Raw genomic sequence first — 72,089 nt, forward strand, 5'->3', positions numbered from 1 at the left:
TCGACTCTAAGTACAGATTTGAGCCAAAAATCCATAGAAAGTGTTTTTACTCTCTTAGGCCATACCAATTTCTAATATAGTTCGTCGGATTCACCGCTTCTATTTATTACAAATGCAAATTATGATATTAAAAAAAAAATGTCCGCGCGCGCTTCCAAGAAAAGCCGACTACAATTTTTTTTTGCACCAAACACACAAGAACTTTGAAACTTGTATGACAGATGCGCGGGATTCATAGTGAGATTGAAGCAGTTTGTGAAGTTTTGCACCATGTCTGTTCATATGTACCAGGGGTGTGCAACTAGCAACCCCTGACGCCCAGGGCTAACATTTTTGGGGGTCGGGATAGTGGTTTTCTAAAAGGAGGTAGCCCGTCGGGCTAGTAAAAAATATAACTACACACGCAATACATGAAAAGCACAACCGGTATTTTAACTCGTTTTTGGCTATAAAATTCCCAACCAGTTTACATTTTCCAGACAACAATAATCCTACTGTCAATAAATCTCCATAATCTTATCCGTTTTGCAGAACTACCTGACTTATTTACTTCCAAAAACGATCGTTTTTTCCTAATCCGAAATTCCTCCGTTTATGGTAAATACATGCAGCTACATGTATATCTTTAAATTATTTACGATCACTCAATCAACTGAAAGATAAGTGTTTTGTGACTCACATAAAATACATTTCTTTTGTTTTGAATGATTTAAGATGAAAACAAAATGAATTTAATTTCATTCTAAATGAGCTAGTGCAATGATCAGAGAAAGGGAAGATAATTTATTGAAGTTCATTTTAACTTTATTTCATAATATTTAAACATGACTGAATTTGATTTTGAGAATTAAAACTTTGACTTTAAAAAGAATGACCTCAGTACCCTGACTTTTATCAGCAATTAATTTCTTTTGCAACATTATTTTATAGTTCAATTATTTTAATTTTTGCCCCTGTATTTGGGCTAGTAACTTTGCATTTGCCACTAGCCTGTGGGCTAGTACTTAATATTTTTAATTGCACAACACTGTGTACTATAGTTAAAAACAATGGGTACAAAGTTGTTTCATACACAGCAAAAGAATTGGAAGCAGAGGAGATGTTTGAAAACATTACATTTATGAAAGTAAAGTCTTTGAAATTTGACACATTTTTGCAAATCCCCAAAAAGTTAAGAATGATAAGTTCATGTGGTATGCAAATTATATCTATCTTTATTTTTTTAGGTTCACGCATTTTGAAATAACACTTTATTAAAAAAAATATATATATATATGTATAATTTATATTCGCTCGCCTCATAATTATGAAACCCAAAATAAAAAATAATATTAATAAAAAAATTTCGCTCGCTCGCCTCACTTTTTATTTTTGAAAATCCGAAGAACTATTTTACAAATTGGTATGGCCTTACTAAACGGTCAAAACTTTTTGTTTTTGTATCATTTTGTATCTCTATATGACTGCTTTACCATATGTTAAAATAAGAAAAAGTTAAATATAGGGCGCATATGAAAATAACTTAAATATCCTAAAAAAATTCAGAAAAACAGAGAAAATTCGGATTAGCCAAAATCCATTTTTGTTAAACTGTTTGTGTCAATTTGGTAATATCATCTTATAGACCCTATATGGTAATATCTTTTTATGCAAAAAGAAAAACGTTTATTCTTTTGAAATAGAAGACCCTATATCATGATTGGATGCTTTTATTTTTATTCTTAATGACAAGGGAAAAGGTTATGACCTTGACCTGACCTTGACTCTAATATAAAACGGTCAAAACTAATCTAACTAATACCATCACTTAGAAATATTGTCTTCTTTGTTCTGTGAAAATTTCATTAATTTTTAAATACAAGAAATACAGTTTTGTGTGAGAAGAATCCTACCTTAAGTCCATAAAACAGTACAAAAAAGGAGCAGAGCAAACATTGACCTCCAAGACATCAAAGGTGGGAACTAATATAATGATAAAATTATCAAATACTAGGTAATAGCTTTAAGGACAACTTTAAGGTATAACAGTGGGACGGACAACTTTGGAATGGACATTTTTCCGAACTTGCGCACCCTTTTCCTTTAAAGCTAGCCTCTTGGAATTTTTTTTAAATGGTGGGGTTTTTCTACCTAAATGAATTTCTGAAATAAAAAAAGCAACATTTTCTGCTAGTTTTTGAGATATTTAGTGTCAAAAGTAAAAATCCCATGGGGAAACATGTACTTAAAATTACCCCATGAAAAACCCCACAAAAACCCCATGGGGTTCAAAATTTCCCCCATGGGGAAAATAAACCCATAGAACTTTTTGTTGGGTTTTTAACCCCATATATGACTAAAAATAATATGTGGAGTTTTTTTCCCCACATTTTTTCTACATGGGGTAAAAAATCCCATAGAATGTTCTTTATTTATCTTTATTTTTATGAAATCTGGATAATGGATGCATTATATTATTGTCAATTGCCTTTTTTTTCAAAGTTACTGATCGAGACAAGTCTGTTTTATTGTTAAAAAAATTCTGTGTTTTTTCCCCACACCCTAGCACTTGTATAATTCCCAAAAGTACTTATATAAAATATACATAATATAATTAACATGTTTAATGTTACAATATATATCTTTAACTTCTCTGAATGATTATTATTATAATGGCAGCTACTAAAATAATTAATTAATTAATCCAAGATATTAACTTCATAATTCTGACAGTGTTTTAACATGTCTTTCAATTAAAGTTGTATCAAAGTCACATTTATAAGATTTGTACTTCTGTTATTGTGTTTGATACAGTAATATTTCATTATTTGTTTACATGTAACATAGCATGGCATGCTTTAAAGCCTTCCTAACACTTGTTTCTGCACAGCACACGATGATACTAAGAATAAAATGTATTTCTTTTTATTTACACCTGTAAGGTGTCTGTTGCAAGGTGAATTTACCCAAGGCTCATACAGCTATACATGCACTAGCTGTACCTGTTGATATAGGCTTAACTTTGACCATTTACTCACTTGCTAGTTGCTTCACTTTGTGTTGAGATGATAATGGACTAATTCAAGCATGTTAAACCAATATCTCAATGAAATGAATATAAATGAGACTAAATTGATTTAAATGTACGTGAATTAATCCTTAAAGTTTAGTCTTTAGATCAATATTATTGACTCAAATCTGATCAAATCACCAAATTCTTCTGTTGAGTTCTTGCATCTCTGTTGCGACAATGCATCAAAGAATGTATTATTTTACTACGATTACAAAGCGCAGTTGAGATCTCGAGGATTTACAGTCAACTCGTACATAAACCAAGTCGTAATTAAAGTATAGTTTTCTTCACTGTAAAAAAATTGAGGAGTCAACTCCTACACAAAGGTTTTTCTTTATGCCTCTGATTTTTCCTATACTATTATGCGCAGATTGTTTTTGTTTTTCCCGGTGTAGTTAAATCTGAGGCATCAACTCCTACATATTTTAATATTGTAAAGTAAATATATTTTATATTTTAGACAACTATAAATTTGATTTCTAATTGTTAAACATCACTGCAACAAGATATGTTTGTAAATTTTACATTTTAACATTAGTCTTCTTTTCGTAAATTAATGCAAGTAATATATGTGGATATAAATGTAACTTAATTGATATAATGCAGATAAGAAAGTTATCTTATAAAATATTTCAACAAAAAAAAATATTCAAAATTGGCTAAATATCATTGAAAAAAAAAGAAGAAAAAGAAATGGACATTTAAAGGCAGAGAAATTTTACCTGGTGGTATTTTTATTCCAGGTGAGGTAGGGGCTAATTTTGTACAGGTGTGATTGCCTTGGTGCTAGCAGTCTACCTATAAATGGATGTACACAGTGAAATACCCTAGGTGTCAAACTTTATACCTGTGATAGGGATTTTGAGACAACTTTGAATAATTAGTAGAAAGATTTCTCAAGTATTAAAATGTTGAATTATTTTTTAATGTTTAAAAACACTCCTATCCATTAAAAAAAGTTATATATCATAATATAAACTGCCTTTATGAGAACACACCAGTATGACTGTTTGAGCATGACCTGATGATGGATTCTCCCTATGAAAATTTCAGTCCTTTAATATTTACAAATTATAATTTCAGATTTAGAAAGATGATGCTTTTAAAAGAAAAAAAAATTCATATTTGCCAAATTTCATTGAAAAATGACCATTTAAGAGAACTGCATGAATACATCGGTACGATCGACTGACTGAATATAGCCTGGTGATGGATTCTCCCTATGTAAATTTCAGTTCTGTTACAATTTATCATGTAAGATTTACAAAGTTTATGCCATTGCAAGAAAAATAAAACCAAACCTGCCAAATTTCATTGAAAGAGAAAAAAGTTATGACCATTTAAAGGCAGAGATTTTTTACCGGGTGGTAAATTCCAGGTGAGGGAGGGGCTTATTTTGTACAGGTGTGAATGCTTTGGGGGCTAGCAGTCTACCTGTGGCCATCTGTCCCTATACACAGGAAGTGATTTAATACACAGTGAAATACCCAGATGTCAAACTTTACCTGTGTTGGGGATTTTGAGACAATTTAAAATTAGTAGTAAAAAGTTGTTTTCAATTATATATTGATTTATTTTTTACGGTACTGTTTGAAACACCCGAACTCATTAAAAAAAATTATTATTTTATCATATTATAAATTCAAATATTAAAACAAAGATTGTTTTAGATGTTTTAATGTATGTGTTAATTGAAAAAAAAAACGACTCCTGTAACAACCAAATTAGACTTATTAATAATTCATTCAACCCCAGGAATACATTCTTACACTCGATCTTAGTTTAATCTGCTGAAGAATGATCCGTTAAAGAGATGGAAACTCATCAACTTTAGATCTGATTCATAAGATTACAATGCATATGTTACGTGGAGGAAAATGACATGCAGTGATTTTTTGTAAATTGAATTGCATTACATACCTTTTGAAAAAGCATTGATCTAAAATCATGTCACAAAAGGGTAATTTGCAAACTTTACACTAGGGTATATATGGGGGTATATATGTTAAGTTAAAGCGAAAAAAGACCCCATAATTTATTTATATAGGTAAAAAAAAATTGATGATTCACACAAACACATTCATAGATACATAGATGCAAAATCGGGAACAACATAAAGATTGAATTCTTAATTTTTGAATGACACCAATCCTATAACAGAATCTGGCCGTGTCGACAAATTGATAACAGTGCAATAGTTTTTATAGTTAATTAATTTTCCTATAAAGATGTGATCAGAAGGCTAATAGGAGAAATCGTTCACTGTCGACCCGTCACACCCTCCGTGAGCCCTATGTTTTGATCAGTTGTTTGTGCTACATGTATTTACAATAATTATTTTATCTTCTACAACGCTTTTGGTTTGGGGGGGGGGGGGGGGGGGGAGGTAATTAAGAGAATTTGAATTTTCAAATGTATTGCAACATAAATGCAAAACTACCCTTTCTGTTAAAAAAAAACATTTAGATATTTTGTACTTACAATTGAACCTTGGACTTAAATCTAAAAACTGTAAAATGTTATTACTATATGTAAAGGAATCGTGGAATTTATATAGCGTCCTTGCCCATTATCATAGATCATTAGAAAGTCTCTTGAAAATTCAATAAGCGTGAAATAAATAAACATACATGTAACACATCAAGCAAAGAAGATTTATTAACCTGAAAAATGCATACCATGTTCTTTCTGGACGAACATTTGTGTGGAAGGTAAACTCAGATTATTTTCTTAAAACGCAGATGAAGAAAATTATTTTGAAAACATTTAAAGTTAACTATTATAAAAGACTGTCAAAATGTGAACTAATTAATCACAAAATGGAATTAACTGTGTTGATCTTATCTGGATATTTTTTCTATGAGTGTGGAGGACTACAAAGTAAGTGATTATCAAAGTATAATATCATGTGTTGCTTGGTTCCCTAGCCTATCCATAATGAGTCGGTCGCCTAAGTGGCGATGTTGTACATGTAAGAACGTCTGCTCTAGAGTCATGGGTTAAAAATTGATTCGTATGACAGATTCGAATCCCTTTAAATCCCTTTAAGTGACCAGACCAGGTCTTTATACGCAGCCCTCCCCGGTAAGTTGTGTGTTTCAAATTCTAAGATTGACTTTTGACGAACAAAAATGTGCCGAGACTGCATCGCCCCGGATCCATTATAGTCCATCAGGTCCTAGTGCCATTAAGTGTACTTTAATCTGTATACTAGCTTGGGTCTGCTTTTTTATGTTTTGAAAATAAATTTTCGTCTAGGAATTTTATGATTTTTAAAGAGGTCGGAAATACGGATAAAATGCACTCTCTTGTAGGAGAACGTGTTGCAGATACTCTGCAGAAAAATAGAAGACGTAAATTCTGTGGAAGACATTTAACTTTTTTAAATGATTCTTTAATGCATTGATTCTCCATAAAGTTTTTATCAGTGCATTAAATTGAATGATAAAGCAAGAGAATGATTTAGCGCTATGGTAATTACATGCTAATTTTCGAACCTTGAACTTGCTCTTCTATGTTCAACAGGACCCGTAAACATTTTTAAACGATGCGGAAAAACACTGAGTTTAACAAACTTAATACAATTTGTGAGAGTGACCCTATATCATCACGTTTTTAGCAAAGGCAGTCTAGATTTCTGCAAATTTTCAGTCTTTGAAAAAGATAAAATTATTCTTGAATGAAATGTTTTCAGCATTAAATTATTACTTAAATGTAATGATATTATGGCTCATTAGTTTAACTTGATTTTAAATAATTATGATCGAACCTATTCAATATGTGATTTCAATTCATGGCTCATCTTTTACAAGTCAAAATCTTCATTCTAGCTCACATTAGTCATAGAATGAAATTTCACATTTGACAGTTGTCGACTCATTTTCTATAAAATGTAAGAAAATGAAGACGTACTGAGTATAGTGCATTTAAGAGGAAAGTTAAGATTCGATATCTTTCATGACAAGTATTGTGGCGAGATGCTTTAACCTCCTTCAAAGTTTAAATTGTTTTCGATAAATTTACAAAAAAAAAAAAAAAAAAAAAAATTATACACTTTTTACCATTTTTTTCAGTTTCTCTTTCAAATCAGTATTATGGAAACGTAAAAATAGACGGAAGTTTTGTTTGTGGTGGAGAGAATGTTTTCTCATACAAAGAGGCCACCATGCTATGTCGCCATCTTGGATTTTCTGGAGGCGTACCATTGCCGAGTGGCAAGATGGAGGTATCGTTTCCAATCGGAATAAAGTGTTCTGGCAACGAATCTTCCATAACTCAGTGCAATACCTCGAGTTTACTTTGTCCGTCCGCCAGTGCGTGGGAAGAAGAAAAGACTGGAGTAGCACGAATTTTGTGCTATGAAAATGGCGGGGAAAGTGGTATATAACCATGATGATATGCATGTTTATCTAGATAAACATTTTGGAGGGAGGGGGTCAAATTTATTTTTATATACATCCAATTTATGTACGTGTATATTACTTTTACAGAAGGAAAAGTGAATCTTAAATCAGGTTTTGGTCGGGTGACAGTTAGTCAGTTTGGACTTAGTGCTTCCGTTTGCGCAGACTCGTGGACAGACACAGAGGCTTTCGTTACGTGCAAAATGTTTGGATTTAAAAGTATTTAAATATCAATTTCTACCTAAGCTTATAATACTGATTTAATACTACAGATAAGAAAATTAATTTCAAAAGAAATGCTAACAATTTAAGTGTTATTAAAATTGTAAGCGGTTATTAATTAAATGCTTAGTGTATTTTACCTTCTATTTTAGATGGAATAGCGTTTGATATAAACAAGAGTGCTCGAGATGAATTCGTACTCTTTGGTAAAGTCACGTGTTTCGGCAATGAGTCGTCCTTTTTCGACTGTTACTCACAGGGCACGGAATGCAGGGAATCGTACGCTGTGAATGCAGGGGTTCTTTGTTACAACAAATATGGTAACTCTTCCGTTCTGTTCTAAATCAATATTACATAAGAAAATAGTTTGTTTTTAAAGACATATAAATGTAAACATGTACCGAGTTTGACTGCTGATATATTTCCTAAAAGGGCATTAACAATCAGCATTCAAAAATAGCAAAAGCCGACTTGAATGCTGATCTATGAAATTTAGTTTGCTGTTGTATAATCAATTGCAATTATCGTCCTTTAAAAAAAATATATATTTATATTCATATCTATTTTAGCACCATACATTCAGTTCAATGGAGAACTCGGACTGTACGAAGTCGTGATTGACAACTACACCGTGATGTATTGCTCGCAGACGCACTTCTATCCTCCAAGTGCGCACGCGCCACATACAGACAACCCTAATAATGCTATACCGTGCGGAAACATCGTTATTTTAGATCACAAAATAAGAAAAACGCAAGTATTCAAAAATTAAAAGAAAATCTTAAAATATTATATCCTTTGGAGAAAGCACATTATGAATAGAAAGTAATTTGTCAAAAGAACATAAAAAAAATTATCTAACCGTCATTTAGGTTTTAAAAAACTGAGAACACTTTGAAAAATAATTTTCTCTGCCGAATAACTCAGGCTTAATAAAATAAACGTTTATTTTGTGTTTACCGGGTAAAACTGCATATCAATGCATAGGATTGTATAAATACATGTACATTTTATTTTTCAAATTAGAGGAAATTTAAAATATTTTTCCATTCTCCTTATTTCTACATTTTTGAACAGAATTTTGTTTTTTAAAAAGTAAGAGAGTCAAAGTTTTATTGAAACAGTGTACTTTTTAATTTTGCTTTTGGATAGGAAATAATAATTTTTTTTAATTTACAATAGAGCTGACAGCACGGGAGTATCTTTCCCTCAGAGAAAACTCTGCAAAGCACAAGCGACGCCCAGATATAATTGTATAGGAGGCTGGAGATACAGTTCCGAATGGAAAAAGAAACATCCCGAAAGTTTTATGTGCGGGAAACCTTGGGTTTCCTCGGGAACATTGTTTACATGCTAATATTACGCAATTACTTTAAAACATATGATGGAAAGTAAATTTACATACACGTATTCATAATGCATATTTTTAAAACTAAAACTTCGCTATGTTGTGTATAATTTGGTTACTGTAATATCACATATTTTCGTAGGGTCAATTTTTCGTAGTTTTAGTAAAAACTCTTGGTTCGTGGAGATTTGAATTCGTGGATGAAGAATTGTTGAGTAGTTATGTATTTGAGTATTTAACATTCCTGGTGGATATAAATTCGTGGGTCTCTTCATACATCGAAAATTAAACCCCCACGAAAATTTTTGATTCCAAAGTACTCTCCTTTTTTTTCTTCAAATTTTTAATCTTTGGTAATTATGATAATTGTTATTTTTAAAAAGTATGTGCAACATTAAGTTTTCATACCGTGTCCATTTGCATAAAAGCATGATACAGAAGATTACATTTTGTGTATAGATCATTTTTTAAATGAACAACAAACCATTTTAGATGTTTTATAATTTTTTTTTAAGTTTAGCTTCTTTAATATAAGATTACCTCCTACATGTCAAATATCCACAATATTCACCAAATGGGAAACAACATATTAAAAAAACAGTACTAGTGGTGTCTTCTAGTCATCATTTGGGAAGAACGGAACTCTGTGCCGTATGATATTGCTCCATACCAAGGATTTTTCCATTTACGTGACCCATAAACTCCATTTAAATAGACGTTAGGACAGGTACCGAACCACCATCCCCCCTCCGTGTAATCACGGAAACAACCAAGTGAGCGCTGGGAAGAGTGATCCGGGGTCTTGAACGTTTGGTTATTGTGAGACCTTTTAAACTCAAATCCTACAATAAGATAAAATAGACTGTGAAAAAAGTTTACACTTTCGAGATAAGTAAGATTTCTGGTGGTTCCTGTTTGTGGATCGAAGTTGTCGGAATTTTTTAAATGAAATTGACAATTAATTGTGGTAAACAAGAAAATTTAGATGTTATTAATATTGTAAATCAGATGAGGATCCTCAAATCTCTCAAGTTTAAAGTAACCAAATATTTCAAAAGTCTAAAGCACCACGGTTTTTCTACACAACTCCTCACGATGAACCTTTTTTAAAAAAACATTAAAGACAGCTGCTTCTTATTGAAGCTCTAAACACTAAGAGAAACTATTTCTTTGGAAAGGGAGAAAAATAAATCATATAAAGGTGTGCATATTAAGACTTTTTCATTCAATTATAACATAGGGTACGTGCCTTATTTCTGCAGGAAAAATATTCAAAGGCAATGGACTGTTTGTGAGTAGAAATCATTGCTGTTTACACTGGGAAAATTAATGAAAATAATTCATTAAATTTCTTATTTTTTGTCTTATATAATGCTAAAGATATTTTAATCTATTACAAATGATGTAATTAACCATGAATAACTAGTTTTTAATTCTTTCATATGAGACAGATCACTCTAACTCCATAAAACTACCCTATAAGTAGAGCTCTTTAGTTTGCGGTGTTTAGAACTTCCTCTAATAAAGACGCATTTCGGAAATTTTCCCATCTATCACCTGGTTATGGTTTATGTCTTCCAAAAGCTTGCTCTCAGTACCATTGATTTCTAAAGCAAGACATGCTACTCATTGTTAGATTAATGTTAGAAGAATTTCAACAACCTCTTTTATTTAAAGTTTGTATTTCGTAAATTCTATGGTCATAATAAGGACTCTGCTAGCAAAATTTAATATACCGGGTAACCTATCATTGAGTTAGTCCATTCCGTTTACCAAATCAACAAACGGCATATGAAAATCTTCATTAATATCGTTAGTTCCCTGGTAATTCTTCTTTACAAACACATATTTACTCAAAAGTATTGTATTTTTAAAATCTGAAAAAAATATATCATTTTTCAAATTCTTTCGATTTAAATACTTAATTAAAAAGACGAAATATACTCAGTATTTCACTTATTTTGTATACATGTGATTCCCGCAATAATCATATATTTCACATGTTGATAAAAACCAAAATAAAATGTCAACAGATAATACCATTGCAACATCAGCATTTGTGTTCAATGTTTTGAAACAATAATAACTCAATTTCCTGAGTAAGAAGATTAAAATCGTTGTCGGTTCTTGTAAAAAAAAAAGAAAAACGAAAACATTCGTTGCAACCTTGATGTCATGAAATTTATTGCATAGACAAATGAAGTATATATCGTTTATTGGTAATTTCAGTTAAGTGTGAAGTTTTGCATTACATGACAATCTTTGATGACAGCTGCGCTCAAGGTAAATAATACACGTCTCCTAACCGCAAGCTTTACGACTGGAAGTTTCTTCTACTCCGATCCCTGATTGGTTGCTCGTGCAACAGACTACATGTATTTCCGTGTCAATGTTAGTAATATGAGTTGACCAATCACACAGCGGCGGCTGAATTGTTTACGCTGGATGCATCTGTCCAAAAAGATCGTGACGTTATGCAAAACTTCACATTTAACTAAAATGACTAAATAACACGTCACCTGCTGTTCCACTGGAGTAAGATCCCAGATGTAATCTATATTCATCGTCAGCGCCACTGATCCGGAAGTCCGAGTAATACTGGAAGAAATGGCTTCCATTTGTGTTTTGTAACTTTACGTATAGTGAAGATGAATTGAGAGTTAATGCATGCAATGCATCGTTTCCTAGGTTAGAAAAAATATATAGATATACATGTACATTTACCAGAGAGAGAGAGAGAGAGAGAGAGAGAGAGAGAGAGAGAGAGAGAGAGAGAGAGAGAGAGAGAGAGAGAGAGAGAGAGAGAGAGAGAGAGAGAGAGAGAGAGAGAGAGAGAGAGAGAGAGAGAGAGAGAGAGAGAGAGAGAGAGAGAGAGAGAGAGAGAGAGAGAGAGAGAGAGAGAGAGAGAGAGAGAGAGAGAGAGAGAGAGAGAGAGAGAGAGAGAGAGAGAGAGAGAGAGAGAGAGAGAGAGAGAGAGAGAGAGAGAGAGAGAGAGAGAGAGAGAGAGAGAGAGAGAGAGAGAGAGAGAGAGAGAGAGAGAGAGAGAGAGAGAGAGAGAGAGAGAGAGAGAGAGAGAGAGAGAGAGAGAGAGAGAGAGAGAGAGAGAGAGAGAGAGAGAGAGAGAGAGAGAGAGAGAGAGAGAGAGAGAGAGAGAGAGAGAGAGAGAGAGAGAGAGAGAGAGAGAGAGAGAGAGAGAGAGAGAGAGAGAGAGAGAGAGAGAGAGAGAGAGAGAGAGAGAGAGAGAGAGAGAGAGAGAGAGAGAGAGAGAGAGAGAGAGAGAGAGAGAGAGAGAGAGAGAGAGAGAGAGAGAGAGAGAGAGAGAGAGAGAGAGAGAGAGAGAGAGAGAGAGAGAGAGAGAGAGAGAGAGAGAGAGAGAGAGAGAGAGAGAGAGAGAGAGAGAGAGAGAGAGAGAGAGAGAGAGAGAGAGAGAGAGAGAGAGAGAGAGAGAGATTTCTGTGCAACCGAAAGATCAACATTTTCTTTAATCTTACTATCTAAGATCACCTTTGTGAGGTCTTTCCTGTGTAACGATGTTCATAGCTAATTGAACAAATCCAATTCTTAATATTTCGTAACATCGATGTGTGACACAATGTTTAAAAATCGTTTTCTTTCTAAAGAATTTTATGGAAACACGTTCAAAATTCTTCGAGTACAGTGTATCAAAAATCAAAGTATTTTTTAAAGAAGTCTAACGATTTGTCAAAATAACTCAATTATTCAACTCAACATCAAATAGGCTAAAAAGTTTACTCATCTACCTTAAAGACAGAATCTAAATTTTACCTAACCAATATTCAGTATACGCGTTCCCAAATCCATGCTGATATTCTGTCCAGTTCCTTGAAAAACTAAAGTATCCATTAATCCGCTTTTGAAAGACCTGCACACAAAAAAATCTATTTATTTTATTGTAAACCAGTCGTTTCAATCAATCTTAAATATACTTATATTACATTGCTGTCTAAATCTGGTTTGTTTCCTATTCAGTTGAGACATTTTCGAAACCAAGCTAATTTCTGTCCGGTTTCTAAATGGTTAAAGACACAAAGATACAGTAATCCTTTTTGAAAACTACTTGTTTTCCTTAAAATAACAATTTCTTTGCTAATCACCTGAGTGTACAGATTACCATATACATTGTCTATGAAATAGGTAATTGTTAGTTTCTTTAACAAAAAATTCTATAATAAATAGTTAACTATAGTTTACTATAGTTAACTATAGTTTACTATAGTTAAATATAGTTTACTATAGTTAACTATAGTTTACTGTAGTTAACTATAGTTTACTATAGTAAATCAATAGTATACTATAGTAAATTTTAAAATATGTCAAAGTGTTCACTATAGTAAATCAAAGTTTTCAAAGGGATCACTATAGTGTCAAAGTTATCACTCTAGTTAATTAAAGTTTTCAAAATTATCACGATAGTAAAATAAAAGTTTTCTATAGTAAATCAAAGTTTCCATAGGTATCACCAAGGTTAATCAAAGTTTTCATAGTTACATGTATCACTTCAGTAAATCAAAGTCTCAAAGTGTTCACTATAGTAAATCAAAGTGTCAAAGTGTTCACTATAGTAAATCAAAGTGTCAAAGTGTTCACTATAGTAAATCAAAGTGTCAAAGTGTTCACTATAGTAAATCAAAGTGTCAAAGTGTTCACTATAGTAAATCAAAGTGTCAAAGTGTTCACTATAGTAAATCAAAGTGTCAAAGTGTTCACTATAGTAAATCAAAGTGTCAAAGTGTTCACTATAATAAATCAAAGTCTCAAAGTGTTCACTATAGTAAATCAAAGTGTCAAAGTGTTCACTATAGTAAATCAAAGTGTCAAAGTGTTCACTATAGTAAATCAAAGTGTCAAAGTGTTCACTATAGTAAATCAAAGTGTCAAAGTGTTCACTATAGTAAATAAAAGTCTCAAAGTGTCCACTATAGTAAATCAAAGTCTCAAAATGTTCACTATAGTAAATCAAAGTGTCAAAGTGTTCACTAAAGTAAATCAAACTTTTCATAGTGTCAAACTGTTCACTATAGTTAACAATAAACTATAATGAACTATAGTATATTTTAGGGTTACTTGATTATTCTGTCAGTGACTTTACTCGTGATGTTCTGGTGACCTGAGACTGTGTCTTTGGTAAAATCGTCGCAATGACTTTAAAGGGACATGGACACAGTTTGAACTGATTTTTTAAAACCAATCTTATTTTTTACATTAACTAACGCATCATCTAGTGATTAGCAAAAGATATGAACATCATTTGTTGATTAAACAAGAGGCCCATGGGCCACATCGCTCACCTGAGAAGCTTTGACCATTCCCTTCTTTACCAGATTTCCCCCTTGTAATACATATTGTGACCCCACCCTACCCAACTGATCATAATTCACACAATTTGAAATCTACACTACCACAGGATGATTTGATTCAACATTGTTAAACTTTGCTTCCCCATTGTGGTCCCGCCCTACCCCCGGGGGTCATGATTAGAACAATTTAGAATCTACACTACCCAGGATGCTTCCACATAAGTTTCAGTTTTTCTGGCCTAGTATTTCTTGAGAAGAAAATTTTTAAAGATTTTCCCTATATATTGCTATGTAAAACTTTGATTCCCCATTGTGGCCTACCCAACCCCCGGGGGTCATGATTTGAACAATTTAGAATCTACATTACCCCGGGATGCTTCCACATAAGTTTCAGCTTTTCTGGCCCAGTGGTTCTTGAGTAGAAAATTTTCAAAGATTTTTCCTATAAATTTCTATGTAAAACTTTGATTCCACATTGTGGCCCCGCCCTACCTTTAGGGGTCATGATTTGAACAATTTAAAATCTGCACTAACCTACAGTTCTTCCACGTAAGTTTCAGCTTTTTTGGCCCAGTGGTTATTGAGAAGAAGATTTTTAAAGATTTTTCCTATATATTTCTATGTAAAAATTTGATTCCCCATTGTGGCCCCGCCCAACACCCGGGGGTCATGATTTGAACAATTTAGAATCTACACTACTCCAGGATGCTTCCACATAACTTTCAGCTTTTCTGGCCTAGTGGTTCTTGAGGAAAAGTTTTTAAAAGATTTTTCCGATATATTTCTATGTAAAACTTTGATTCCCCCTTGTGGCCCCGACCTATCCCCGGGGGTCATGATTTTTACAATTTAGAATCTACACTACCCCAGAATACTTCCACATAAGTTTCAGTTTTTCTGGCCCAGTGGTTCTTGAGAAGAAGATTTTTTAATGACCTCACCCTATTTTTGTCTTTTTTGATTATCTCCCCTTTTTGGGAGACTTGGCCCTTCATTTTGGCAATTTTAATTTCCCTTTACCCAAGGATGCTTTGTACAAAGTTTGGTAAAAATTGGCCGAGTGGTTCTTGAGAAGAAGTCGAAAATGTGAAAAGTCTACAGACGGACAGACAGATAGATGGACGGACGGACGGACGACGGAGAAAATGTGATCAGAATAGCTCACTTGAGCCTTTGGCTCAGGTGAGGTAAAATCGAGATACAGAACTTAAAGATCTTCGTAATGTAAACAAGGCTCGTGCCTTGTTTTTGTTTACATATAGAAATTATCATATTCATAACAAAATGACATTCAGCAAACCTCTAGAAATTGCCCAATCGTATTTAGAATTACTTCTTTATTGAAAATAGTTGATTTGAATGAATATAAATTAATATATTAGCCTATGTAAACAAAAACATGACACGGACCCTGTGTACAAAATAAGTTTGTTCTAAATCTGCCTTGTATCTCGTGGACTGAAATTCAAATTTTTTATGATCATTAGAAATACTGAGTACCTTAGTTAAATATTTGTAAATATCGAAAAATAAATTTTAGTTGAAACTGTGTCCTATAATTATGCTTTATTTTATTGTGTATGTCTTTATGAATTTAATGAATTTTTTTTTTACTTTTGAATACTTTGTTACCATACTCACGTCTGTTATAGCTGATTTACCAAATATTTTTTCATGCATAAAAAACACCAGGCATTCATTTTTTGGAAACAGTCATTGTAATTTGCAATTGTTTGCATTACCGCAAAAGCTAACTCTGAGGCGCTTAACATGTCCAAAAAATGCAAAAATTAAAACTTTAAGACATCTTGCCACGGTAACCGTTACCCGTAGCATCCAATTTGCCCAATTTTAGTTTAGGGTATCAAATACTTTTAGTAAATATCATAGAGAGTTTGGAGATATTCTGAGACTATGCGTGCAACAACTAATGTATGAAATTTCAAGTCATTACAGAGAATGGCTTTTAAAACATAATTTTCGAAATTATTACCTTGACCTTTTACTTTTTGACCTCAAAATCAGAAGGGGTATTTCGGAGAAGCACAACTCGTGAATTAAGATTACTCGTTTTTATTGTTATGGTGGTAGAATCTATGTAAAAGCTCTTGATGAACTTTCCATTCACAAATTATTATTCTCATGATTTGACATAAAAATACCTTTCGCAATAATAATTACTCGCGAAAAATAAGGAATCCACAGTACCATATGTGCAAATTGAAAAATTCGTTGAAAGGCTTACAGAATGGTTGTTAACTTAGTCAGATTTTGGATTCCCAACCCAAAGCATATCACATACATGGGACATCGTTGGCGGTAGTAGTTAGTCATGTTTTAATGTACATGCATACGGTATATGGAATTCACGATTTTGTGAATATTAAATCTGTTTTCAATTAAGTCTTATCTGTTGACTGAAGTGCATATGTCGAGAAACATTTGTTAAAAAAGCTATTACCCGCTGAATAATGAAACCACGCCCTCCAGCGTATCAACAGTCAACATTGCTTGAAGATGGGTGATATTCCAGAAAATGTTGACAGCGCACAATTTATGTGCATAAGGTTCACTGCAATATATGTATTTGTTTAAAACATTCAGTATAATATAATAAATATTGCATGTACGAGTAGTTGAGTGGTAACATTAAAAATTTTCACCCCTGGAAAATAATTTTCAACCTCGGCTGCGCTTTGGTTTACAATGGTTTTCTTGGGGTGAAAATTTTCAATGCTACATTTAAGTACAATCATGTACATGCAATATTTATAAAGTATTTTCTGTTGTGGCTAAGCGGCTAGGTGCTACAGTAACAGTCTGAAACAGCAGCATGCAATTTCATGTTTACATACATCTACAGTGTGTTTGTTCATTATTTTTCATGTAAAATAAAAGGAATAATGAACTTTTGTTTCTCTTTGCTGAAGTACAATGTACGAGAATGAAACCAGAATCATATTAAGAAAGCAATTTGAATGCGTCCATAGAGATTGAAGCTTCGGTGTAAATGTAAACAGAACTTTGCTTTTAATCAAATCAGACCGATTTTGAAAATCAGTGTCACTTATTAATTTCAATTACTAAATTCTCTCTTTTAAAAGAAACATTTGAACTAAATTTTATGCATTTTTATACGCAGAACACTTAACTTTGTTTACATAACAATTATCTTACATGGTAATAGATGATACGTATATGTTTAAATTAAAAAATATACGCCCTGAACTAAAGATGGCAAAAAAAATGAGAATTCCACAATTTTCCTGATTGGCTGCTATTTATATCCCAGAACCGGGATTTAAGATTTAAGTTGTTGCAGGCAGTGCTGAGAAACAACAGAATTGTTAGTTGAACCACTCCGTCTGCAGCTGTAGCGATAATTTTTATAGTGTTAGATTGGCATAATTGTTTTAATACTAGTTGATATGTTATAAATCGTAATGTTTTGTTTGTCAGTATCCAGACAGGACCAAATTGAGAAGGTCAAGATCTTTTTTGAAGTTTACGTTTATAGTTAATACATTTTGACTTCATATACCGAACCATAATTGTACTGTTTTATGGGAAAAGTCTTTACTTATTGAAATATTCCATGATATTCAAGAAGGGGGAAATAATTTTTTATTGCAGTACTATATATTTAACTACAGAACCATAATAAAGTTTCTTTTAACATTAATATTGCAAAACATATACATGTATCATATTATTCCATTGAATAATATGTGATTTCTTGTTATTCGTACTTCTTTCTGATAACCTGCATTTGATACAAATTGTAGGTAGGTGATTAAGGTAGAACCCATTGTTACAACGCACTTTGAAAAATTACGCACTTTGAAAAAATTTTTCAAAGTGCGTTAAGTTTTGGGACCAGGTTAACGCACTTTGAAAAAATTTTTCAAAGTGCGTTGAATTTGGGACCAAATCAACGCACTTTGAAAAATTTTTTCAAAGTGCGTTAAAACTGTACATCATAATTTTACACCATGTAAACATTTAACGCACTTTGAAAAAATTTTCATGAAACAAAAGGAATTAGACTTATATTTTAGAAATAGACAACAGTATTATCCCTTCGCAACGTATGATGGGATATAGTGATGCAATTATGTGTGTTATTACTTTATGTGTATCTTAGTTTTTTCTGTGTGGAATTGACGTAATTTGTATCGGGATCGATGTCAAATGATTTACTGAACATGTTTTTTGGGGAAGGAATGCTCCGCTTTGCGGTGCCCTTACTTTGATGTGTTTCTTTCTAAAAACTGATGGATTGAAGAAAACCAAGAAACGGAAAACGAAGAAAAGACTGGCTGAATTAAGGTCTATCAGCTCAACTCTTTATCATTCCGACCCAGATATATCTATTTCTATAACTCGTAACCTTAAGTGTCAATGATATTTGAAAAAAAAGAGCATTCTAAATACAGTATAAGCACTGTACAAGGAAGTCTGTAGTAAATCGAAATTTTGTTCTTTTAAATCTCAAAGTCTATTTATGTTCATTTTCAGGAAAATCAGAATACTAATTACTAGCTGTAAATTCCTTATTTTTCGCGAGTGTTTTTTATCGCGAACTGGCTCTCAAACGTCAAATCGCTAGAATTATAATTCGCGAATGAACGGTTAATGAACAGATTTTACATAGATTTAAGCACCAGAAAAAAAACGAGTAATATTTTTTTCGCGAGTGATACTTCTCGCGAAATTTCGCAGAAATTAATTCCTCGCTAATATTAAGGAATCTACAGTACCTGTCTGCTTTTCGATGTTAATTTGATACCATATCTGATAATCTCTCTGTTAAACTCCAGGTATTTAAAAACACAAGTTTTGCCAAAATTATAGAGTTATTTCTCTTTGGTATCCCAAATAAGTAAGGTTTTATGAAAATTCATATAAATATCTATAAATTTTTTTAGAATCATTCCAATATGTTAACTTTTGAGAATTGACTAAGAGATAGGCGGAAGAACAATACTATCGTTCGTAGTTCTTTACGACATTGAATGTTGACCTTTTGACCCCAAATTCAAAAGGGGTATTCCTAAGGCCACAGGGATTCTGTTATGTTAAATTTCATTGCAAATGTTCAAAGGGTTGGCGAGAAATCGTGTGGAAACGAAAGCGTTACAGAAAGACGGATGGACGGACAGCTAGACGGACGGACTGACAGATAGACCCAAATTAATATCTCCCACTTTTCAAGCGGGGAACAAAAAGTATCAAATCAGGTTCAAATGATAATTTATCATACCTAAGATTTGTAGGAATATTGACTAAGCCATGCAGAATTTTTTTTTCAAAGTGCGTTAATATGGTCGATATTAACGCACTTTGAAAAAAAAATTATTTTTTCAAAGTGCGTTAACCTGGTCCCAAAATTTAACGCACTTTGAAAAATTTTTTCAAAGTGCGTAATTTTTTCAAAGTGCGTTGCCACAACCCATGTTGGAAATGTCTTTGTAGCACAATTTCCAAACTTTTCAAAATGATAAATTCGCACTCGCTTATCAATCAGTTAAAACACATGTCATGTTTTCTTGTTATTAAATGTAGTGCAGCCTATAAAACTTTGAATGGTAATTACACAGTGCGACTTCACATTGTCTGTCACTTTTAGGGGTACTTGTCATAAAGAGAATGTGAAAAATCACAAAATTACTTCTTTTAGCATCCGTTATAGACTTTAAAGAATAGATTCTTTTATATTCAATTGACATAAAAGATAAGACCACATTAAAAATAATGTAAGTGGGCAAATGAACTCTATTTCTTAGTCAATTTTCCACCCTAAATTTGTAGATATTTTTCTGAAATCATTGTCAGAATGTCTTCAATCTCTTATATGATGAAGAGCAAACCCAAATGATTGCAAAAAGTTATTAAAATATTTACCTTTCCTCGCATACTAACAAGAGATAGGTTATTAATCATGCTACTGTTGTTGACCTTTTTGCACTTACACGGGATTTAATTATTAAATGACTGCTTGGGGGTTACTTTCAGATTTACAATGTAAATATTCATCAAAAAGTGTATTTATCTCTTTAAAAAGATCAAATTTGATGGAAAAATTGTAATCAAACACTAACCATTAAAAATATACAGTAACTGAATAATTAACAAATAGTTATGAAAAGGAATACAATCATTTCATGATAGACATCACAAAATTTACACAAAATCTTCAACACATCTTTGACTCAGACTCATGTCATCAAGGTATTATACAATCATGTACTATTTAGTTGGCAACTGAAGATTTCTCTGGAGTTTTGTATTCCCTCGAAATAGTTGCATACTATTCTCATTATCACAATAAGTTGTGTAATTCCATTACTGTAAACCAACTATTATTCGCGACGACTTTATTTCGCGATTTACCAGAGATAAATTGGTTGGCGACGATTAATTTTCGCGATCAAGCCTTTTTGCATCTGTTTCTAATAGACAAATTTACTATAAGGACCGCTTCGCGGCGAGAAATATTCGCGATGACGAGGCTCTCGCGAACTTCGCGAAAATTTCTCGCACGCGAATAAAAGTTGGTTTACAGTATATTAGATGGTCTTGGATAGGTCCATTTAAGGTCAAGATCTAGTAAATGAAAGGTGCCTACAAATTTCTCTAACTTGGGAAATGTATTAGTCATTTAGCTTACAACCAAAAAATATATAAATTGAAAAAAAGGTATTAAAAGTACCCAAAAACCTTGAAAATAAGACGGATTTAATATTAAGCCTGTTTTGAAAATAAGCCACCTATTTCTTGCATTGGAAATTACTTGAAAATAAGCCGGTTTTTGTAAATAAGCCGGTCACAACAATGTCATGAGGAAAGATGTTAAAATAAAATGATTCTTTTTCTACAAGCAAGATACTGAACATGGTATCATTGTAATTATTTTATTATAAACATTCTATGACATTCATGATTTTTTTATTTTTTGAATTAACAAGTAGTTCTGAATCTATTGATTACAATTTATTGAATAATTGTATTGATAATAAACTGTGATTATGCTCTGGTCGCTTACCTGATTTTTGCATTGATAATAAGACGCAATTTGAAAATAAGCCGGTTTTGAAAACAAGCTCCCACTTTCTTACCAAAACTTAAAAATAAGCCACAGCTTATTTTCAAAGTTTTAGGGTATTTTGACATGATTTTTAAATAGAATTCCCTGAATTTTAAAATGCTTTATTTCCTACAACTTTTATTGAAGCTGTAATGACGTCATAATGGAACCCCCTAATACTGAGCAAGACTGCACAGAAAAAAAGGATTTAATTTATGGAAGCCTAAAATAGAAATGATTTTAAAAATTCGTAACTGGAATTATAAAAATTAAACGCACTTTTATTCAGTGTGTGAGTGAAAAGTCACGAGTTTACACATATATAAAGTCTGCAAAAAGAAGGTTTAATCCTTTAATAAATTCATTTCTCAACGTAGATAAAATGAGATATTAAAAAAATCTATCAATTGCAGACATGTTGGGAAGACGCCATTACTGCAGGAATTTTTTTAAAAAGAAAATATTTAGATTTTGAAAATTCTTTGCTCGCGTTAAAACTACTAATAGTAAAAATACTTGATTTCTACATAAAACTGCTGGTTCACAGATGGGCTTGGTAAAAAAACCCAATATGCAGTGTGGAAGACAGTGACATACAAAAGAGAAGTAGGAGGGGCTTGAACACATGAATTTACGAAATCAAGAGTATACAAATATAAGAAATAACTGTCATTTTTAGCTCTACTGGTCAGAGACCAGAAGAGCTTATGCGATAGTAATGCGTCCGGCGTCCGTCTGTCTGTCTGTCTGTCTGTCTGTCTGTAAACAATTTTTCAAAATGCTACTCCTCCTACAGTTTTGGTCTGATTTCAGTATAACTTGGCACACAAGTAGACTACACTAAGATACATAATTCTGTGCATCGCTTTTTGATTTCAATGATTGGTATTGCTGTGGTTGCTAAAAATAGAAATTTTGGAGAAATTCTTTCGAAATGCTACTCCTCCTACAGTTTTGGTCTGATTTCAATATAACTTGGAACATAAGTAGACTACACCAAAATACATAATTGTGTGCATTGGTTTTTGATTTCAATGACCAGTGTTGTCGTGGTTACTAAAAATAGAAATTTTTGTGAAATTCTTTCGAAATGCTACTCCTCCTACAGTTTTGGTCCGATTTCAGTATAACTTGGCACACAAGTAGACTACACTAAGATACATAATTCTATGCATCGATTTTTGATTTTGATGAATGATGTTGCCATGGTTACTAAAAATAGAAATTTTTGTGAAATTCTACCCCTCCTACAGTTTTGGTCCGATTTCAATATAACTTGGCACACAAGTAGACTACACTAAGATACATAATTCTGTATATCAGTTTTTATTTTTATTTTTTGGCAAGGATTATTTTTTTCTATTTATTGCTTTTTTAGGTCACCTGAGTAACTCAGGTGACCTATTGCTATCCGTTTTCGTCCGTCGTCGTCCGTCGTGTGTCGTGTGTTAACATTTGAACATTTTCAGCTTCTTTTCTTAAACCACTGAACCAATTTCAACCAAATTTGGTATACAGCATCTATGGGTGAAGGGGAACACAAATTGTGAATTTCATGGTCCCCACCCCCCTGGGGCCTGAGGGGTGGGGCCAAAACCACTAAAATTAATGAAATCTTTAAAAATCTTCTTCTTTACTCCTGGACATCAAGCAGGCAAACTGTTGGCATGAATGTAATGAGCATTGAGTCCTCTACCAAAATTGTGAAATTCATGGCCCCAGGGTCAGGAGTTTTTGTGCTAGGGCGGGGCTCTATAGATTATATAGTGAAAATGCATTATTTCTTTGAAAATCTTCTTCTCTGCTCCTGGGTATTAAAGAAACTAACTAAGCACATAGTTATGATGAGCAAGAGTGCCTCTTCCAGATTTGTGAATTTTATGGCCCCAGGGTCAGGGGTTCTGGTGTTAGGGCGGGGCTCTATAGATTATATAGTGAAAATGCATTATTTCTTTGAAAATCTTCTTCTCTGCTCCTGGGTATTAGATAAACTAACTAAGCACATAGTTATGATGAGCAAGAGTGCCTCTTCCAGATTTGTGAAATTCATGGCCCCAGGGTCAGGGGTTCTAGTGCTAGGGCGGGGATCTGTAGATTATATAGTGAAAATGCATTATTTCTTTGAAAATCTTCTTCTCTGCTTCTGGGTATTAAATAAACTAACTAAGCACATAGTTATGATGAGCAAGAGTGCCTCTTCAGATTTGTGAATTTTATGGCCCCAGGGTCAGGGGTTCTAGTGCTAGGGCGGGGCTCTATAGATTATATAGTGAAAATGCATTATATTTTTGAAAATCTTCTTCTCTGCTCCTGGGTATTAAATAAACTAACTAAGCACATAGTTATAATAAGCAAGAGTGCCTCTTCCAGATTTGTGTATTTTATGGCCCCAGGGTCAGGGGTTCTGGTGTTAGGACGGGGCTCTATAGATTATATAGTGAAAATGCATTATTTCTTTGAAAATCTTCTTCTCTGCTCCTGGGTATTAAATAAACTCACTAAGCACATAGTTATGATGAGCAAGAGTGCCTCTTCCAAAAATTGTGAATTTTATGGCCCCAGGGTCAGGGGTTCTGGTGTAAGGGTGGGGCTCTATTGATTATATAGTGAAAATGCATTATATTTTTGAAAATCTTCTTATCTGCTTCTGGGTATTAAATAAACTAACTAAGCACATAGTTATTATTTATAAGCAAGAGTGCCTCTTCCAGATTTGTGAATTTTATGGTCCCAGGGTCAGGGGTTCTGGTGTTAGGGCGGGGCTCTATTGATTATATAGTAAAAATACATTAATTCTTTGAAAATATTTTCCTTTGCTTCTGGATTTTATGCCAATGATCCAAGTATATATATATATTTATGATAAAGAAAGGTGCATCTAGCAAAGTGGGTTTTTTTATGCCCTCAGGGTCAAAGGGGGGGGGGGGGGTTACATAGTCTGAAAATGAATTAATGCTTTGAAATCTGCCCTTTGCTATTAATCAACCATTTTATTATTACATTTGCAAAATTTGGAAATATGTGGCCCATGGGTCAGTGGGTGATCACGGTGCACAACTGGTTATAAAGTGGAAGTGCATTTTCTTTCTGTTACTCTGATCTACCTCTGGGTATTAAGTAAATAGAGTAAGCATGCTAAGTTAATAATTATGATAAGCAATGGTGCCTCTTTCAAAATTGTAAATAGTGAATTTCATGGCCTCCGGTTTAAAACACGAACCAAATATAATTGTTTGAAAGTTGTTACACAATACTCAGGTGACCTATAAGGCCCGTGGGCCTCTTGTTAAAGTTTCAAGTCCCAACTGCTACTTTTCTCATCCTTTGTTTTAAGTATAAATCTGTAGAGCTACAGTCTCGACAGAGACTTCTGGTTTAGTTTTATGATGATAATCAAGCAATTGGCTTGCCTGATAATTTTATGCATAAACGCTTTAATTGAAAATATAAATTAATAAGCCAGCCAATTGCTTGATCAGATAAAAAGAAAATACCCCAAAATGCACAGCAAAACTCGTTTAGCACAAACACGGATATTGCGAATTCACGAATATATCGAAGTCATCTTTGGTTAGAGCGTCTGCTCTAGAGTCGCGAAGTAAGGAGTTAATCCTTACGTCGCGTGTTCGAATCCCACTGAGGGACGTAGAGACCGGACCTTCGGATGAGACAGTATAAACCGAGGTCCCGTGTCGCAGTAGGTGCTGGCACGAAAAAGATCCCTCTCTGCTCAATGGCCCTAAGTGCCGAGTAAAGGTCAAAATTTGCCTTTACCGGCATACGGTGACGTCTCCATATGAGTTAAAAATTCTCGAGAGGGACGTTAAACAATATACAATCCATCAATCAATCAATCCTTTTACGGATATAACAAATTACGGATATAGCGAAGTAATTTCACAAGTCCCAGTGACTTCGTTATAACCGAGTTTTACTGTAGACAGTTACTGTAAATCACATTTTATTCGCGAGAACTCTATTTTTGCGTAATTACGCGAGACAATGAGGTCGCGAAAATTTCATTCTCGCGTTTTAAAGTATTCCTTACGATTATTTAGAGGAAAAACAACAATTCGTGAAAATTATGTCTCGCTAATAAAGAGTCAATGGCTTTCTCGCGAAAATAAGGTGTCGCGAAAATTTAGTGATCTACAGTAGCCCTTAATTTTAGCGCTACATACGGTCCACCCGCCTCCCATTGTGTCCATATCACAGAGAACTTCTTTATATGTAGAGTTGTTCCACGGATAGATCTTATAGATGGCTGTTCTATTGTACCCAGCTTTCAAAATGTCCAGACAGTCCATTAAAGCTTCTAAAATAAAAAAAAGTACCAGTTATTGATCACTTTGTCTGCTTTATACCCGGATATAAACTTATGTATTATGTCCAACACTGAATTAATTGTCAGTTTTTAGATATATATTAAATATGTTTTTGCTGTAAACGTTTGACATTCCTAATCTTTGGAACAATGATACTCAATAAGTTAATTACAAGATTTTAAACATTATTACTGGATGGGAAATTCCTGTCTTATAAATTTTGACATTCCTAATCTTTGGAACAATGATACTCAATAAGTTAATTACAAGATTTTAAACATAATTATTGGATGAGAAATTCCTGTCTTATAACTAGCATGCGAGGGACGTTTAATAAATAATGTCATAAGCTCGATGACATACAATATGGAAATCATATGCCACTAAGCTTGACGTTTTCTAATTAATGAATCTTTAATGCATTGTTAGAAATTTATATGAACACTTTTCATCACATTTTTCCATTGTGAGAAGCTGGAAAACAATGGCTACTCGGGATACTGCTTTTAAAATGAAAAGTCAAGACCCTAGTAAACTAGAATGGAATTAAACGCTCCATTAAAGCTGTTGTAAAACTTGTTGAGAATCCCAAAGATATAATAACTGAAATGTGTAAAATTTACTGCAACCAATGTCTGTTTTATACACACATGAGCAGGTGGATTTCAATAAACAAAAATGATGGGCATCAAAAATGGGCACTAGTACTGTCCTTGGCGACAAGGACCTCCAAGAACCAATGTATATTTGCGAAAGTTCAACACATTGTCACCGAGTATGTTTGATTGACTTTAAGACACATTGGAAATTTGATATACATTATTTTGGGGGTGGTTTACACTGCTTTAAAGAAACATTTGATAGTAAAAAAGTTTAATACTCAAAGGTCACCCAATATTATGAAAAAACGACAGCGTGTAGGAATATCTAAACAATTATTTTTAAAAATAAAAAAAAAATACTTATCCATGTTTGTCTGAAATTTAAACAGATAATGAAACTTGAATCTATTTTGTTTTAAACCATCAAAATAAATTTACAATGAAATAAACTTGACAAAGCAGCAAAGGTCTGAAAAGAGCAAAGAATTGCAAGAGCACAAAACAATTTTATATGCTGATATCTTAAATATTAGTGGTTTTGTTGTTCAAATTCTTATTGGCGGAGTAATTTCAATTTCATGAAGAGTCTAGAAAGAAATGTTTTTGCAAAAAAGTGAAAGTTTATGAGTTGAAGGAGCAAGAATGAGGAATTCACTACATTAAATTTCTTCATGACAGCGTCCAAACCTACAGGCCATGAAGAAAGTTCTGGGGTTTAAAAAAAGTTAATATTTTGTCACACCAACAATATTGGCCAGCACTTTCAACCTTTGACTTGTTTCATTTCCCAAACTTGAAGAAAAAACACCTTTCAGAAAAAAAACAAGTACAGGAAATCATAGGATCTGTCATATTCCAGTATACAAAGGGTCATACTCAAACATGTGTTCTAAAAACAATTAGAAATGGAATAAATATGTTACATACATGACTTTCAATGAAAAGAGAATGTTTTAGCTTAATCATGAAGACTAAATCATTGAAAAGCGTTTTTTGTTTCTTTCCGAGCACCAGTGACATTATTTATTGAACGCCCATCGTATTTGCACGCAGCAATTCTTTTTCAAAAAGATTGAATCTCATGCTTTCGTTTTTCGAAATATTGTAATAATTTAACTAATTCTTGCGTTGCTTTTTGTAGGTATATCAATAGAGCAATCATAACAAAAAGTATTTTAAAAAATCAAATAATTATATATTAAATGTTTGATATCATAACACTTAAAAAATAAAAAAAAGGAAACCAGCTGTCAAAATAAATGTTCCTGCTGCACATACTATAAAATAAATTTGATACAAAAATCTTTATTTTTATACACATAGTTAATTGCAGTTTCCAACTGAGTGTTATAATTATTGTCATAAAAATATATTCTGACAATCAGACTAACTTTAATTTTTTAAAAAATTAAAATACATTCTTTCTAGGGGGAAAAATCATTATTTTTATATTAAATGACATCTAATTTTCACTCATGGGCGCTAAGTTTGGCATTTTCAGCTATCATTCTTAAATTCTTATATTATATAAAACATAAGGGATTTATGCAAATGTAAAAAGACTTAAGAGTAAAGAGTTTGTTTTAAAAATTTTACGGTGAGTGCAGTTGCTTCCTGTCCATCCCGCTGTACATCCGGTTGGGCATGCGCCACTCATACCATCACAAGTTCTATTTATACAATGTCCACAGTTAGACATACAGGTTCTGCCATATTTGCCTGCAGGACAAGCTGCAACAAAAGCATTAATTATTGTATAAGGTGTATAAAAAGGGTTAAATACAGCGAAACTGGATTTAAAAAAAAAAATTACATTTTGAATTCAAAATCCCTGTTAGTAAATGTTTTTTGTCAAAAAAATGTGTTTAATCTTGGATGTTGTCGTATCCTTTATATAAATTATTCGCGTTCGGATCAGACTGTGCCTTTAAATTTATTCATGCCTAAAATAGAGTGTACAGAAAATGTTCTTTTTACTTTTCATTAAAAGACAAAATGAATGGTAAAATATCTTAGCTTTAGGTAGTGTTTATTTGTTAAATTCACTCAGAATGGATTTTATAAAAAGATTCCCTTAATCCTTAACTCATATAAAAATGAACTTCTAATGAAAGTCCAGAAATAAGGACCGACACAAAGGCTGTTGGACATAGCTTAAAAAACCGAAGCAGGTTATTGACACGAAAACTAATTGTTTAAATCAGATAAATAAATATAATAACATTTAAAAAAATTTCGTACACTAATTCAAAGCCAGCTTATCATAGACTCTTATAATAACCCTTTGTAAGTAAGTTGAGATTATTTCTTGATCATTCTACCGGGATGTAAATTTCGCCAAGCGACAGGACAGGAGCTAAAGAGGCCTAATATGCATGTAATTCTTGCGCGAATGTCTTTGTGTTTGACGTCAGTGGGCGAGGACAATTAAAATTGACATGGAAAGCCTCGTGCAATTTAAATAAATTAGTCTACATTTTTAAAATCTGAATTCACAATTTTATTTCACTATGAAATAGAAAAAAAGGAATCACTGTCTAGTTATTGGAGTATGCCATGGACATCAACGATTATTGGAAACTTGGGATAATATATGCTAGCAGGTTTCGCTATCATTGATGCTTAGGCATACTCTTTTAACTAGACCGTGATTCCTTAAATGTACCATTACTAATCGCACATGTCTCTTATTTGATTCATTTCACAAGAGCATGTTCTACTCATATACATGTCTTAAACGATCGAAGCAAGTCATTAACCAGTATTTAGATGATAGAAAGATATCTACAGTTTTCTCTATATGAGACAAAATTTTGGTGTCAAATTGTAAAAGGGCAAAGTTTCATTAAAATTAAATACCAGTTGTTGCCAAAAAATAATAGCTCTTTAAAAGTACTTACCAAGTCCTTTGTTACATAAATCAGAATTACAACACATGGAAGATTTCTGATTGATTGTCCTCTTTCCAAAGGCATCAGTTACTGTCACACCTACTTCACATTCCTAGATAATGAAAAAAAAAACATCAGGTAAAATTTTTACCTTATAAATAGAAATTTAAAAAGACAGATTCATTGAATTTCAAGGCCACTTTGTATATCAAAAATATAAGAAAAATGGTTTACAGGATATTACATTGACGGAACCATGCAGAAGATTGGCCAACATTTTATCTAAATTTTGTTTATCTTCAGAAATACATATTCTCTTGGGGTTTGGTCCTCGTGACCTTACTAATAAAGTTTTAATTATTCCGTCCAACAATGAAGATTCTAGATGATTGCAATTGATCGTTAAATTGTAGAATTAAAAAAAAGTTATTTTGTTTTCCTTTTTAGTAATAGTCCACCAAAATTTCACCAAATTGTATCTACATATACTTTCTAAGCTGGATTGTTCAAAATGTCATGGATATGATCTAGAAACTAGTCAATAATTTATTTATCGTATAAGTCTCAAAACAATTAAAACTAATGTTAGCGTCGCAACACACTTTGTCCCACTAAAGTCTATACGTAAAAACTGAAAAGAATCCAGGTTTCACAGTTTGCAAAATATGCTTCTACTTGAACACGAATGGAAACTGCTTGGAAATATTTTTTCAAAAAGAGGAAACTAATATCATGGTCACCTTTTTAGCTAAAATTAATCATTTGATAAGGATTCATAGATGTAAGCCTTACGATATAAAGGATAAAAGCCGGAATTTAAAACAAAACTAACAGGGAGACGGACAAAGTGGATATGCAATTCTTTAATCAAAAGAGGGGTGTACGCGCTAACGCGCTTAATAAAATACATGAAGCGTCGTACTTCATGTCCTCATGAATCTTCAAAAATGAAATTCTTTGCATTATATTTACATTATTAATTTTTTCTGATCGTATCTACAAATTTCAAATGTCATGTTTCAAAGCAAAACAGTTTGCACTATAGTTTTGACATCAAGTACGGTATTATTTCGTAACAATGGTGATATTCATGCTCATTCATGTTAGTTCATGACAAAATGAAGTTCCAAATCGAAACAATTGTTAATGAACATTACGTTTCTAGTTAAGTTTCAAGGTAAACGCAGAATTTCTTTTATTTCCACACTGGACAACAAAAACAAAAGCAACAAAAATTCTTTTTCTCCTACTTTGTTCGACATAAACTTCACAAATAAAGATAGATTGCAAATTGGGCTCTTAGATTCTGTGTAACACGATTATAAATCAACTAACAATTATTCCAGTTCTTTTTCAGTCAATGTAATTTTTCAGCCATATCCTTCGTTAAATTGATTTAAAAAGCAATAATTTTATAACGTTTCTATACGTTATCCTACTAGCTGGATTTCCAGACAAGATTTTTATACATTTCCTCATTACAACTTTGACACCAAGCAATATATGTTTTCGGTTTTAAAGAAACCTTTGTATACCCATTGTTTAAAGTTACCAATCAAGTGTCATTTATATTGATGTGAGTAGTAAATCGTGAATTACAGATATTTTAATTGAACTGACATTTTATAATATGATGAACATTACTCCAATGCTTAATGGTTCATCAACAGGAGCGTGTTTTACAAATACCCTTTATATCATGCTTATGACATTTATCCATCTTCAATATAAATTATATTTAACATCTCAATTAACTATGCTTTTTTAAACCCCTTTGCGTAAAAACGAATCTTACAAGGATAAAAACACTATGTTTGAGTTTTTCATGCATAGCATTTAAGTTTTCGTAATGAGTTCGACTTACATTCTGAAGTAAACATGACGACACATAGAACTTGTCCCCGAACTCCTCTTCTTCATGCAGATGACAAACCTTTTAAAAAGAAATATACATAGGATATACATAGCACAGAAGTTAAGAAAAGGTCAGTAAAAGATCAATGCGATAATATAAGTTTTTATAGCTTTGTTTCGAAAACCTTTATCATGTTTATCCTATTAATTATTAAATAAATTAAATAAAAATTCAAAAATATTTCAATTTGTCCAGTGGCCATTATCAAGCCAAGGCTGAATCAGGTAATGAAACAATAAGTGTTTAAAATATAAAGCGTCTTATATTCTCCCTCACCTCGTTCGTTTGAATATCAATTAATTAAGTGCCAATTAATCAACAAACACATGTGTCGTTTACAGGATGCTGCTGGATAGCTCTTTATTTTCAATATACAAATATTCTCAAGATCCAGAGATACTATATAATACATGTCAATTCCAAATCATCTATAGAAGATTCCATGTTTATATCATCCACAAAATATTCTTAATTCACAGTGTATCTTACTTTACATTCCAAGAACTAAGCGAGCGTAGATTAACGCACAACCCTGCGAACTGCTATTTTTACCAACAAATCACGTGACCCTAATTTCGAACACGCCACAACTATGGCCTCACATAAGTATAAAAAAATTGGTTTTCATATTACGTTTTTATATTGTCAAAACGTTTGCCTCGGTTTGGACAATATAAACAGTTCTTCTACCGTCCATTGACAAAACAAATAAATCAGAAAAGTGATTATAAAAATATAATTAAATTATTACCTGATCAAACTCGCAAACCTTGGCGTAACGACAGAGTTCCGGGTTGCTGCTCTGTTTACAGTTAAAACACAAAGGTCCACGTTGAATAGGAAACCCTTCAAGCAAAAACAAATGTTTTTCTCAATTTGGTATTTAATTTATGTAACGGTATATATATATATATATATATATATATATATATATATATATATATATATATATATATATATATATATATATATATATATATATATTGAAACAAAAAAATCCACAGTGCTCGGTAGTTTACAGGTAAATCTTTTTATATATATATATATATATATATATATATATATATATATATATATATATATATATATATATATATATATATATATATATATATATATATATATATATATATATATATAGTCCTATGTAGGTAAACAATTGTTATTGGAAGACATATAATTAAATCCACTTTTTTTTTTATGAAGAAATTTCCAATTTACCTGAAGAGTGACAACCTTGTATATTACAGGCATCAGATTTGCAGCAGTGTACACACTGTGGATTCTCACTTCCGGTCAAATGAGACAATTGACGTCTTTTAGCTGATATTTGACGGTCATGGCATATCTATATATAATCACAAGGTACAATCACAAGTACAGTATAAGGTTGAAATATCGACATACAATTTCTCTAATAAATATTTTCTATAAATTTTAAATAAAAAATATGCTTGGAAATAAATTTTGATAATCCTATCCTTCCTAGGTACAAAAAATATTATTGAGTACAGTAAATAATACAAAAAATACATGTACATGTATACTCAATAGGTGAATTATTCGCAGCCATATATCGTTGCATTTTTTAATTAAAGTCTCTGTAGCTGACTGTGGCGTAACTACCTGTAACACGATTTTTTCGGTTCATATTTGTACACTTGAGTATACACGAAAATGACATTTAAATCAATTTACAGTTGGCTTAGTAAAATGCATGAAAAACAGCAAATATTAATGTTAGCGATTGATAAAAAAAGTACTCACCCTTTCGGTGTAGCATCCCATATTGTAAAGCTGTTCTCCATTGATTGTCCTGAATTGTTCTATGTAGCATACCTTTTAATTAGAAATACACAAACCACAATAATTGCTTAAAAATAGTTGTTTATTCTTTTATTAAGACAACATTGAGATCGACATAATTTAAAATTTAAACTTGAAGACATTTTCTAGTCATCCAAACGTTAATTTGGTTCTTGACCATTACGTATTCAGTGGCGAAGTTTAAAATGATAAATCCAAAAGTAAATCTTTCCATTCCGAGTTGTTTTGTAAAATAGTTTAAAAATTGGAAAGTGAACAAACAATAATCTACCAATACATCGTAAAGGATGGGTCGAGTCATAACATGCGAAAAAATATAGTCTTTAATTTTTTGCATTATTAGAAGGAGAAAAAAACAAACAAATTCAGTCTATTTTACAAACTTAAGTCTTTAAAAATTCTTACATCACCCGTGGGACATTTTCTGATGAGATGACAGTGGAGAGGTGATACAGTATCTATACAGGATAAACAATGTAAGGATTCTAAAAGTAAAACCATATTACGAATTATATACAGTATTATATTCTAATAATAATTCTAAAAAAGAGACACACACTTCTAAAGAAAAAAAAGGGGGAATATCCTATCTTTTGTTATGGGAATACTTTAATACATATATAAATAAACTTTAAATTCCTTATAATCATATATTTTAAGAATATACCTTACATGTTTATACGATTTTTAGAAGGTTATATTTATGCGTTTGTTAAAATCAAATATTTATATACCTATTTAAGTCTTATCATTTGTTTTTCTTAAAATTATGAAAAATTCTTAGTTTTGCAACAGCATAGAGTACCTTTAATAAACAAAAAATGAAGTGATAAATATTTTTATAGCACTTTACAATTAAATTTCGTAACAGGATGGACATAAATGTCTTTCGTTGTCTCGAATTTGCCAGATTTTACAAAATTATGTTTTTATTCTACATTTCTTTCTCTTTTCTTAACCAATAAATTTAGAAAAAGTCAATTTTTATTTAAATTGTAGATTTCATTGTCCATCCAATTACACTGTTTTGTCGATCCTGTTACTGTTTTGTCTTTAAAGTACTGTTACCAGTATATTTTCCTAGTTTAAATTGCTTTGGCAGAGCACCTATTTAAATAACTTTCTGTAATTTTTTATTCTAATCACAAAAATAGTGTACAAGAATGTTTTTTTCAACTATAGTATATAAACATTCCGCAATAAGGTTTTTTATGAAGAGAAACTGTAGATTTTGCTTCTGCTTGGTATATGGTAGTTTGACATGCTTTTAAACGCTCATATATTAGATGAATGTCAAACATCTTGGCATTCAATGATAATTTTTTCATTTTTTAACAATATACAAAAGATTATTTGATGAAAATTTTGAAATAGAGTTTTACAAAAGTAACAGGAAGGACATTAAAGTTTAAATGACTAAGATAAAATATCAATATTTTTTTAAAGAAATATATTATTTTCTGCAATGCAGTGGATTTTAGTAGTTTATTACTGTATTATTCAAATAAAGTTGAAAAAATCATAGTAAAACCACTTTCATTTTTCAAAAATATGTCATTCAAAAATGAACCTTTTTTGAAAATGACCCATATAAAGTCCTTGACTGTTACTAATAAATTGCCATATGCTGATCGCAAGATAAGGTTTTCCCCATTCTTTCACATTTCGTTTCAATTTTTGTTTTTTTTTTTTGAAAAAAAAATGTCCGAAAGGTGTTTGCTTTCTTAATAATAACTTAAGTCATTCAACAAGACTTTCATGATCAAACAATTTCTGGAAAAAGACATGATATTATGATGTAATGTAAGATGAGAAATATATATTACCTGCAGTACACCATTGAATGTAAATGTAAATAAGGACGATTGACGCTGAAAATTAAACGAAAAAGGTTATGTGCTATAATTATTTATGTTATATATTCATTATACATATCATATTCATTATTTTCATATTCAAAATAGTATTTCTAACTGCTACTTAAAAAATTTACAGCAATTTTCATTGGTCATTATACACAAAGAAAGTTAAATTCGACTTAAATATATTTTACTATGCAAGTTATTCGTGGATGCATTTCCAGAGAATATCCAGATTTAAGTAAAGGAAATATTTTAGTCCAAAATAGGTAAATATGTGATTCATTGAAGTTTAAAAGAAAGTAAATGTGTCATTATAAAATTGATAAGTGATTAATCAATAAAATTATATTCAGAATCTACCTTTGAAGAAATGGTCCATCGTCTTGGCTCTCCAGAATACCTAAAACTGTACAATAACCTCACAGCCAAGAGGTCGTTTATCTATTTCTTATCATTTTTGTCAGTCGATTACGGCACAATCACTGTTTGAGGTCATTAGTTTGAATAGGCGGGACTTTCCGTCAACAATGTAATGGAATTTGGCAGAGAAACTCAAAATATGATGTAAATGACGTAATTGTTTTTAAAAAATTGTAATCTCATTCAATCCGTATGCTCTGAACGCGTCGCTCAAAATCCAAGACGGAGGTGTAGACGCACGTTAATATAGGATACACATAAAAAGTCTTCGGTTACTTAGAATAATAATTACATGAGCTAAATCTGTTTTTATATTACATCTCAATAATCCTTTTTGTGTGTTAAGAACTATATTTTATAAAAGACTGATATTTTGGGTTGATATGTATGTTGGATTTCTCATATTAAACCGATTAATCGTGAAGATGTTGAAGAAGATGGTGTGTCACAAAGTTTGGACATTCAATGTCACAAAGTTCTTAAAATTCGTAAAATGGCAAATTTTGTAATGCTGGGTGAAAAATTAATGTTGAAAATTATTTTAAATTCTACAAAATGTTGCCATGATATTAATAGAAAAATCTCTAGACAGAAATTTAACTTGCGGTGTCTTAAATTTTAACAATAATTGCTGTTTCACATATATGTACAACATGTACATGTAGCTATATGTCACAAATGAATTTGACGACAAACTAAATTCCAGCAATTACTTTCATTTTAAGAATTCATTTTTCTAATTTGGCAGCAAACGACATTAAATACAAAATGTGCAAAATCAAAACTTTATTTAGATATCAAACTAAATTGATTCTATAAAACGGTATTTGTTTTACAGGCTTTTTACAATGTCAACATAAATGTCACACAATGTCCAAAAGTAATAAATCTAACTATAATTGTATAAATGTGGTAAAATAAATAATATGTATAGTCATTAAAATTAGACATATTAAAAATTTTAAGATTTTTATGAAATGTGCATCTCTTTAAAAAGTTATTAGTATATTCCAAAATAATATTAAATGGAATGGTGACAAGATCCTAACAAAATATAAATGTCAACGTAAATGTTACACATGTAAAAATTTGGCGTTTTGACGTCATTACGATATTACGTTCAATGTATAAAACGTAACCTAAAGCGTCAAAAGATAGTTTTCCCAAATAAACTTACTCTTTAAACTTCCTCTTATTACTGATGAGCCTGATATGGATAAAAGAAAACTGTACCAATAACGATTAATTTTAAGAATAACTTTAGGTTTTGAAAGTTGTATTTATATATATAAAAGTAAAACATGTACAGTGTATACTGTGGTACACTGTATAAGTATAAAACTATATATCCTTGTACCATTCAGAGTCCGAATTAATTAAAGACACGAGAAAAAAAAATCACACAAACCAAAATTTATGCAAGAATATGATTTCAAATTTTAATAACCTGACAGTTAAGTGTGTCAACTCTATTTGATGCTGTTATAAACTGTTCTACATGGCGAGTGTACATTGAATAGTCCAATATTGAATTAGGGTTAGGGGTTGTCCGAGGTTGTGATTTAAATAAAGTATCACATTTTCACAACAAAAGTTCTTTTTGTCATTTACCCGGTAGCATCGTATGAAATGAAAAAAAATGTATTTTAATATATTTTAAACAAAAAATAGGTGTATAGATTTACATATGAATTGCCGACATTTGGAAACAGGGTAAGGCGAGATCGGCTATATTACCTTATTTCCTGTAATTAAAAATATTTGTTTTTCATTTATATATTTGGTTATAAGCAATGGGTCCTTCCTTTTCGTGATTTATTTAGTGATGTTTCATTTTTTCTTATTTAAAAAAAAAATGCTTTTAAACTCATTTAAACCGAACTAAATGGTACTAGTACCTAGTAACAATTTATTTAAACAAAATTAGTTTAGGGATAGGATAATGCCTCTATACAATCTCTTCAATCTGATTAAAATCTTACCCCGCCGTCACCAAAATTCCTCAATTTAATTATATAAATCTAAATCTTGATGAACGCATATACGAAACGTTGTTTGAAACACTCTTTGCTTCCATTTATAAGTATGGAAAGGGCTTACAATCCCTAAAGCAGGTAAACTGCATAGGTATCCAAAGAAGTAGGAAACCTTCGATCATTGATCTGTGAGCTAGGCACGTACGTTGCAAAGCTTATAAAAGGGGGGTGGAGAGGAGAAAACTGGAATATTTTTCGAATAAATACAACTGAAACCTCTAATTAAAGTCCACTTCATCGAAAATTCTTTTCATGGAGAACTAAAAGTGAGGGAGAGGGAGGGGTTGATTCTCAGGTTCGGTACCTCTTCTTTTTTAAAACTAAATCATTTGAAATATTTAGATCTACGAGAAAAGTACTCAGTATGTAAGGGTCTATGTAATGGCTCAAGATGGGATGGGAATAGGGACTTTGAACGAAAAAATTAATTCAGTGCTAAACCAGCGATATACATGTAGTTACAATCGTACAACTTACTGAAAACAAAGGACAGGTTCGAGGCCCTACTGATACGATATAGAAATGTTTCGAATTTATCTGAATTGAATTAAAAGCACATCAATTTAAGATGCGATGTCGAACAAAGTTTGTTAAATGTACACAGCTTTTTATTAAATGAGACAAACCATGCTTATATTTTCCACCCGCAACATGCATACAAAAGGGCAGAGAGAGAGAGAGAGAGAGAGAGAGAGAGAGAGAGAGAGAGAGAGAGTTGAGACCTAAAATATCTGCATCAAAGTAGGGCCACGTATAATATATATTTCCCTTTTGGATTTTTCTGAAAATAGGAGCCCTTTTTTCGCAGATTAAACCAGACACATTTTAAATTTTTTTTAATATAGACTATATGAGGAGAAACATTAGTAAAATACAGTTGATACTTTGTAAGTCCATGCATATGATGATACCCGACTAGAAGAGAATTTCATTTAATCCCGGGATCAATTAAGATTAACTTATAAATATTGAATAAAGCCAGGTATATAAAATCATGAAAACTATTTTACCTTTACTCTAGAAACATCCAACACATATTGAAAAAATAACATAACAGAATAATTTATTTGCTGTATTATATATCTACATTGAACTACATATGAGAACTTAATTACATGTGTCTTCAATGAATTGCACTATATAATTCGCGGTATTACTGGGTTTTTATCTTTTCTTCCTAAAAAAAAAGTTAGCGAAAAAAGCAACGTCAAATTAATTTTCTAGAACTTCACGTTAAATACGTCATTTTGACGTTACTGAAACTGACACCAACACCGTGCGCAACGTATATACGCCTCGGATCTTTCGATTCGGGCGCATAAAAATCATCAACTATCACATCCTATGAAGATATCAACATATTGAAAAAAAAGTCATTTGTTTTGGTAAAGGCCGGTATACACGATGAGATTTTTATAGTGTAATACAAGTATTATAATACTGTTGTATTAAACAACTTCTTTCCTGTTCACACGCTAATACATATCTTATAAGATTGTAAAAAGACTTAAGATATTTCCCCGGGTTTTCCCAAAATGATAAGAAACATTTTGATTAAACAGTATGTTCCCAGTTTTAATTCAGAGAAATAACTGAAATTTGCACACTGAAGATATTCTAAAAATCTTCTTCCCCTTCCCTTAAAACTACACTTACATGTAAGTCGGCTATTCTTCTTTACTATATGTGTTTTCTACTTATTAGCAATTATAAAATAGGAAAAAAATCAACATGTTAGTGCGAGTACATATGATAAGTTGAAAGTGAGAGGTAAATTAAGACATCTATTAAGAAACAAAGCATTGCTTTCTTCTTAAGTACAGGTGATACAAACAATGTTTTTTTTTTTTGGAGGAAATTTAATGAAATATATGGAGATAACGAGCAGTATTCAAGGTAAAAAGTCCATAAAACAATACATTCAAAATAATAGCAGAGCAAACACGAACCTAAAAAAAAATCAGAGGTAATATAAGGTACCATGGAGGAGAGAGCATCCCCTGCCAACCTGTCACAACCGCCGTGTGCTCCTTGTCATTGGGAAATAACTGAAAAATCCGTCGTCATTTCAGTGTAAAATTAATGGATTTACGATTAATTTACCGGTTAAACTGCACATATTTACCCGGTATATAAATACAGAAATTTAGTAAATTTAAATTTTTTCCTCAAATTTCTACTTTTTTGTACAGAATTTTGTTCTGAAAAAAAGTTATATCACGGACTTTTTTATTGAAACATTTAAAGCGCACGTATTTTCAAAATCTGTAGCTAATCATTGTAAATATTTAAGGAATATACCAGTTATACTTAGGTAGCTATTAATTTCATTCCTTATAAAGTAATTTTCCACTAATATAATGTATTAAAATGATGTCAAGTAATCTTTAAAAATGCTGTCGCCCACATGGCACAGTGGTTAGAGGGTCTGCTCCGTAGTCGCGAAGTAAGGAGTTGATCCTTACCCGGTCCAAATCCCAATGTGGGACGTGGAGACCGGTCCTTCGGATGACACCGTATTTATAAACCGAGGTCCCGTGTCATAGTGGCAATACATGTAAAGATGCTGTCATGAAAAATATCCCTCATTGCTTAATGGCCCTGAAGACCGAGTAAAAGACAAAATTTGCAGCTCGACACCAGTCAGAAGTGGCATCTTCATATGATTGAAACATTCTCAAGAGGGACGTTAAGCAATATACAATCAATAAATCAATCAAAAATGCCTTGAAATTGAGCGTATTAAATGTAACGTCAGGCTGATTTAAACGTTGACATAAGTCAATAAGACGTATGCAACACAGGTTATACGATATAGACTGATTTAAAAAAAAATAAATCATATGACGGGTTGCAAACAAAATTAAATTATTTATTTTTAATTTTTAAGAGGGCTGACAGTACCGGAGTCTACTTCCCTGTGAAAAAACTCTGCAAAGCACAATCAACGCCAAAATATAATTGTGAAGGAGGCTGGAGATACAGTTCCGAATGGAAAAAGAAACACCCCGAAAGTTTTATGTGTGGAAAGCCTTGGGTTTCCTCTGGGACATTGTTTATCTGCTAAAATTGGACAATTGCGAAGTGGACTTCGGTCTTTAGACTTTTTAGGCGCACTTTTAAAGGGTCAATTTATAACAATTCATCTTAAATCTTTAATAATTCTTAATGAACTTAAGGGGGGCGACTGGGGTTTCAAGTGCGCAGTACTTCGCACATCAAAGTAAAAGGAAGGGTTTTTATTGTTTAATAGCAATTTTTTCCCCCCGCCAAATTGATACAATTTAACAAGATTAAGATATGACAGGGGGAAAAATAATAATTTTTTTAATATTATTGATCTTTAAAACAATTTTTCATCGATTGACGTTGTGATTTTGTGTTAAGGGTTGTATGATAAACTGAAGCTCTGAAAGAAGAGGTAATAAAAATAAGTAAAAGAATCAAACATATTTGTATTTGAAATTTAATTAATAAAAACATGAAAAGTTGAAAATTTCACGATCATCTTTATTTCTTTTTGTTTGCATAAATTCCCTGTTGTATTTTGTAATTCTCCATAAAACAAGAAAAATCGGTAATTTTTGGCATTTAGAGATGACCCCTCATGAAAGCTAAATATAGTCATATATCATAATATCAAGAAGCCTATTGTAGTATCTGTATAATTTGATTGAATATGTCAAAAATGGCACATTCGGAGTTCTATATAATCCTATAAGAAATGTACTTGTATTTTGAGATGGTCACTGAAAATTTTTTCTCCCCAAACTTGGCATGTACACTGAAGTCAATGTAAGTAGCATAATTATGCAGCGTTAATAGGAACTGCATTATTATGCTATTAAATAAAAGAGTTTCTCTGTTGTATTTTCCACACAATAAAACCCAGGTCGCCCCCCCCCCCCAATCGCGTTTAATTAAATTCACATTTTGATCCCTGAAGCAGAGGGATCCCCGACTTCTGACGTCACAGTTATATTTTCTCACTGCGATTGCAGCACTGCTCAATGACCAAATCTTAACTAATTCTAAATTGATACGTATGATGGTTCGCTATTTCGACAAGGTATTGTCGGTTAACAATGGTTAATTCCATTCTTTTGTCGATGCGATATTTCATATTTGGATATTTTAATTGAAATGACGTTAACGGTGATCTAAAATACAAACAGAAACAAGATATGTTTGTGAAACACTATGCGCCCGGCGGCAACAAAGTTAACAAACAAACATATTTAAGCATGAAGGTCACAGTCAATGTCACAAGGTTATTGATCTTGGTTTCATTTAAAGAACTTGCTTTAGTGAACCAAGTATACCAAATATGAAGTCTCTATCTCTCATTGTTCAAAAGTTATGGTGAAGGTTTTAAAAATGCTACTGTTAGCATATACGAAACAGTCAAGGTCACAAGGTCATTGACCTTGGTATCATGTGGAAGGGTTTGTTAAGTGGAGTATACATGCCAAATATGAAGTCTCTATCTTTCATGGTTCAAAAGTTATGGTGAAGGTTAAAGTTTGCCGACAAAAAAGCTATATTTAGCGTATAGGTCACAGTCAAGGTCACAAGGTCATTGAACATGGTGATGAAGTCTCTATCTTTTATGGTTCAAAGGTTATGGCAAAGGTTAAAGTTTGCAGAAAAAATATTTTTAGTATATAGGTCACAGTCAAAGTGACAAGATCATTGATCTTGGTGTCATTTGAAAAAGCTTAATTAGTGGATTATGCATACCAAATATGAAGTCTCTGTCATTCATGGTTCAAAAGTAATGCCGAAAGTTAAAGTTTGCAGACAAACAGATAAACAGACAAACAGACAGACAGACAGGACAAAAACAATATACGCCTCGGATCTTCCGATCCAGGTATCTGCCACACGGCAGATATGACAAGTTAACAGAGGATGCTCACTCCTTCATTGACTCTCGTCTAGCGGCGAGAAGCTTAAAGTTTTCACAAGGTTTACCTCCCTTTTGTATCATGAACGCTCACAAAAATTATAATTAAAGCAACTAACGTTTCGCTACTATTCTATTCTTTTTTAATTAAATCTTCAATTAATATGAAACATATTTTCAAAAACTATTTCTCAATCTGTTTCCATCGATCAAGATCTCTATAAAGGCAAAATACACAAGATTAGATTGAGTGGAAAGTATTCTTTCAATGTATCATATAGTAGACCATAAATGTTTTATCCGTAATCTAGCATGTTTAATAAAAAGGCCTATTCTGTACATTAAAATAGCATTCTTTTTACACAAACTGTCAAGCAAGTAGAATCATGCCAAACATTCATTATATACTGTCCGTGTACATAAATTAGTGTATTTAAAATTTAGCGCAACCACTGGATAGTGAGTGATTAGCGCAATCATGAATTAGCGCGACACATGTAAGAGCTTTATATTTATGTGGATAAAATTTTTTTTAACGGTATTCATGAATTAGCGTATTACTCTCCCCAACAAAGCCGCTAATTTAAAATATAAAGCCTGCTTTTTAATTACACATACAGTAATACGAGCAATAAATGAACTAGTGGTGTCTTCTGGTCATCATTTGTGAGGAAACAAAGTCCGTGCCCGATAAAAATACTCCATTCCAAGGATTGGCCCATTTATGTGACCCATAAACTCCATTTAAGTAGGCCTGGTGGCAGTTGTTAAACCACCACCCACCTTCTGTGTAGGATTTGAAACAATTCCGTGACTCTGAGGAAGTGTGATCCGGGGTCATGAAGGTTTGATTTCTGTGATACCATAATTGATCTCCTGCAATCAGAAAAAGATAACAAAAATGCAATTTGAATGATAACAATTAAAGCAAAATGAGTTGCATGTTTTACATTTGGAAATGTTGTTGCAAATGTGTAATAAACTATTTCAATAACAGAAAAAAGAAAATTTATAAACTTTTGTTGTTCATATTTGTAATGGAAGAACTCTTCAAAAGCTTTGTTTGAATCAACATTACATTATTGTCGTCCTGTACAATAATGATTTCTTATATAATACTGTATATTTGATTGTACAGAAATTTTTCTGATGAAACATTTTTAAACTTCGTTTTGGTCTTATTGATCATAAGGGTTTAAATTACATTCAAATCAATCATGATATCACAATTTACTTGCAAAATAAAATTTTCAAAAATGCAGCTCATATTGCTTTAAGTACAATGTTTTATAAACACAATCTAAAATTTCATTAAACATCATGTTCTGATGGGTAAATTTTAAAGAAAGAAAAAAAAAACCCACAATACGTCTTAAATATTTCTTTTCTCTCCCGGTTTATTTAATTAATAAGATTAGTCTATTCTTTTAAATGAAAACTAACTGCTTTTAATTGTTCTTTTGTTAGATCGTTATTCTTTAAAATTCAACGACGCGGAAGGAAATGGAAATATAATCATGTTAATTATCAATATACACTAGCATACCAAAAATCAACTCAATATTTGCCAAGTGATTATAAAAATATTCCAAAAGTTCGGAAACCAAGAGGGACAGAAAGGCAGAAGGGATAAACGGATAATTTTTCTGTTAAGGAACTAATAAGGCGAATGTTTGTTGAAGAATCTGTCTCAAATACTGGCTGATCACTTAATTTTCGCGAGCTCTTATTTTCAAGATAGGCATTTATTCTTGATGAGGAGGACAAAGAGCTCGGTTCATGTTATGCATAAAATTGCCCTGTATGTATAGCAATTGATTGATTAACACTTGATGTTCTATTTGAAGCATTTAAATAGAGTCTTAGTGCTTTCATTTCCTATAAAAATGTTCTCCTAAAAGTCCAGGTCTTAGAGAACTGACGTTTTGAAATCGTGATGTTCTTGGATTTTAAGGTAAATAGGAATATTTGTGTTCTTTAAAGGAAGAAAAATAATATAAGGGCACTCTCTGATCTAAAAAATAAAATATGTATTTAAATCCTCAGAAACAGTTCTTTCGTTTACTATCTGCATATTTTAGATCAGAGGTTTAGCTCTATATTAAATATGGATTAATAGCTTTTAAAAATTGGCTGTTTTTGTAGAATATGAGGAAATTGACGCATTTCCTGACGTCACAATACATTGACTAGCCAGAAAATTACGTCATATTTGATAGATACGCAATCTATAAAAATCTAAGTTATATTCAATGCATTGTTTACTAAAACTAAGTAGTTTAGTTTTTAAGAAATTCATAGGACTAAAAAAGAAAGCAAAGGTGAACCTTGTTCTTATCACGAATGGCGGTTATTGTTCTATGTAATCCTAAGGAATTAAAGGTACTTGGACACAGATTTGAAGTTAATATTTTCTCTATAATATTATGACTGATATATTTTAATAGCATTTCTTAAAAGCAAGTTTTAATAACTTTTAAATGAAATAAGATTTTTAATTAATTTTTTTGTGAAATGCTATAAAAATATATCAGTCGTAATATAAATATTATAGAGAAAATGTTAACTTCAAATCTGTGTCCAAGTACCTTTAAAACAATTATACGCGAAAATTAAACTTTTGCGAGCACACTTTCTCGCGTCATTACGCGAAAAAAGGTTTTCTCGAATAAAAAGTGATTTACAATAGATTTAGACAGGCCCTATAGGGCAGGCTCTATATTTTTCTCGTGCGAAAGAATGTTAAATACATATATACACTGTACATATAATATCATAACAGCAACAGCATTTTTTTTATAATCCTTGTTTAATCAAAAATAATAGTCCATCACGAAGATATGTATTTAGGGGAATAATAAATGAAGGTAAAACAACAAAATGAAAACCTCTTATTTTTAAAACTTATATCCCTTTCTTCATTAAAAAAGCAGAGTCTTCTGCGGCAAAGTTTTCCGAGCACACATAGTTAATACTGCTTTATCAAAATATTTGAAAGATGAAAATGATATGTAATTATAAGCAAAGCAGAGCCAAATCAAAAATGAAAAAAAAAACAGAGGTCCATATCATACTGTAGAACATCACGTGTTGTTAGGGTACTCTCGGCAACTAATATCAAAACATATGATGAACATATATATAAAGACCATCAGGTGGAAAACTGTTATTTTTACACAAAATAAACGGGAGTTTTGTCCCATGTAAATTCGGTTTAAAGACAGTTTCCATGTTGCAAATAAAATTTATTAACTTCAAACATTTATCTTTCTTTGTTTCTGATATCCTAAGATAGCTATATATGACAAGAAAAGATAAACATGTTTGTGCAATATATAAAGAGTGTCTTATTATTTTGTTACTTGCTGTCCCATTGGAGTAAGAACCCAGATGTAATCTATAGTCATCTTCCGCGCCACTGATCCGGAAGTCCGAGTAATACTGGAAGTAATGGTGTCCATTTGTATGTTGTAATTTAACGTAAAGGGAAGATGAGTTGAGCGTTAAAGCATGTAATGCATCATTTCCTAAATTGACAAAGAAATTAATGTACTTTCACCAGAAAGAGAGATAATGTAAAAAGCTACATTGAGAATTATCTGTCCATACGGTTTAATTGAAACATGGTATACATACATTTGTATATAGGCCAAAAAAAATTAATCAATAGTTTCCGATGCCAAAAATATTCAGAATTCTATGCGGCGGTAGGTTTTTTTTAAAAGCAGGTTTAACACCTTTTTAAAAGCCATTTATTAAATAAAATGGTAATATCTACCAATCCTTAATTTTTGTTCTCTGAAATTGGTTGTAACATGTACTCAACTTTACATAATGTTACTCCAAAAATTTATCTAAAAGTTAATTATCAATAATAAAATACTGAAAATTTAGAAGAAATGCATAATTTTTCTAATAAAAACTTCTATTTTAGCATTTATGAAAAGGGGAATACCTCAATTTTCTTTTTTAACTTGGACAAATAGAAAATGTTATTTCCCTTTTCAATATGTCAATAAAATTGATCAATGCGGCCGTTTTTGAACTGATGCAGCGGTGCCTGAGAAACTATTGATTTTTTTTTGGCCTAGTATTAAATTTGAATATACCTAACGCTTTATTAAAAATAATCGCAGGTTGTCCATTTCAAACTTTTTTTTACGAAAAAAAGGCATTCTATAGCTAAGAGCATTTCCTTTATGGGTCCGGGATCCTCTTTTCTATTAAGGATGTTATTTTATTATATCCTGTTTATAAAAAGGTTTCCACAAATTAATGAGGACATTTCGGTAATAATTTTTTAATGAATTAAATGTCTTGGAAATATTTCGATCTCCCTTAAAAAATGAGACGTCTATGGGTGTCGTTATACAAACAAGCATGCTTTGGTCAAAACAATCATTTAACATTGTTAAAAACAATTATATAAAAAACCACAGAAGTTTCGGTCGAAACCGTCTAGCTCTACTGCTTTGAACTTATAACATGGAAGAGAAAATTACATGTAGCACATGGACTTAAACTTTGCAACAGCAATAAATATTATAATGATCTTTTATTTGTCATTTTTTAAGGAAATTTACACTAAGACTAAATATGTAGTATGGTTTGTCACTAAGAATAATCTATTTAACTAATACAACGGCGAATTTAGATAATGAACAAATTTTGATCAGAAAAGCCCAGGTGAGCTCTTTTCATATAATGTTAGGGCTGAATCTGAAATTATTGTACAATTATTATACCCAGCCAATATTCAGTAGATGCATTTCCAAATCCTTGCTGATATTCTGTCCAGTTCCTTTTAAAAGACACAGATCCATCAATCCCCTTTTGAAAAAACCTAGACAGAAAAATATATTTCTTAACATTTATATATTTTTGATCACCTGTACGATCAATATTTATTTTAAAAATGATCTTTTTAATTTGCTTTATCTTATACTGTTTTTTTTTCAGTTGAAGCATTAACATAACCAAAATTATATTATGGTCAGTTCTTTGAAAAAAAGATCAAGCAATCCTCTTATAAGTATAGTTTTTTTTCTTTTAAATTCCATATTCTTTGACAATCATCTGTATAATTATGATTAACATACACGTACGTGGTTCAAACTTGGATCGAGCTGAACGTATAACGCCCGTTTAAATTTATTTTCTATTTGCCTGGTCCAAATACATGTAATAATTAATCTTAATTCTGTTAAAATTTTTCCTATGCAAAGTTAAGAAGGCAAAAATAATTATCTTTTATAGTCTGAAAATTTCCACGAATAGCAAAGCTTAAACCCGGGGTTTAGAATACAGTTATGGAATGTGTACGAGGGAAATATCAAATTTTATGGTTCCCCGCTGGAGGAAACTATTTCCCGCTGGAGGAAACTATTTCCCGAGGCGGCCTCGGGATCCTCATTGCTAATTCTAATTAACATTGATCATCACAAATATCGTTCGTTATCTGCCTATTTCATGCAATAGTGTTTGAATCTATTAATCATCAGACGACTATCAATTTCACATAAACACTGTCCTTAGTTACCAAATTTACGGAGACAAAGTATAACAATAGAAAATAAGCTTAGATAATTGGAGACAGTAAGGTTTTTCCTAGTTAAGTGTATGCCTCAAGTTTTATCAATAATAATCATGTTGAGTAGATTCATTTATCTACAAATTAATAAAATCGTTGTTTTACATACCGTCCACCCACCTCCCATTGTGACCATTGTGACCATATCACACAGTACTTCTTTATATGTAGAGTTGTTCCACGGATAAATCTTGTAAATACCTGTTCTCTGGTTTCCCTTTTTCAAAATTTCCAGACAGTCCATAACAGAGGCTTCCGAAAAATAACAATATTATAATGAAAAGATAAAAATAAACGAATGCTGAAAATTATCTAAACACTCGCTCTTTCCCATGATGTAAAGTATGGTCGGGAAATGACAAACCCTCTATTTAATATATTGAAGAAGTGAAAGCTATATGTATTAGAAAATCATATCAATATTTTCCGTTTTAGCTTTGACATCCTTAGTAAGTTGAACAATGAAACCAAACATGTTTTAATACAATAATTAATGATAACTGCATATATTTTCAACATTGTACATGTACATTTGTTTGTTGATTCCTGACATTAGTGTCACAGAAATTAGCCTTGAGACTTCTTTCTGTAACCTCATAAATTGCAACAAGTGAAATACCTAGATATCATTCTAGCTTGCTCATGATTTTTGTACAATACAGAAGCATGCTGAAATAAATTACGTACACATGTTACAAAACTGTCCTATCCACTTCTCAGAACATCCACTTTGGCATCTGCCATTGACAGAATCACAAGTGGTCCCATTTTTACAATATCCACAGTTTCTAGCACAGGATTCTCCAAAATATCCACGCGGACATGCTGCAAATCATTTTATTTTGCAATGATAAAAATGGCATACTTGTGCTTGAATTAAAACATTGAACTTACACAAATTTTAGAAAGCTTGTTACAAAATGAAATTCGTACGTGAACTGCATGTTGCCCCAATCCAACCAGGCGAACATCCATTGGGACAGGTTCCGTTTATAAACTCACATGTCATCCCGTCTCTACAATGTCCACAGTCGCTGCCACATCTCATTCCAAATTTACCCGATGTGCAATCTAAAGAAAGAAGATATGTACTTTATTGATCAATGATATATATGTAGTAGAAATTAGAATATTTTACCGTTACTGATGATATAAAATCTCGGAATCGAATTGTTAATGTTAAAAAAATCTAGGCTGTTCATATATAATTATAATAGATATAAATTTGTTTTTTATTGAGTTTAGATATACAAATCTATATGGAAACAGCAATCAATACGGTTAGACATTTAGTAAAATGAGCAAAATAAACGTAGTATTAAACAAGAGGCCCAAGGATCACATCGCTCACCTGAGCACATCGGCTAAGATAAAACACAAAAAATCAGATCAGAATTGAAAAGTTTACTGAGGGTCGGCCATTGTGACCCCAGCCTACCCCCGGGGGTCATGATTTGAACAAACTTAAATCTACACTACCTGAAAATGATTCTACATGAGTATCATCTTTCCTGGCCCAGTGTTCCTTGTGAAGAAGATTTTTTAAAAATAATTCTAAAATGCCATTATTTTTTCACTAATTCACAATTATCCCCCTTGAAAGAGAGCCTGGTCCTTCATTTGAACAAACTTGAATCCCCTTTACCCAAGGATACACTTTGGTAAGTTTGGTTGAAATTGACCCAGTGGTTCTTGAGAAGAAGATGAAAATATGAAACGACGACAGACGACGGACAAATTTTGATCAGAAAAGCTCGCTTGAGCCTTCGTCTCAAGTGAACTCAAAAACTGGTAATTTGGAAAATATCATTTTGAATTGTAAATCAAGAAAGAAATATAAAGGACATACATGAATTAATTATGATTTAGTGCTCTTCTAAAAAGATATATAAGCCAAAGCCGTGTTTGAAAATACGAAACAAAAGGTAAGGCTTAAATTAACAATCGTATATATTTTATTTTTGAGTTATTTCTGCTTGAAAAGACGTACTAGTATTTCTTTATCAATAAACTATTTTATCCTTATTATTCAAAACCTTCACTGAAAATTTTTAGAACGTATTGATTTTCATATGTAAATGGTATATATCATACTTTGTTTGCAGAAACTTCCGGTCCATCCTGCAGAGCAACCATGGGTACAAGTGCCGTCAGTAGAATTACAGGTTTCCCCGTTATTACAATGACCGCAATTAAAGCTACATTTGCTTCCAAACATTCCTGCTGCACACGCTTGAAAATAAATTTAATGCAGAAATTTTATGCTCACAATCAAAAGCAATAAATATTTTAGTGTTACAATTGTAATTGTAATTATAGCGATATATTTTGACAATTAAAATAACCTTGAAAATAAATATTTAGAAAAATATGACTTTGCTTACTACGGGAGGTATACTTTTTAATTTTGACATTTATTACAGTGTATCACATATCAGCTTAAAATTTGTCATATTCATCTCTCATTGTTTTATTTGTATAGAACATAAAATAAGCGTATGATACATTTAAGCAATTGAAAAAAAAGTCTCATGAGAATTAGTTCAGAAATCTCACGTTGAGCACAGTTGCTTCCTGTCCATCCTGCTGTGCACCCGTTTACACATGCGCCACTTACACTATCACAAGTTCTATTTATACAATGCCTACAGCTGGACATACAGGTCCTACCATATTTGCCTGCAGGACAAGCTGTAACGAACACATTTATTATTTCATTTGATGCATAAACAAAGGATTAAATACAGTGAAAACTGTCTAATCTGGATTTTGCTTATTACGGAATCCTGCGCAAAAACGATCTAAAAAGTCCCTTTCTGCAATTTTTTTTTGTTCAGAATGATGTCTATTCTCAAACGTTTTTATCTGGCAATATTTCAAATCTTTTGAGTTCCAATGATACAAAAAAGCGTGTATTTCCATTTCTAAATAAGAGGAATAAATCCTTAAAAGTATACAATTTTCTAAAAATTTACATTTAGTAGATTCTCAGGAAATGGTATACTTTTAAGGATTAATTAAAAGATATTGATATTAATTATAAAAAATGTCTGTTGCATATGTAATATGTATATACTTCCACAAGAAAATGTATTTTTTTTAGATTATTACATGTTATACATGTACATGCACTGCTGTCATTTTGTGAAATGTCTAGACCTATTAATATTTTAATCTCATTTCATAAACTTTGGGAATATGCAATGTTACACATAATCATTAAATGGTACTTGTATTGCATAGTTTTGAACCTCCAATACAAAGAAATAATTTTACAAAGTTATCAATGTTGGCAAAGATAGGTACAGTTGAGTTCTAAAACAGTCTTTTCTTTTGTTTAGAACAAGTCACATGAAAACTTAAATTAAATGAAAACTGAAATTACTATTGGAATGATCACGGATAAATAATAATTCAAATCACTGATCCAGTAAGGTCATTTTTTTTTTAAAAATTCAAACACTAGATCAAAATTATGAAGTCATATATTTCAACTATTTCATCATTTTTGCATAACCATCATATAATACATTTATCACTTGTATATGTTGACTCATTACATAAGAGCATGATCTACTCATTAACATCGAAGCGTGTTATTGACAGAAAATAGAGCTACAAAAATGTAAAAAAAATTATAATATTTGAGACAAAGGTTTGGTGTTAGATTGTAATATAAAGGATAGAGTTTAATCAAAATGGGATTACAATTCAGTTGTCATAAATAATAGTTCTTTAAAACTTAAGTACTTACCAAGCCCTATATTACATAAATCAGAATTACAACACATGGAAGATTTCTGATTAATTGTCCTTTTTCCAAAAGCATCAGTTACTGTCACGCCTACTTCACATTCCTAGATAATGCAAAAAATAATCAAGTTACAATTTCACCTTATAAATAAAAATTAAAGAACACAGTTTATTCTAATTTCATGGCCTCTTTGTTCATCAAGAGTATAAGCAAGATGGTTTACAGGCTATTCCATTTATATACCCATGCAAAAGATTAGTCCAAATCGTTTTAAATTTTGTTTATAATTAGAAGTCCTTTCATATTCTCTTGGCTTGTGGTCCACTTAATTGACTTTACAATAAAGGTTCTCACTATTCCATCCAACTATGAAGATATGATTTGAAGTGTTTGGTAGTTAAGGATGTAGAAATTCAAAATAAGTCATTTTGTCTTCATTTTAGTCATAGCCCATATTTGAACCAAACTGTATCGATATGCACTTTCTAAAAGTTATAATTCACAATATGGTCAGGATATGATCGATAAACTAGTTTATAAGTTATATCATTTAACTTTCAAGATAAGATCATCGAAACTAATGTTAACGTCGCAACACAGTTGCGTCCGACGTAACGTATCTCAACTGGAAAGGGGTAGAGGTATCACTGTTTGTAAGATATGCTTATACTTTCACAAAATGGAAAATGCCTGAAAGTATTTTTTAAAAAGGTAATATATGAATAATATAAATATGGTTTTTAGTCAAATATAATCTTTTGTTTAGGTCACATAATTGTTAAACTTACAGATATAAAGGCCTTTTTAAGGAGAATACTCGAATTAAAAAATACTTTCTGCCATACTGACAAAATTTTAATGCAATTCTTTAATTAAAAGAGAGGATGTATATACAATTTTACTGTTTTCATCAACTCTAAAAGTTGTGGGAAAAAAGACAAGTGTTTTTATCAAATTATTAATATAATTGTTTATATAAGATAGGGAATACCTTAATTATGTCTCTTTAAGACTGAGACCCAGTAATAATGTAAAACATTTCAAGGAATGTCTACTTTAAAATACTTTCCTTCAGGGTACATAGTATTTCTTTAATTTTGTCTTTTTAAACCAAAATGAAGGTCCAAATCGACCAAATTGTTCAACAAAACTACGTACCCAGTTTGAAGAAGAAAGATGTATTTTTTTTCCACATTGGACGATAAAACAATAACAACAACAAACAAAATCAAAACAAAGCAAAAAAAAAAAAAAAAATCACAGCAAAAATCAAGCAAGTTTGACTTTAAGATTTTGTATTATTTGAATTAATATTCAGTCAAAAGAACGAAAAAACTATCGCATTTTTTTTTTCAGTTGATGCAAAAATTTAGTAAACACTCAAGGTACGATAGTGTATTTTGCAATCATTAATCCCCTGGCCTTTCCTGCAGTCACTCATTTTAACGCATATACCTGTCCTTTTTTCAGAATCACGCATATACCGTTTCCAGCAATTACGCATTTTCACGCACTTTAAAAGGTTCATTTTATCTTCAATTTATTACCAAATTCAATCTATTTTATACTAGCTTAAATCTCATTAAATAAAAAAAAGTTTTCTTATTTATAAAATTATATGTCATGATATAATTTACGCTAAACTTTAGAAAATTTGTACTAGGCTATAATGTGATTGCGGGGAAATGGTAACGTCATATTTCTAAAACATGTCATAAAGTGTATGTTGCGCCACAGTTCAGTAAGTTGTAAAGAGTAAAATTGTCAAGGTGGTCTTTAAAAGCAATAATTTTATAGTGTGTCTATAACTATACTTTCCTAGATAGGTACGCAAATAACAATGATATACTGTATACATGTTTATTATCTATAAAACTTTGACATTAAAGGGGCATGGACATGGTTTCAACTAAAATTTTAAAATTCATTTTTCCTTTTTTACTTACATTTAACAAGGGTCCTTCTAATGATTATCAAAATTTTGAACGTCATTTGTCGAGATACAAAACAGATTTAGCGCTCCAAACCTTTGTTATGTAAACAAGGTCCGTGTCATGTTTTTGCTTTCATAGGTTAAGATATATACGAGGGACATTTGATAAATAATGTCATCAGCTCAATGGCATACAGTATTGAAGTTATATGCCATTAAGCTTGACTGTCTCTAATTATTAAATTTTAATGAGTTGATTACAGTTTATGTGACCATTTTTCATCACATAGTTCCATTGTAAGAAGCTGGAAAACAAAGGCTATTCGAGACTCTGCATTTAAAATGAATAGTCGAGAATTGGTAAATAAGAGTGAAATTAAACTCTTCATAAAAGCTTCTGTAAAAACTTTTTAAGAATCCCAAATATATATTACTGTATCCAGGTTTATTTTCGCCCTTTAACACTTGCGGACAATTTTGCCCCGTTTTAAATTCGCCCTCTCAAAGTTATATTTAAGTACTTATACTGTATTATTTGAATTGGCCCCGTTTTAAATTCGCCCAAATGAGGCTAGGGCGAAAGGGGCGAAAATAAAACGGGGACGAAAATTTCCCTGTATACAGTAACTGAAATATGTGAAATTTATAGCAACTAATGTCTGTTTTATACACACATGAGCAGGTGGATTTCAATGAATAAAAATGATATAATGGGCATAAAAATGGGTACTGTCCTTTGCGACAAGAAAATACAACATCCCATGTATATTTGCAAAAATTCAAGAAATTATCACTGATTATGTTTGATTGACTTTAAGACACATAGCAGATTTGATAGACATCATTTTGGGGGTAGTTCACACTGTTTTAAAGAAACGTTTGATGATAAGAAAGTTTAATACTCAATGGTCACCCAGTACTTTGAAAAATGAGTGAAAACGACAGCGTGTAGGAAAAATTAAATAATTATTTTTAAAATGTTTTTTTTTAAAAATGTACTTATTCATACTTGTCTGAAATTTAAACAAATCCTGAAACCCATTTTCCTTTAAACCCTCAAAACAAATTTACAATGAGATACACTTGACAAAACAGCAAAGGCCTGAAAAGAGCAAAGAGTTGCAAGAGCACAAAAACAGTTTTATATGCTATTTTGTTAAATATTAGTGGTCCTGTTGTTCAAATTCGCATTGGGGGAGTATTTCAATTTCTTGAAGAGTCTAGAAAACTTTTTTTTTTGCAAAAAAGCGAAAGGTTTATGAGACAAAGGAGCCAGAATGAGGCATTCATTACATTTAATTTCTTTATGACAGAGTAGAAACGGAGTTCTCTGGGTAAAAAGAAAGTTAATGTTTTGTCACACCAATTATATTGGTCAGAACTTTCAATCTTTGACTTGTTTCATTTCCCAAATTTGAAAAAAAAAAACACCTTTTAGAAAGAAAAAAAATGTACAGGAAATCATAGGATCTGCCATATTCCAGTATATATATATATATATATATATATATATATATATATATATATATATATATATATATATATATATATATATATATATATATATATATTTCACTTCACTGTATTTCACTTCCATTCTCAATGACCGTGTAGTGTAGGGCAGCGTTGTGAGAATTCCATCGGCATCGAAAGCAAGTTTTTAACTTTCCTAGATAGCCGAGCGGTCTAACGCGCTGTTCTGTACTGCTAGGAGACAGATTCCGAAGGTCGAGAGTTCAACCCCGGGCTGGGGCGGAAGTGAGTATCCTTGTAAAAGTGAATTTCTCTGTGCTTTCTATATTAATATTCCTTCACTTAGGGCAGTTATATTAGTTTAAGAGTTGTTGTAATTTGTGCTTTATAAATAAAATTAATTTCCTCACAACATGTATTGGTAACGATCCTCTTAAAAACTAATGTCCAAATAACTGTATTTCACTTCCATTCTCAATGACCGTGTAGCGTAGGGCAGCGTTGTGAGAATTCCATCGGCATGGAAAGCAAGTTTTTAACTTGCCTAGATAGCCGAGCGGTCTAACGCGCTGTTCTGTACTGCTAGGAGACAGATTCCGTAGGTCGAGAGTTCAACCCCGGGCTGGGGCGGAAGTGAGTATCCTTGTAAAAGTGAATTTCTCTGTGCTTTCTATATTAATATTCCTTCACTTAGGGCAGTTATATTAGTTTAAGAGTTGTTGTAATTTGTGCTTTATAAATTAAAATTAATTTCCTCACAACATGTATTGGTAACGATCCTCTAAAAACTTATGTCCAAATAACTTTATATCACTTCCATTCTCGATGACCGTGTAGTGTAGGGCAGCGTTGTGAGAATTCCATCGGCATCGAAAGCAAGTTTTTAAACTTGCCTAGATAGCCGAGAAGTCTAACGCGCTGTTCTGTACTTTATATATATATATATATATATATATATATATATATATATATATATATATATATATATATATATATATATATATATATATATATATATATATATATATATATATAAGGGTCATACTCAAAAATGTGTTCTAAAAACAATTAAAAATTGAATAAAAACATTACGGACATGTTTTTTAATGAAAAGAGACTATTTTAGTTTAATCACAAAGACTAAATCATAGAAAATCATAGAAAAGAGTTTTTTGTTTGTTTTTTTGCGAGCACCGATGACATCATTTATTGAACGTCCCTCGTACATTATTATAACAGTGACTTGATCCGAAGGGTCGTATCACATCAAGTTGACAGGCGCAGATCATCAGATCTAAAAAGACGCCAAGCGTCGAGTTTGATCTGATGATCTGCGCCTGTCAACGAGACGTGATACGGCTCTTTGGATCAAATTACTGTTATAATGATAAATTTATCAAATACCCCTCCTAATAAGCAAAATATAGCAAAATAAAACTTTTAGAGATGAATTGTATCAAATTTATCTTTAAAACGAAGCTTAATTACAAAGGAATTTTTACGCGATAGAAAAATAACGTCATGTTTTTACGACATCAGTTTCAGAGTGTCGTGATACCACAGCGATGTGATCCGGAAAGTCGTGTGATTGCTTAAAATCAACAGTAAAATTGAGTAATACACAATAGGTATATAATAAACTGATATATATTCGTTCAGAGCAAATATTTTCAATTATAAAGAAGTAAATTTTGCTGAATTTAATTTTGTTAAAAATATGTAAACAAAAACAAGGCACGAACTTTTTATGAAGAACTTTAAGTTCTGTATGTCGTTTGTTAATCAACAAATGATGCTTAAATTTTTATTAATCATTAGATAATGCCTTAGGTAAGAATTGTAATAATTAAAATTGGTTAAAAAAATTCAGTTGAAACTGTGCCAATATCCTTTCACAAATATTATTTATGTAAGTGTTGATAGGTTTTTGGATGGATCCGAAGGAACCTTTGTATTCCAGCTGATTATTGGTACATATAAATTTATTTTTGTGGGCCTAAGTAGTAGTATATATCTGTGGGTTAAAGATCATAGTAAATGAATAGGCATCTGAAAGTGTGACGAACATTGCATTCCTGATTTAAGTTTTATCATCAGGAGCATGTTTATATAATTAAATTACATTACTTTTTGCCATAGCCATTTATCTTGACCTAATATACTGTAGACGTACTTTTTTCACGGGGTCTTAATTCCGCGGAATCTCAATTTCTGTTTAATCCGCGTGTAGAAAATTACGCGGATTTCTTAGACTATCTTTATATGCCTTACAATTATATCAAGTCCGCTTGGACAAATTTTGTGACCGCGTACATAGCGTAAATTAATACCACGCGGAAAAAAAGTACTTCTACAGTAATTAAATACATTATCACTTTGTTTTTTCAACCCCATTTTATAAAAATTTATCTATTTGACAAATATTCAAAATATATAAGAAACATTTTTTTCGAGCAAATTTTTAAGTTGTGTTTATCACATCCACTTACATTATGGAGTAAACATGATGACACATAGAACTTGTCTCCGAACTCCTCCTCTTCGTGGAGATGACAGACCTTTTACAAAGAGGTATTAATTAAAAGGAGTTTTATAAGAAATGATAAGATATACCTATATCTGAAAAAAATCAAATAGTTTCATCAAAGGCTCAATGGAATTGTATTTATCAATTCAGCTTGGATTGTCATAAAGATCAATTCCAAATTCTTCCAATTACGTTTATTATGAAATACAGTAAATAAAGAGTTTAAAACACTAAATCATTTCTTCCTAAGGTTAAAATCTTGTCTAAGTCTATTTCTGCTATAGAAAATCAGTGAGTTTTTAAGATTAAGTATTTATTAAAAAATAGTAAACGAAGGCCTCCGTTTGGACAATGAAAACAGTTCCTCTGTTGTTTGTTTACAAATGAGCCCTAAATGTGATTAAAAATATAATTAAGTTATGGGTACCTGATCATACTCGCAAACCTTGACGTAACGACAAAGCTCTGGGTTGGTGCTTTGCTTGCAGTTAAAACACAAAGGTCCACGTTGAATAGGAAATCCTTAAAACAAATAAAACAAATCCAAATTGATCTCGTTATAATTCTTTAGATGATTTTTTGTTTGTTGTTTGTTTTCTTTAATACCTATATTATATCAATATTGCATGTATTTGAGTGTAACATTGAAAATTTTGACCCCAAGAAAACCATTGTTAACTGGACTTTAATTTGCAAAAAGATGTCTCGTCCAATTTGAACTCATTTTAAAACTTTTATGACTATTTTTATCAATATACCTGTAGACCGACAACCTTGAACATTACAGGCATCAGATTTGCAGCAGTGTACACATTGGGGATTTTCACTTCCGGTCAAATGAGACAACTGACGTTTTCTGGCTTTCATTTGATGGTCATGGCAAATCTATATATAGTCAACAAAATATTATACATTTTTGTAAATGTTTACATCAATTTGCTGTACTGAACATTATTGAAGTCGACCAAACTGTTATACTGAACTGTTATATTTTGATGTTCTACTGAACATCACTTAAAGACAAATCATGATAAGCAATGCTATACTGAGCATTTAAGATTTTATAAGATGATGCTGTACTGAACATCATTCAACATTTTCAAGTTGATGAAACTGTTATACTGAACAGTTGTACATCAACGTTTTACTGAACATCACTAAAAGAAAATCATGATAAGCAGCAAACATTGTGTGGTAACAGGTATATACAGTATAATTTGTCCAAACCGGCTACCGCCGGTTCCATAAAATTTGGCCGGTTTAGACAGAATCCGGAGTGCAGGAAAAATGCAGGAAAATATCAATATTTCGAAAATTTCGTTGTTTATCATATACATATTATAAATAAAATTAAATGATGAAGTCAATCAATATTTTTGAGTCTAGAAATTATAAAATAGTCTCACATGACTTACTGTATTTTCTTATTTGTTCACAAATTTTGAAAGTCGGGTGAAATGTTATGGTACGTCAATCAAAATATACAGGCACGCATAATATGCCTACTACATGTATGTATCAAGCGGATTGGGTTTTTCTTGTCAAAGACCTCATTCAATGTATTAACAGTAATGCACAATTATTTAAAACGATATGCTAATTATAAGATTGAACATTTAATTTTTATGTAAAAAATTACGTCTTCCCCCACAGTGTTATGGCGCCATTTTGTAATGCGTTCGATTTTCGATCCCGATTCATATTTTGATTTGTAAATCGCGTACATACATATTTTTTTGTTTATGCTATAATGTGGTAAAAGGAGTTAAAAAAATTTTTTTAATTGTAATTTAATAATATAATACATTTTTCAAGTGGGCTGTGTCACCGCCACATTTCACTGAGTTCGTCTCATGGCACTAATCATGCACTAGGTAATGTAAACACGGATTATCACATCCACCGCGAAAGGTGTTAATTGCTTTGAAGTAACTCAGGTGTGGCCGGATTAGAGGGAATAATTACCCTTAATTATGAGCAGTTGGGACCAGTATGGCCGTTCGAAATATAGAATAGACAGTATGCCGGACTATACAGAATTTCTTTAAATGAATTTGTTAAAGAAGTGTAAGGGACTAAAATTTAAAGACGGAATGGACAAAAGTCCGGAGTACTCAGAGTCCGGATTAGACAAATTTTACTGTATATCAAAAACAATTATATGACATAAAATTTTCTTGCACCATTTAGCCTGTATTTATAATAGTTTGCAGCTAATACAAAATGACATAAGAATTCAGGATTATTAGGCTGCTCTAATTATGTAAATACATACAAACAATTCATGGTTTTGTTGTTGTAACCATAAACGTAATACTGGCCTTAATTGACCGGAATGCACAATCACTGCATTCTTGATACTTTTCCAATACTTATACATGGGCGAAGGGGGATCCTCGGGCTTCAAATGCTTCAGAGGGGGGTTGTTGAGGTGAACGCCGTCCCTTGCTAAATGTGACAGGTTTTGCCAAAACCCTCTGTGTCTCCCCCAAAAAAAATTATCTCCTGTGACTGAGTCTTTTGTATAAGGAGGCGGTTAATTTCGAAAACAGAGTCGTTGTAACCCGACCCATTCACAGATGGGTCTCTCCTAAGCAGCTGACCAGTTATTACTCGCTTTGAGTCAAGACCATGAATCAGGTACTTGGAAAAGGAGATAATATATGTAACAATCTTCTCATTGGGTAAATAACCAATGTTATTGCCGCCTATTTCTAAGAAATAGATCTCGGGAGTTCCGGGAATTCTACTCATCATATGTCGAAGGCCTCATGTACTTAGCCCGCCTTTAGAGCACACAGATATTTAGTAATTTTCAGAATCTAACTTCAGGTTCTTCAAATCTGGATAAAAGTTCATAAACTCCATGAGTCTGTGTATGTAAGAATGTCCCGGGAGACAGATGTGCATTTCTACAGAATGAGAATAGGGATCCATCCCTGCCATGCTTTAAGCAAATGGCCGATGCGGTTTACATAAACACAAGAAAATTAAACACATCTAAAGCGTACTTGTCTTGAATATCCGTTAATATAGTTTCTTAAGTGTTCCTAGCACAAGAAATTTAAACAATTACAAAGCTTATGTGTCTCGAATATCTGTAAATATCTAGATGTGTTTTTAATTTTCCACCGCACTATACAAGCTACAAGAAAATGGCGCAATGAAAACAATGGTTTTGATTGGCTAAAAAAATCCGTAAATATCCGGCGGTGTAGAATTTACCAAATTTCTCATAGCGGCATAAATTGAATTATCTGTGATAATTATTGTTTTTTAAATGTTTACATCAATTTGCTGTAATAAATTTCTATAATTATTTGGTCTCTTCATTGTGAAATAAATTATGTTAATCCTTAAATTCTACGTTCAAAATATTTTAAGAAATTAATGCACTCACCCGTTCTGTGTAGCATCCCATATTGTAAAGCTGTTCTCCATTGATTGTCCTAAATTGTTCTATGTAGCATACCTTTTAATTAGAAACAGCCATGAACCACAATAATTGCTTGAAAAGTAGTTCATCAAAAAAATGTTGTGATCGATATCATTTTAACTTAAAGAATTAGTTTGGTTCTTCATCATTATATTCAGTGGAGAATTTTAAAATTATACAGTGTAAGTCCAAAAGAAAATCTATCCATTCCGAGTTGGTTCGTTGAAAGTTTAAAACTTGGAAAACTTAACAAACAACAATCTACCAATACATCTTCAAAGATGATTCATAAACAGGCGAAAAATAATAGGTTGCAATATCTGTATAGTTTAAATCCTATCTCAATGTACCGTTTTCAGCTAGGTCTAAATAATGTTGCTATCACAGACTTCAATTTGGGTGTAAACAGAAAAGGATTTAATTTTTCTAATTTTATCACAAGGAAAAGTAACAAACAGTCATTTTAAATGCTTACGTCACCAGCAGGACATTTTCTGATGAGATGACAGTGGATGGGTGATACAGTATCCGTACAGGACAAACAGTGTAAGGATTCTAAAAGTAAAACCTTATTACGAATTATATACAGTTATTTATCCTTATTATATTTAAAAAAAAAGACATACACTTTAAAAAAAAGGGGAATATCCTATCTTTTGTCATGAGAATACTTATATAAATACATATATAAAAAAATTTCAAATTCCTTATATCTATTTTGAAAATAAAGTTTATATACATTTCAAGAAGGTTAAATATATACGTTTATTAAAAGACAAAACGACAAAAATTAGATACATTGACATAAAATATCTTGTAGTCTCTTATCATTTCTATACCTTTGACGCAATGACAGTGTAAAATGAAATGTGGTCTATTTGGATATTCAAGCGATTGGTTTTGTTAGTATTGATTTCAACAAAAGGTTGAAACCGAAAATATTGAATTGTAATTTTCTTTGAAGTAGAAATATAAAGGGAAGTGTGATTAACCAAAACATGGCGTGGAAATAATACATGTATATGACTGACCTCAATAAATGAAATAATACAAATGACATATGTTGCAATTATTTGCAAAAAGTAAAGATTCATGTAGCCTATATCCTTTTGTATTACAAAATAATAGGCTCTGATGTCGGAATTGGGGTGTCATAGTTGAGCGATTGTGAGACTGAACACGTACATTTGCACATGGATTTTAACTGAAATTCTGGTGTTTCTGAGAGGGTGGTATTGCATATTAATTCTATGACTATTACTTATAAATTATAAAATAGGTTTATGCTGACTGCAATATAAGGTTTTCCCCATTCTTTCACATTTCATTTCAATTTTTGTTTTTAAATTAAAAATTGCCCGAAAGGTGTCTTTCAAGAATAAGTCATTCAGCAAGTCGCGATCAAACAATTTCTGGATAAAAACTTGTGATATTGTAATGTAATGTAAGATGTGAAATATGTGTTACCTGCGGTACACCACTGAATGTAAATGTAAATAAGGACGATTGACGCTGAAAATTAAACGAAAAAGGTTATGTTCTGTAATTATTTATGTTATATTTATTATTCATAATATGTTAATTATTTTCAGATACAAAAGAATATCTCTAATCGCTACTTATAAAGTTTACAGCAATTTCCAATGAAAAACGAAAAAAATTGGTCATTATACACAAAGAGAGTTTAATTCACCTAAAATATATATTACTACATGTATATTCTAAGACGCATTTCCAGAGAATCTTCAGATTTAAGTATAGGACATATGTTAGTCCGAAATAGTTACATATATAATTCATATAAGTTAAAAAGAAAGTAAATGTGTCATTATAAAATTAATAAAATTTAATGATTAATGAATATACATGTAAATGTATTCAGCACCTTTGAAGAGATGGTCCATCGTCGTGGTCCTCCAAAGTTTAAAATTCGTACATTCACCTCATGGCCAACAGGTCGTTTATCTTTTATACGTTTCTTATCATTTTTGTCAGTCAATTATAGCACAAGCACTATTTGAGGTCATTGGTTTGAATAGATGGGGCACTCCGTCAACAGTGTAATGGCAGAACAAGGTATGGTTTTTTATTCAAATCTGGCCTTGTTGTTTTCTAAAATATTGAACTGATGTTAAAATAAAAAATCATCCTTTCTGAATTATTGAAAAATTTTGCAATAAAACCAAACCAATCCTTTTTCGATATGACCTTCCAAATGATAATTGTGATGAAGTAGGCTACTGCTACTGCTGTAGACACTATTTTCCAACTGGAGATTGTAATGCTTTTTTACATGAATTTCAGAGATGTATAAAATCAATGATGTTGTTATATGTCCTAAATGGTCTTCCTATATTGTATGTTCTTTAATGATTTATCATATTCATCTACTCAACTCATATTGCAGCAATTTCAAAATTTTTTAAGAAAATGAAATTTAAGGGCACAATAAGGACCAAACCGGTCCTTCTTTCGCCGAGGATCGATAGGCAAGAGAAGGTGTACTTCAATTTTGTAGACTGAGTCCAAATCGTTCAGAGAAATCAACATATCTTTTTAAAATTTTTACTGGAAATAATGTGTTGTTGCTTTAATTATAAACAAAATTTTAACATGACTTTTTAAAATCACTACAAGCTGCTCATCTTCGGCAACAGAATAAAGAACAGACGAAATATTAATTTACCAGTCATATACATGTAATGAATAGACTAGACGAAAACGTTCAGTTTTAGAAAAAATACTCAACCGTACAATTGCAAATTTGTTTGAGAAAATCATGTGTCCAAAGCGACGAAATACATGGAAATAACCAAGATAACCAACAACTGAAAAGTCCAATATACAGTCAAGCAAAACAAATCAGAAGCATAACAAACACGGACCTCTAAACTATTAAAGGTGGGATCAGGTACCATGGAGGAGAATGTATGAAAAACATAATATTAATGAAGGACATACAAGTGTTTTACTTTCTGTTTTCAATACATCCAACTGTATAATTTACCTTCAAATTATTTAGTCCTAAAATATCTGCATCAAAGTAAGTGCAGTTATGATAATTTTCTGTTGGATTTGCCTGAAATAAGAGCCGTTTTGTCACAGATTGATACAATTTTTTGAAAGACCACACGAGTAGAAACATACAGTATTTACTTAGTAAGACAGTCCATGATGATCCCCGACTTAGAGCGGATTTCATTTCAATGGGATCACTTAAGTTTAATTCATAAATTAAGCCAAGTTTATAAAAAAACATGAAAACATTTTTCACTTTTACTCTAGACCCGTTCAACAAATATTGTAAAAATAACATAACAGAATAATTTATTTTCTGTATTATATACATTGAACTACTTATGTCTTCTTGTCATCATTTGGGATGATCGGAATTCAGGTCCAGATCGTATTTCACTTGACCAGGGATTGATCCATTTACTGGATCCATAAACTCCATTTAGATAGGCCGAATGGCAATATCCGAACCACCAACCCCCCTCAGTGTAGCCAAAGCACGCCATCGAGGACGAGGCGTGATCCGGGGTCTTGAACGTTTTATCATTGTTACTTGCTCTCAAACTTTCCCCTGCAATCAGGAAAGAGGTAAAAGATTGAAAATGAAGGTAGAAAAACCAGTGCATCATTTTATTGTAAAGGATGTTGAAAAGGTTATTGAAATTGTTAAATAAGGTAAATTATAAAAGTAAAAATATAAATTCGTGCGAATCACATGTTATGTCTAATTTTTATATTTTTATCAACGTAGATATGTATTCAGGAAAATAATCAATGTAGTAAAGTGAACGAATCGTTTTCATCTTATACTTAAACCTGATATCATTTCTTAACCTTGATAATATCATACAGTAAAATTTAGTATACATTGCTTCATATATATTTTTCATTATAACGAAGAGTAAAAGTTTCTGTGGCGAAGTTTTCAAAACAAACATATCTAATACTGCTTTATCAATATATTTTAAAGATAAAAAATGATATGTAATTATTAACAGAACCAAAGCAAGAAGGAAAGAAAAGGAGTACAAATTAAACTATTAGAACAGTACGTATTGTTAGGGCGTCGGTTACCAGGGTACTTTCGGCAACTAATTTCAAAATACATGATGAACATTTATTTGACCATTAGTTGGAAAACTGTTATTTTCACACAAAATGAATGGCAGTTTATTTGAAAGTATAACATGTAGATTTGGCTCAGAGACAGTTTCCATGTTGCAGATTAAAAGTTTTAACTTTATATTGCTAACATTTTTTGCTTCTGATATCCTAAGACTCCCATGACACGAAAAGATTTATATACAAAATATAGAGAGCGTCTTGGTATCTTTTTACTTGCTGTTCCATTGGAATATGATCCCAGGTGTAATTTAAAGTCATCGTCAGCACCACTAATTCGGAAGTCCGAGTAATATCGGAAGTACCGGTGTCCATTTGTGTTTTGTATTTTAACATAAAGAGAGGATGAATTGCGAGTTAGTTCGTGTATTGCAACATTTCCTGAAAAAAAGGTTTAGGAAAATATAAAAGAAAAAAAGAGATCATTAGAAAAAGGAGATATTGTGAGAGAATCGAATCTGAATTTTACCTAACCAATACTCAGTAGACACGTTCCCAAACCCATTCTGATATTCTGTCTAGTTCCTTGCAAAAGAAACAGATCCATCAATCCGCTTTTGAAAAACCTGCAAAGAACAGAAACGTTTCCTTTTTCCGTGCAAGGTCGAATAAACTTTATCGTACATTTTGAACTTTGAACTATTTCATGAATATAAAAAAGGAAGGCATGTGTTCCCTGCTCTTAGCTTCTTTAAAGATGTACCTAAATCTAAGAGTGGTCAGCTATTTATATGCTACTAGCATATACAGTATTTCAAGCCAAAAAAAAAAAATAGCATGATAGTTCATAAATGCACACCAAGATCCACATATAGTATTAGACTGCGATAGAGTCTGTCAGTAAAAAAATGAATAGATCATATTGCTGTCAACAAGAGAAAACATCTACTAGCATACATCTTTTTAAGCTCTAACACGTTATTTAGTGAAACTATTAATACTTCTCACTCTATATATTTTCCCAATGCGATTAAGGTAGAGGTATGTTTCAAACACGTTAAAATGACTAGTACTCATTTTAATATTACGATATCACAGACTAGGTCTACTGTAAAAATCTTAAAAAAGTAAAAAAAAAAAATACATACGGTCCACCCTCCTCCCATTGTGTCCATATCACATAGTACTTCTTTATATGTCGAGTTGTTCCACGGATGGATTTGGTAAATACCCGTTCTTTTGTTTCCAGTGTTGATAATATCTAGGCAGTCCATTGCAAAGGCTTCAAAACAATAAAGATGAAAATGATCTCATTGAAATTTCAGTATATTGACATTGATGTTCCTTATTTAAAAGAAATGTAAAAAAAAATAATAAGTAAGTAAAAATTCAGTTTCTTGAACATTTTTACAGAAGCCAGTTTTAGACATCTTATTTTGAAGGTAGCTGCGCAATTTCTATCGAACAAAATTTCGAAGTGGGAGTTTGAGTTATAACAAAAGGACTAGGACATAATTCAATCAATCAAACAAAAACCAACTACAAAGTATAAACAAACAAGCGCGCCGCAAAGCAAATCATATCTTCGCAAAGAGAGAATAGATCTTTAAAAAAAGGCAGAAATCAAAATTAATTCTCATGTAAATTATATCACTTCCGTTTCTCACTAGAGGAAACTAAAACACACACACACACACACACACACACACCACACACACACACACACACACACACACACACACACACACACACACAAACACACACACACACACACAAACGCGCAACTTAATCCCCTCCAAATCCGTTTCAAAGAGATAATTATGCATACAACTTAATAACTTATTAACTGTATCAACTTACGTACACTCATTACAGAACTTCCCAGTCCAGTTCTCAGAACAGCCACTAGAACATAATCCAGTAACTGTGTCACAGGTTGACCCAATTTTGCATTGTCTACAGGTTTGACTGCAGGAATCTCCGAAAGTTCCCTGAGGACATGCTGCCAAAAAAACATGGCATTATCACAATGTTGCTTTCTCCAATATACATAGCTTTGTTCATAATTCGTCTCATGTATTAAAAACATCTACTAGTAATATTGAAATTAAAAATCCCTTTATTATTTAATTATTGATTTTGAAATTCGTACGTGAACTGCATGTAGCCCCAGACCATCCAGGTGCACATCCATGAGGACAAGTCCCGTTTATAGAATCACACGTCATTCCGTCTTTACAATGTCCACAGTCACTCCCACATCTCATTCCAAATTTACCGGAAGCACATTCTTTTGAAAAAAAATTAGCATCTTTGATTTAAAAGTTTCATTCAATGAGAACAATTCATTTTTCTCAGCAGGTTTATACTGTATAAAATTTTAATTTTCACTTTAAATCACATTCCATTATAGAACTAAGAGTTTGATATCCAAATTTTGACAAACTTCGTTTTTACAACTACCGTAGTAAAAGAATATACACATATTTGTTTTGAGTGTGCCCCAACAAATATAATGAAAAAAAAATGATTACAAGGGTTTAAAAACAGGTAAAGAGCAAAAAAGCAAAAAATGAACGAATCCTTACATTAAAAAAATATGCAGATTTAAAGCTTCATGCAGGGAAAAGAACAATTCAATTCAAATAGATAGGAACTACAAACATAAATTGACAATGAGTCATTTTAATTTTTGACAATTGTTTGTCGTACTGATTAGCAATTTCAGAAATCGCATACCGCAATGTAAGCAAACGTTTGCTGATAAGGGTTCAGGTGAAGAGATACATATTTTATATTGTGACGCATTACTCATGATTTGTCAATAAACAATAATTCATGAAATATAGGGAGATAACGAACAGTATTTAAGTTCAACATTCCATTAAACAATACAAATTTTGGAGCGGGGCAAGCACGGGTCCCTATAAGATAAGAAATGAGATCAGGTGCCATGGAGGATTGAGCATCCACTACCCATCGGTCAAAATAAGGTTTTTTAGAGCATACCTTGTTTGCAGAAAACACCCGTCCATCCGACAGAGCAACCATTCGGACATTTACCGTTGACAATATCACAGGCCCCACCGTCACTGCAATGACCACATAATAGACTGCATTTGTCTCCGAATGTTCCTGCTGAACACTCTTAAAAGAAAAATGACATTATTTCAATTTGAAGTAGAGTTATTATGGATTATCTATTGATTATATTTTGATGAAGAAAGATAATACATGTACTATCTATTAGTTATATTTTGATGAAAAAAGACAAAACATACACAACTTTATTTCAAGATAGAATATTTTTTATATAAGAATCCTTTGCTGTGGAATGGTAAGTTAGTATTCAGTCATTACTCAAAAAATTTAATTATTATTTCATTACATTGTTATAAGATTGTAGATAATTAGGCATTGGAATAAAAAAAATATTAAGAGTTAGAAAATATTAAAATTAATACATATTAGGGGGGGGGGGGGCACAAAGATTCCAAAGCAGTGATTTTAATAATTGCCTGCCCTTCTTTATGTACCAAGCAAGTAAGATGTCGGGAAGATTATTATTAAATCAGAGCTTAAAAGAACAAGGGCGCCGCAAAAAGCATATCTATAAATCAAAGCAGCATTATACATGGATCCCGATGCAAATCACGTCACTTCCGTTTAGTATAGAATTAACTCAACCACAAATAAATTAATCCACAATTGTTTTACTATGTCCCTCCCAGATGTGTTCCGACGGGATAAGAATCAAGAAAAAAAGCACCTGCTTGTCCTTACGCAATAACAAACAAATTTCATATACTCAGTCTGTATAAATATCAAGATAGTGTTTCCAAGCTGCTTTGAGCATAATGTCTGCACACTTTTTCAGTTTTCCATAGGGATGACTGTTTCATTGTTAATTTAAGCAGCGAAGTCTAAACACTGAGGCGTATGTTAAGCAGACGTTGAAAAACTTACCTTTAAATTCGTCCTCAAACGTTTGTCAACGTACTCCCTACATAATTTTGTTCGTTATTGAATTTCAACAACAGATAGGCTAAAGTTTTAAGATGACGATGACATTTAAACAACCAAATATTCTGTATACAATGAATATGATTCTAAATCAAGATGGTAGTAACATTTGAAAAGTAAAAAAGGAAGAATGATTGTACTTGTTCCTTATTTGATGGGTAGTGAATAAGAAGTCTTACGTTGGATACAGTTGCTTCCTGTCCATCCTGCAGTACATCCGTTTGGGCATGCGCCACTCTCACTATCACATGTTCTATTTATACAATGTCCACAGTTAGACATACAGGTTCTGCCATATTTGCCAGCAGGACATGCTGCAAACATGTAGATTGTTTAATTTTGTAAGCCGTCTTCGTTCACATTTATCACAAAGTAAACTGAGTTTTCAATATCAAGTTTAACTCAAAAGTATAAAAATTTTGAAAATCTATCAAATATTAACTCAAATGTAAAATTAACTTATGTGTATATTTTAAATGAACAAGAAAATGCATAATTAACATAACTACTTTATGTATTTTTTTCTTGTCATTTACATATATTTAAATGATTTGAAAATTCATGCCAAGAAATGGTTAAGAATACGAAATGAGAAGGAAATAAAAAAATGTTTATATTTCTATCCATAATTAGCTTAAATAAGACACATTTATAAACATTGTCTTAATTTTCCTTACTTTAGAAGTAAATGGTTATGCAAAATTGTATTTTTGATTAACATTAATTTTCTCCCTTACAAAAATTGACTATATAGTAAACTTTAGTAGATAATTTGATTTAATTGGAAACTTTACTCTAAAACTTTTTTGAAGATTTGGAGCCGTGACATATCATTAATTACATATCAATGTTGTATTCCTTTTAAAAAGAAAATGTGAAAATATACAAGAATATTTCATTTTGATATCAGATTACTTGTAGGATGTTTACAAAATAAAATATATTACATAATAAACAAGAGGCCCATGGTCCACATCGCTCACCTGAGCACTGTGGCTAGGAAAAAGTAGAAATTGGTTTATTATTGAAAAGTTTAAATCCAAAAGTAGTCCCATCACCAATCATGGCTTTGCTATTCTTTAGAAGATGATTTTTAAAGAATTTTTTTTATATATGTCTACGTAAAACTTTGATCAGCCATTTTTGCTCCGCCCTACCCCTGGCGGTCATGATTTGAACAAACATGAATCTACACAACCTGATGTTTCCATATAAATATGATCAATTATGGCTTTGCTATTCTTGAGAAGAAGATTTTTAAAGAATTTTCCTATATATTTCTATGTAAAACTTTGGTCTGCAATTGTGGCCCAGCCCTACCCCCGGGGGTCATGATTAAAACAAACTTAAATCTACACTATCTGAGGATGCTTCCATATAAATATGATCAATTATGGCTTTGCTGTATTCTTGAGAAGAAGATTTTTAAAGAATTTCCTATATATTTCTATGTTAAACTTTGGTTGGCCATTTTGGCCCCGCCCTACCCTCGGCGGTCATGATTTGAACAAAATTGAATCTACACTACCTGAGGATGCTTCCATATAAATGTGATCAATCATGGCTTTGTAATTCTTGAGAAGAAGATTTTTAAAGACTTTTCCAATATGTTTCTATGTAAAACTTTGGTCGGCCATTGTGGCCCCGCCCTACCCCCGGGGGTCATTATTTGAAAAAAAAAATTAATCTACACTACCTGAGGATGTTTCCCCATAAGTTTCATCTTTCCTGGCACAGTGGTTCTTGAGAAGAAGATTTTCAAAACATACCACAAAATTTTCTAAAAACTATGATTTACTTTAGTGAAAGCTTTGATTCACTGTAATTAACTTGAACACTTTCTTTTTTACTTTTTTTTCATCAGATCTCTTAGATTTCTGAAGGATCCCTCTAAACACATTGTACATTACCGGTAACTGCAGCAACAGACAAAAAGTGTATTCTTCATTGCACCTGATCTCTTATCTCTGTTTTTGAGGTCCGTGTTTGCTCTGCTCCAAATTTATATTGTTTAATTTACTTTTGAGCTTGAATACTATTTGCTATCTCCATATATCTGATCTCGAACTATAAAAACTGAATGTGTGCTTTTCAATTATGAAATTGCTGACCTTAAATTTTTTTGATAAAATTGTAAATATATTGGTAAAAGAACCATGGAGCTGATTGATATTTAATATTAAATTCATAGTATATATTTCAACCTACATTCTGTCGCCGACGTGGCGCAGTGGACAGACCGTCTGCTCTAGAGTCGCGAAGTAAGGAATACGCAAGTTTCGAAATTATCTCCCTTGGTGCGCTCTTTCGTTGAGGAGGAGAGTTTCGTTGCTGCGTAAACAGACAGGTGGGACAGATATTTATATATTGGATACAATGCATGCAGCATCATTGATATACTAGTTTATCAACACTTCATGATTGCCAGGATGCACTCGACAACTAGAGAATAACCGAATTAATGTAACGACATCATTATTAAAGCAAAGAAATCGTAACAAAGAAGAAAATATCAGTGGATATGAGACTTTTCAGACTAGGGAAGAGGTATGGACCTCTAGTAAATACGATACACATACATCTGATCATTACACGTCGGCAATCTAAATGATATATTAATTCTTTTTCTTATTATAACTTTAAAAAAACACTTATTGTTTAGAAAATATTTGTACAATAATAAAAAAAGCGGTTACTTTTTATAGAGACTACGACGTTTCTTTCGTTTTCAAGTACCCTTTAATTGAAAGCATATTTGTAAATATGAGTAGTTGAGCTTGATAAAATCATCAAATGCCTCACTGCTTAACATCTATATCTTTCTATAACATTTAATAAAATAAAAAAATTCTAAAAGCCATAAATATCGTCCATTTATTCATGCACGTTTGTATACAGAAACAACCTGTCCCACCTCCATGCTGAAATAGATACTTTTTGTGCCTCTATCACAGGAGAGTTACAATCTCGAAACGCGCGTATTGATCCTACGTCGTGGGCTCCAATCCCATATTGTGGAACGTGGAGACCGGTCCTTCGGATGAGACTGTATAAACGAGGTC

At 31.8% G+C, this 72,089-nt stretch overlaps 4 protein-coding genes and 1 long non-coding RNA gene across 5 annotated transcripts in view; 1 reads left to right on the top strand and 4 right to left on the bottom strand.

Moving 5' to 3' along the window:
- Nucleotides 1-5,604: 5,604 nt before the first annotated feature.
- LOC134237117 (scavenger receptor cysteine-rich type 1 protein M160-like) lies at nucleotides 5,605-9,746 on the top strand. Its single transcript, XM_062719221.1, has 6 exons — nucleotides 5,605-5,932; nucleotides 7,126-7,431; nucleotides 7,543-7,674; nucleotides 7,830-7,997; nucleotides 8,247-8,430; nucleotides 8,860-9,746. The coding sequence occupies exons 1-6, from the start codon at nucleotides 5,794-5,796 to the stop codon at nucleotides 9,032-9,034; spliced, it is 1,104 nt and encodes a 367-aa protein (XP_062575205.1). The 5' UTR covers nucleotides 5,605-5,793; the 3' UTR covers nucleotides 9,035-9,746.
- On the bottom strand, nucleotides 9,629-35,287 carry LOC134236867 (uncharacterized). The gene is made up of 13 exons (XM_062719027.1): nucleotides 35,213-35,287; nucleotides 34,817-34,861; nucleotides 33,396-33,475; nucleotides 32,931-33,002; nucleotides 32,385-32,511; nucleotides 31,915-32,009; nucleotides 31,113-31,181; nucleotides 29,258-29,360; nucleotides 27,954-28,088; nucleotides 25,612-25,745; nucleotides 12,812-12,908; nucleotides 11,545-11,709; nucleotides 9,629-9,867 (listed from the first exon to the last, which is right to left on the bottom strand). Exons 1-13 carry the CDS (start codon nucleotides 35,229-35,231, stop codon nucleotides 9,629-9,631), a joined length of 1,380 nt encoding a protein of 459 aa, XP_062575011.1. The 5' UTR covers nucleotides 35,232-35,287.
- Nucleotides 35,288-48,509: 13,222 nt separating this feature from the next.
- LOC134236877 (scavenger receptor class F member 1-like) overlaps nucleotides 48,510-72,089 on the bottom strand; it is a 24,143-nt gene continuing 563 nt past the window's right edge. The window contains exons 3-7 of the mRNA XM_062719034.1: nucleotides 51,559-51,661; nucleotides 50,361-50,495; nucleotides 49,899-50,036; nucleotides 48,754-48,875; nucleotides 48,510-48,629 (exon numbers count right to left, since the gene is read on the bottom strand). Coding sequence (XP_062575018.1) covers nucleotides 48,510-48,629; nucleotides 48,754-48,875; nucleotides 49,899-50,036; nucleotides 50,361-50,495; nucleotides 51,559-51,595 — 552 coding nt within the window. The 5' untranslated portion in view covers nucleotides 51,596-51,661. The remainder of the gene's footprint in view (nucleotides 48,630-48,753; nucleotides 48,876-49,898; nucleotides 50,037-50,360; nucleotides 50,496-51,558; nucleotides 51,662-72,089) is intronic.
- On the bottom strand, nucleotides 56,484-62,435 carry LOC134236810 (uncharacterized). Its single transcript, XM_062718951.1, has 7 exons — nucleotides 62,395-62,435; nucleotides 61,403-61,482; nucleotides 60,892-60,963; nucleotides 58,250-58,376; nucleotides 57,919-58,013; nucleotides 57,454-57,522; nucleotides 56,484-56,555 (listed from the first exon to the last, which is right to left on the bottom strand). The coding sequence occupies exons 3-7, from the start codon at nucleotides 60,910-60,912 to the stop codon at nucleotides 56,484-56,486; spliced, it is 384 nt and encodes a 127-aa protein (XP_062574935.1). The 5' UTR covers nucleotides 60,913-60,963; nucleotides 61,403-61,482; nucleotides 62,395-62,435.
- Nucleotides 66,871-68,101, bottom strand: LOC134236839 (uncharacterized). The gene is made up of 3 exons (XR_009985731.1): nucleotides 68,014-68,101; nucleotides 67,157-67,294; nucleotides 66,871-67,006 (listed from the first exon to the last, which is right to left on the bottom strand). It is a non-coding gene; the product is annotated as an uncharacterized LOC134236839 (long non-coding RNA).

This window comes from Saccostrea cucullata, unplaced genomic scaffold (genome assembly GCF_032062105.1).
Source record: "Saccostrea cucullata isolate Sc308-1 unplaced genomic scaffold, CSIRO_AGI_Scuc_v1 ctg1772, whole genome shotgun sequence".
NCBI classification, from domain to species: domain Eukaryota; kingdom Metazoa; phylum Mollusca; class Bivalvia; order Ostreida; family Ostreidae; genus Saccostrea; species Saccostrea cuccullata.

Coding starts and splice junctions, on each gene's coding strand:
- LOC134236810 (XM_062718951.1), bottom strand. CDS start 60,912: ATGGGATGCTACACAGAACGG. Junction 58,377..60,891: donor TGGGATGCTACACAGAACGG/GTGAGTGCATTA, acceptor GACTATATATAG/ATTTGCCATGACCATCAAAT. Junction 56,556..57,453: donor CATCATGTTTACTCCATAAT/GTAAGTGGATGT, acceptor GTTGATTTTAAG/CAATCACACGACTTTCCGGA.
- LOC134236867 (XM_062719027.1), bottom strand. Junction 29,361..31,112: donor CGTCATGTTTACTTCAGAAT/GTAAGTCGAACT, acceptor TTCATTATCTAG/GAATGTGAAGTAGGTGTGAC. Junction 25,746..27,953: donor AGGAAGCAACTGCACTCACC/GTAAAATTTTTA, acceptor TTTTTATTTTAG/AAGCTTTAATGGACTGTCTG.
- LOC134237117 (XM_062719221.1), top strand. CDS start 5,794: ATGAAGAAAATTATTTTGAAAACATTTAAAGTTAACTATTATAAAAGA. Junction 7,432..7,542: donor TGAAAATGGCGGGGAAAGTG/GTATATAACCAT, acceptor TTACTTTTACAG/AAGGAAAAGTGAATCTTAAA. Junction 7,675..7,829: donor CAAAATGTTTGGATTTAAAA/GTATTTAAATAT, acceptor CTTCTATTTTAG/ATGGAATAGCGTTTGATATA.